Source organism: Parasteatoda tepidariorum, chromosome 12 (genome assembly GCF_982258835.1).
Source record: "Parasteatoda tepidariorum strain Cologne lab strain chromosome 12, Ptep-v5.0, whole genome shotgun sequence".
NCBI classification, from domain to species: domain Eukaryota; kingdom Metazoa; phylum Arthropoda; class Arachnida; order Araneae; family Theridiidae; genus Parasteatoda; species Parasteatoda tepidariorum.
In genome coordinates this window covers 36,460,228-36,521,040 of record NC_141766.1, presented here as the reverse complement: position 1 = coordinate 36,521,040, position 60,813 = coordinate 36,460,228, and the positions used below count along the sequence as shown (strand labels likewise).

Here is a 60,813-nt window from a genome sequence, read left to right as displayed (position 1 = left end):
ATTCCGCAAAACAATCGAATAAACCAATATTCTGAAGAAAAATCAGTGAAATGTGAAAATTAAATTTTTCAAAATGATACAAAAAGCAGTAGGGTGTACAACTTTTTTTTTCAATTCTGGATATTTCTTTGCCGACTAGATTTGCGAATAGATACAAAACAACGTATGGTGTTTATGCATTATGCATTTGCAAGAACAGTGTTTTTCATTACACTCTTTTTCATGAACACTTATAATAGAAACCAAAAACTGAACTTATATGCAATAATCGCCGAAATTACAACGAGAAGTAATTACCATCTCAATCCTCCGCGGCCCACTCACCTTGGAAAAGGCTTGTTAAGTTTATGCACCAATTTAAATTTCTTGCTGAACCCCTAAATTCAGTGATCTAACATATCTCAAATGCCGGTCACTGATCTAGTGGTTACTGTACTGGACTATGGTGCCAGTGGTTGAAGGTTCGAATCCCACCGTAGACATGGATGTAACTTTCTCACTCTCTGTGTTCATTCTTCTGTGTGATTGTGTGAATGCAACCCACCCTATAAACGGGCTTGTGGTTGTATGACGTTTTAAACGCTACTCCACCGCCGTGGCTCCGCCATATGGGCCCACTAGGTAGCGATAAGAGAGTAGCAATCTTGCATTTTTGAGACTAATGGTAAATGGACCCAAATGCCCACCAATAAAAAAAGACTTGTCTCAAATGTTCTTGAAAACTTTCTGGACTAGACTCTGAACGGAGTAGTCCATTTTAGCCATGGCCGGCCAGATGGTCGAGTGGTTAGCGTGCCTGACTGCGAAGCCAATGGCTACAGGTTCGAATCCAGCTCAGGGCATGGATGTTTCTCTCTGTGTGCTGTTCTCTATTGTGTGATGTGTGAATGTGGCCCACCGGTATCTGTGGTACGGTATCTGTGGCAGTGTGGCGTGGGTAATGTTGCTCGCCTCCGCGACTTTGGCTTACAGGTGCCCACTGAGTAACGTTAAATCAGTAACACTTCCGGCGTCTTCTTGGCGAAGAACGTGAATGTTCAGTGCCGGCCGTTGAAAACAAAATTCTTAAAAATTTCACCATACCAATCCATAATAAACTTCGCAAAAAACAAAAAACTGCTCTATTATAGTTTAAATGACATGGGTCCAGTCCTTAAAAATCGTGCAACGCAAAAAGCACTCAATCATCCAATATATAGCAGTCTAACTCATCTCAGATATTCTGAATAGGATTTTGGTCTAGACTCCGAACAGGCCAGTCCATTCGCAACCCCATATATGCCATACCAATTCCTGGTGATTCCTGTAATGTAACAGCTTTGTTATCTTGGAAATAATATATGTGGAGCCCGTAAAATTTCTACAACATTAGAAGCACGCTGTCATTCAGAGTAGAGCAATAAGTGTTGGTCCCCATGAGTTTTGGTCATGCGTCCCAATCCATAGCTGGAAAAAGTCCCTAAGACCATAATTACGATATCGCGTCAATTCGTCGCGTACAATTCGTCTTGGAACAATTCATCGCTTCATTGCATACAATTCATTGGGGTTACAATTCGTAGAGGGCATATTTTTGTCTCGCCGGCAATTCGTCACGAGAACAATTCTTCGTCGTGGACACAATGCGTCACGAGAACAATTTTTCGTCGTGGGCACAATACATCGCGAGAACAATTCTTCGTCGTAGGCACAATTCGTCACGAGCACAATTGGTAGCTGAGCCAACTCGTTTGCGCAACAAATCGTCGTGAGCAAGATTTCTAGTATTTTCGATGAAATACATCGATATTTACAGAAACAAAACTCTATTGTCTGCGAAAGCTAACTAAAAATTCAACTTGAAGAATAATATTGATATGATGATTAAATATTATGAAAGAGCCTACAAGGGGGGGGGAGGTTATAATTTGCTTATTGTTAATTACAAGAGTGCTGAGGGGTATGAGCAGTGCTTGCATAAGGCTCTAAAAAATTCCTCATTCTCATTTTTTAAATGCAAAAAGATTGTTTTGGCCCTTAACGAACAGTATAATAATTTCGAAAAAAGACGTACATTGGTCGTAAAATATCTTTTTTTAATTAGCTTTTAACTTTGCTAAGCAAAATATTTGCATTCGCCATAAATAAGTCATAAAATCTGTCGTAACGTTGAGAAATATAATAATCTAACCACCGCCCTTGTTGTTGAATTCGATTGCTTCCACACCTGTGCTTTTTAAAACTACTATTCCAAATACTAATAGCTTGCTAAGTATTCAATATTTCACCACAAAGCATTACTATAATTTATAATCAATTTCGCAATATTCATTAAATTTTCTAAAAAGAGGTTGCAGTGCCTTAAAAAAACAAAATATCGGTAGAAAAAGTAGGTTTAATTTCATGAATTTTGGGATAAAATGAGATATTTTAACTACCACGGCATGGTAGCAATTTAAGTAAAAAATATCTAGTTCTAAAACTAAAAACAGTTTTATGTCAAACTAAAGCGAAACTTTAAAAAGTAGGTCATTCAAATATTACGAAAACGTGTTTTCAACAATTTAAAACCTCTTACCCTTTCTCAGTAAAGTAGAAAAACTGTAAGTCCTTTCCGTGCTGACGTAAGTTCTAATTTATTATATAGAATTTTGAGTTGAATGTTCTTAACACGGTGTTAAATTGAACCACGTTTTATGTATAGCTATTGTTTCATGTATTCAAGCTATTGCATCATTTATTCAAGTTCTAAGAATACGAGATTGTTCAACTTAGCGCCATATTAAGATCACTAATTTGAATGACATTATGGTTCTGCGTGTTTCAAAATATTTAATTACGGGGAAATTGAGCTGGAACCTTACCTTAATATGGTGTAAAATTGAGAAAAGTTTCTATGCAAGTTGAGCCATAGTAACATGTAATCAAACTCTAAAAATACGATATGGTTAAACCTAGCATCATATTAAAATTGCTAATTTAAACGATATAATGATTCAACGTATTCCGAAATTTCTTAATACGGTTTATAATATGGGGAAATTGTGTTGGAATCTTAATAAGATAAAAAAAGAAGCTGAACAACGCTTCTATTCAAATTGAGCCATAGTATTATACCATCATATTATTCCTCTTATTAAGATAACTAATTTGAGCAATTAGTTCCCTTAGTACCATATTAAGATAACTAATTTGAACAATGATATGGTTCTGCATGTTACGAAATTTCGAACTTTCTGCTATGTAATGGCATTTCTCAGTTTAGAAAACTGTAAACTGATTATTAAATTGTATTGAATTCCTTGAATTATGAACTTTTTTATACAAATAACAAACAGTTTAAAAAATCATAGCAACTAGATAACTGGAATACATTTTAAACATACGGATTTGAATTTTTAAAAAAATAATTTATTGTATTTTGTAGCTAGAAGAGAAATAAGAAGGCAATTTTTCAGAAAGGAAAAAAGACAAAAAAATCATATAACATTTTAAAATGTAATATATATACGTATATTAAAAAATATACATTAATGAAAAATTTGATTAAATATTGACTTTAATATTATGTTAAAGTTTTGTTGCATGGATTCACTTATGAAAAACAAAGATAAATATAAAGAAAGGCTCGTTAACTAATAGATAATAAAGCTTGTCGAGCTGCAACTTCAATATTACTAAGTTTAAATTATTAAAATATCAATGACTTCGATAATTAAAGTATAACATATGGTTTATTTATAAAAAATAATACTTATTTTATAACAAAGAAGAGCAAATATTTTGAGAAAATTCTTACTTTCTAATAAAAAAGCGTAAATGGATACTAATATTTGAGTAGTTGCGAAAGTCAGCAAATTAATAACTTCTGAGAATTAGAAAAACCAGTAAATTAATAACTTCTGAGAATTAGAAGCAATTTTAAGTGATAATTAATAAAAAGAGGATTATTTATGGAAGCAAATATATACCTAAAATGAATCTTTCATGAGCAATGACGCGAATAATTTACGTAGGTGGCAATTCAATATTTCTTCGCAATCATGCTAATCTCTTAATTTTCTTTTCAAAAATTTAATGAGTTTTAGAACTATTTTTTCATTAATTTTGTTTTATGAAAATAAACTACTACCGTATAATTATGCTTGAAAGCATGAGAATGCTTTTTTCTTATAAAAAAGGTTTTTCTCAGAAAGACTTTTCTTATGAAAAAGGTAAAATATATTAATAAATATATATAAATTCCTTTAATGAACCATTTTAATCCCGAATGCAATTACTTAATTTCTTAGAGAAATTCAAGAAAAGATGGATTTTCCGATCAGAGACTTTTCCTACCTGATTATTGAAAATTTATTCCATATAACCTGGTTATGCACTTATAGTTTTATTATGGTTATTTCACTCCAATAATTAACGGTGGATAGCTACTAGTTTCTTTTCCTTTGGTGTACTACACCATTTGGTGTACTACAGCGCACTGTTCTTCAATGGTGCGTCAATGCCAGACATTTTTACTGAATGATGCAGTGTAAGTATTTCTTTTCTCTTATCACGGCTGTGGACCTGAAAATAGAACACTCACCTACCAACGAGGAGACTCGGGTTCGAATCCCAGCGATGGCTGGTTAATTGGAATCTTGCTCCCGGCTCACACCGAGCACAGTGCTGACGTAAAATATGATCAGTGTTAGACGAATCATGGTTAGAAACCCCTTGCTGTCGCGCTAACTGTGGGAGGTTCTCGCTGTTTTCCCCTCCACGTAAAGCAAATGTCTGATAGTTCCCTCAAAAAGGCCGTCTACAAAAGCAAGTTTGTTTCAATCCATGATTTATGAAAATCCCTGGTGTTCTGGGTTGGGTTCAAAATTACAATACTACGAAATTGAATATTGATAGTTGCAATCTCAAAATTGATTCAGCTGCTTATGAAATAAAACTATAAACTGCCTTTACTATCTAATTTACCTTAATTCAAATTAGTATTGTGACAGAGATTTTACCTGACTAATTCATAACTGGCGATCCAATATCAAACTACTGAGAATTGTTAAAGAAATCTCTGAGTACCGTAAATATTTTTAAAATTTTATGTTGAAGTTTTTAAATTAATTCACACTTATAATAAAACAATATTTATGTACTTATTTATTAATTTGTTTGCTTATTTATTTTTTTATATCCTATTTCACTATGAATTAAGCGCAAAACATAGCAGTTAACCTTTTCTCTTCCCAAAAAAAAAATTTTTTTTTCAGCCGAAAAATAATTGTCCCTTCTCATTTCTTTTACGCAATCAATGAAACTCAATTACATAAAATATTTATTTCGGTTAATGAAACCTGAAATTGGAAACAAAAGAAAGTGATGGATCAAAAAGCATGAAACGTGTATTTACCTTGTCTACCTATAATAAATCTATAAATTTTCCATCGGTTTTGTGAACATGTCCATGATAAATAAATAGATCGGTTTCTAGAAATTCTTCACGGCAAAAAAGAAAAAAAAAGAACTTCCCTTGAGACAATGCCACCACAATCTTACACAGAAAGATTTTCTTATCCCTTCTTCCACTTTTGGTTGGACAATCCATTGTTTCTTTTATTTCTGGGGTATAAAATTTAAAAAATAAAAGAATCACCAAATAGGAAGGTAAACTGAATCAAATTCTCTTGGATGCATTCTTTTTCATTGTGTTTACATGAAGTAACATACTTGAAGGAGATTTAGTTTCCTCTCAGTTTGCAATCCCTTTGTAGGATCATTATCGGGTTGGGGATAAGGTATCATCCTCCATACACTTAAGAAAACGTGATGCCAAGGGGTCGTAAACAAATTATCAAAAGATTGAATTAAACTGTAATACAAAATTGTTTGTAAGATGCAATATTAAATAAATTTTCATTGTAAAATATATTAATATATTTGATTTTGAGGTCTTATGTGTCGCATTAATTAGCATGAAAGTAAGATTTAATGTCTAAGTATCTATCTAGAAGGTCAAGTAGTTAGTATGCTTAGGTGACAACAGGAAAGGACTCGACTGCCAACTTGAGCGGCAAGGTTTTTTTTCCTGATCTTTGGAGTAATTGAAACAACTAAACACTAGGTCATACTAAAAAAACTATCTACATAAGCATGTCAAAAATTAATCCTTCTTTATTTTTCTTTAACGCAATGATGTACGATAAATCTAGGCCGGGAGAGTCTGATTGGTAGGGCGCTAGGCCCATGTCCGAGAGTTTGTGGGTTCGAACCCCGTCGGCCGAAGACTCCCCGTGTATTAAAGTGACTGATCCACGTTAAATCTGTCAAGTCGCACGTTAAATCTGTCAAGTCGCACGTTAAATCTGTCAAGTCCTCCGTGTTCCCATAACAAAAATTGCGATCTGTGGATGAATGAATGGGTCCGCCCTATAAACGGGTGCGACGTATGGTGTGGCAAAAGTCGAATTTTGGCCATAGATGGCACCACTGAAAAGAAAGAAACGCACACTTTGCCTTAAATTTTCTCGGTTTCACCCAGCAGGCTTGCCCGTGTGACAAGTGGCATTAGAAACAACAACAACGATAAATCTCGGGCCGGGATAGTCTGGCTGGTAGGACGTTGGGCTAGTGTTCGTGGGAAGGGAAATTCGAATCCCGCCGACAGAAGAATTCCCGTGTATTAAATGGTGACTCGTACATGCTAAATCTGTTCGGGAACACAAAGACCTCCAAGTTCCCATAACAGATAATTGCCTCTGGGGTACTTAATTGGAGATTGATCGTATTCTGGTTCAGAACCAAATCAAGATCTGTGGCTGAATGAATAGAGTATGAATGGGTCCACCTTGTAAAATGGGCTGTGGCGTGCGTGTGGTTGAAGTCGTATTCTTGGCCTTAGATGGATCCACTGAAAATCAAGGAACGCACTCTCTGCCTTAAAAATTCACTTCATCTTAAGCAGGATTTCTAATATAGGCCAGTGTCATTAGTAACAATAATAGCAACAACTATAAATCTTCGTCAAGCTTCCAATAGGACAATGTCGAAATAAATGAAAAGAACTGATGTTGAATTCATCTTTTCCCGTAAAATTATTAAAATGTGTAAAAATATTCATAGGACTTCATTTAAGAATTATTACTCTTTAAAAATTGTTATCAAATGTAATGTGGAGAAGTGTGATAGAATCAGAAGAAAAGTAGCAATAACAGTGCCATCATAATTCAGAAATTATTGTAATTAATTTATAAATTAAGGTAAACGATATGTATTGCAGATTGCCTATAACTGATTATTCAGGTTTCATGAGAGCATTTAAATTGAATGTTAATTAGTGCTAAAAAGAATACGTCCAATACAAAACAACTCTCAGTAGTATAGTTTGTTTAAAATAAGTACTCCTCCAGATGTTCGTCTGGATTTGTGGCGGTTACTATGGTAATGAGGTATGACTATTTCAAGTAGGGGTGCGGGGTCACTGTTCAGGAGTGGTTTCGGGTCGGGTCGGCGAGAGAAAGAAAATCTCTTCGGTTTATTGTGTTAGTCCCAGAGTAAAGCTACCCTCCATAAAATGCGTCATTCTAGTTTCCATAGCACCAGGCGGTCTCAGACTTTGTGGCGGGAGGAGTTCTTATCTTAGACAAACAGTACGTGTGTAGTGACAAAAGGTGAGTGGGATGCTGACATCAATTTCTAATGTTCGTAATCTATTACGAATTCTGTCTTGATTAAACTGCTATTGACAAATAGTTAAAAAAAATTTGTGAAGAACATATTCCAATATTACGTCTGATAAGACCCAGGACAAGCAAACATAATGATTTCCTACGAATAGTTTGCTGTTGTTGATGAAATAGTTAGAAGTTATTAAATAGTTACGAATTGCAACTTCTGTGCCAATCGTAACTTCTGACATGATTAAAGATTGACATGATAACTTCTGACTTGAAATCTAATCTCGATTCTTGTCTGGACCAAGTCTGTGAAGGCATTGGCGAGCATGAAATCAATAGCCAGTAGGGGGGATCGATGTCTTTAAATAAAAGTCAAGAGCAGTCTAAGATTAGTTCGGGTGAAGCTCTGTATTGGTGCCATTAGGGCTAGGTGGGTAGATCTTTCTGTCCGCAGAAAATAATAGGCACTTAATGTAGCCACTGGCGAGACTTGGGTTTTTATATTTGTAGATTTGATTATATATTGTAGGTATGTCACATGCGGTTAAAATCACTCGCCTAAAATCAAGAAAGTCCATCTAGTTGTGGAAAAACAGGTTTTGAAGTTCTACCAGTAGTTCTAACATGTCCCATAGATTTTTTATACAGTTCAAATCAGGTGATCTTCCAGGCCAATCGAGATTTACAAGACGTATGAGTGTTAATAATACCAATCACATATTCCTTCAGCCTAATTAGCTCTACTGGTATTGCTTTGAAAAATTAGGGTAACTTATCATGAATATGCCGACTAAAAGATAATATCTAAACCTCTTGAATGAATAAAATAAACATTCTGCCTTGCGTTAGTGGTCACCTCAGTGAGTGATTTTCCTGGTTAATCGAGATTTAAAAGACGTACGAGTGTTAGAAATACCAATCACATATTTCTTCAGTCTAATGAACTCTCATGATGCTGCTTTGAAAAATTAGGGTAACTTATCGTGAACATGTTAACTAAAAGATAATATCTAAACCTCTTGAATGAATAAAATGAACATTCTGGCTTGTGTTAGTGGTCTCCTCTGTGAGTGATTTTCCTGGTTAATTGAGATTTAAAAGACTTACGAGTGTTAGTAATACCAATCACATATTTCTTCAGCCTAATGAACTCTCATGATATTGCTTTGAAAAATTAGGGTAACTTATCATGAATATGTTAACTAAAAGATAATATCTAAACCTCTTGAATGAATAAAATAAACATTCTGGCTTGCGTTAGTGGTCACCTCAGTGAGTGATTTTCCTGGTTAATTGAGATTTAACAGACGTATGATTGTTAGTAATACCGATCACATATTTCTTCAACCTAATGAACTCTCATGAACTCTCGCTTTAAAAAATTAGGGTAACTTATGAATACGTTAACTAAAAGATAATATCCAAACCACTTGAATGAATAAAATAAACATTCTGGCTTGTGTTAGTGGTCACCTCAGCTAGTGATTTCAATTCATAACTAAAAAACATCACAGAATCACCTCCGATTTTCACAATTTCTCTGGAAGGGACTAAATTTTGTCCAAAGAGAGGAACGTGTTGAAAATATTGCATTTTTAAGATGTTAATATTACTTATAAAATATAAATGAGATTATTTATGCCCTAGGGAAGGATACTATTTTTATGAAAAGCTTAAACAATGCACATATCTATGATTCATTACGACAAAATTATACACTTATCAAAGAATAAAATACTTAATTTTGTTTGATAATATCGTAATTTATATCAATAATTCTAATTAATTCCAAAGATGGTTTTGGTCACATCAAATTGACTTAATGAAGTACTATGTTGTGTCTTTCTCATAAATATGCAGTATTCAGATACATTTCCCCATTGCGGTAAAGCTGAACAAATCTTCCTTATTTGAGCAAGATTCTTAGTTAACTATATAGTAAGCGAATATCAATATCTTTAACAGGGGAAGCATTATAGGAGCTTGAAATATCGATCGATAAATTTAGAAAAATCCGAAAAATGACGTTCTAATTTTAATAAAACTTCTTTTTTTCTGAAGTTGTACGCTGTTGTTTTTTCAGAGCTCTCTTCTCCTTCCATCCTGAATTTTAGGTTCAATTTTTTATTTTTGTTTTCTCAATACTTAGTATTTTTAAAACTTTTTGATGGTATATCATTATTACACAGCGCTATATCGTTTTAAAAGGATGGGAAATAATGAATTAGCTGCATTAGACTGGAAAAAAGAGTGTTTGATAACTTTTAATACTTCTATAAATTTTTCTCAAAAAAATGTGGAAAAAGAATTATGCTCGTACTTGTGTGAAATATATTAAATAAACGGACCATCCGGAATTACTTTTGATCTAATGATCGGATCTTCACATTCTAGTACTCAATCGTAATGGTTAAAGGGGGTAACCTCAAATTGCTAATTAGTTAGTATATACGATATTTTAAGTTGCAATATCAGACACTAAAATGTACTTTCGCTAATCAACATACTTTTTTCGAATGATTCGGATTTCTGACTCAAAATAGGGAGGCAGTCGCAATCTAGGAAATATGGTTCCAATAGTTTGGATTGCAAACGTAAAGATTGTATAAAACCTACACAATATACTTCACATATTAATCTTTTGCTTTCCTGACAAAGATGCCATGCAAAAAACACTTTTCAGATCTCAAGCCTTATATTTTTCTATTTAATTCCGAATCTATTTACGTAACTCTCTAAGATGTTAGTGAAATTCATCACTTTATATTTGATTTAAAATAAATCTTTTTTTTTCACAAAAGCTTGAAAAAATTGAAGCTTTAGAATTTATTTTATTCATAGACTCAATATCCTTGTCCAGCAAGTAGAATCAATATATGAAATTTTTCCTTGTGATAGTAATTGGATACATATTGCATCAGACTATAGCAGTAGACGTGCCCATAGCAGCAGGAGAATAAAAAATACTTCTTCTATTGTAAAAAGAAGAATCAAGGCAAAATCATTGTACGAGTCCATTATTTAAAATAATGGTTACGTGGGAACTTTTTTAAGGAATTTCATTGTACTTACCTGGAAGCGAAGCATTAATTTTACGTCAAATACCCGCAAATTTAACCTTTAATGGCCAATTTCGCTTAGACAAAATTACTATAACAAAATACTACATATAACAAATACAAACTAACATAACAAACAAATATACAAACATACAAACAAATATAACAAAATACTTTACTATAACAAAATTTACAAAAAGCTGAAACGTCGAATTATAGCAAATTGTGGTTATCTAAAGTAGTAGTAGTAGTTGTAGTAGTTAATTTACATCGCACTAGAGCTGCACAATGGGCTATTAGCGACGGTCTGGGAAACATCCCTGAGGATGATCCGAAGACAAGCCATCACAATTTTGATCCTCTGCAGAGGGGATGGCACCCCTGCTTCGGTAGCCCGACGACCTGCACGCGAAGTCGAGCACTTTACGGTAGAACAGTTTAACGAGGACCAATACCGCACACCCTCGGTCCCTACGCAGACTGATCCAAGTGGCCACCCACCCGCTCACTGACCGCAGCCAGTGATGCTTGACTTCGGTGATCTGCTGGGAACCGTGTCTTAACGATCAGTCCACTGCGGGACGTGGTTATCTAAAAGACGAAAAATTTGAGTAAAAACATACGCAAACAAATTCGTTTCTCGTACGCATATTTTACCAAACACTTCTTACGGAGTACGTTATTTTTCCGGTATTATTTACGTCAACTGTACGTCAAAATTTGTGTAAAATTAAAATGTTAAATTATGAGCAAAAATGAACTATTTACGCATTTATTTACGTAAAAAAAAAGTTTATTTTACATAAATATTTTATTAAGTTAGAATTATGTGTTATTTTTGGAGATTATTTACATTGAAAATATGATAAAAATTTAAATAGAACTAAAACATCAAATTATAGAAAAAAATGGAAAATATTTGTAAAAAAGTAATAATTACTAATTTGTAATATTTGTTGTTGTTGTTACTTTACGTCGCACTAGAGCTGCACAATGGGCTATTGGCGACGGTCTGGGAAACATCCCGGAGGATGATCCGAAGACATGCCATCACAATTTTGATCCTCTGCGGAAGGGATGGCACCCCCGCTTCGGTAGCCCGACGACCTGCGCGCGAAGTCGAGCACTTTACGGTAGCACAGTTTAACGAGGACCAATACCGCACACCCTTCGTCCCTACGCAGACTGATCCAAGTGGTCACCCACCCGCACACTGACCGTAGCCAGTGATGCTTGACTTCGGTGATCTGCTGGGAACCGTGTCTTAACGATCAGTCCACTGCGGGACGTGGTTATCTAAAAGACGAAAAATTTGAGTAAAAACATACGCAAACAAATTCGTTTCTCGTACGCATATTTTACCAAACACTTCTTACGGAGTACGTTATTTTTCCGGTATTATTTACGTCAACTGTACGTCAAAATTTGTGTAAAATTAAAATGTTAAATTATGAGCAAAAATGAACTATTTACGCATTTATTTACGTTAAAAAAAAGTTTATTTTACGTAAATATTTTATTAAGTTAGAATTATGTGTTATTTTTGGAGATTATTTACATTGAAAATATGATAAAAATTTAAATAGAACTAAAACATCAAATTATAGAAAAAAATGGAAAATATTTGTAAAAAAGTAATAATTACTAATTTGTAATATTTGAAAAGGTTTGTAAAACTTTTCAAAAACCTTTTTACAAGGTGAGAAAATGCACGTTATTTTGACGAATTATTTACGTTAAAATTTTGTATGTTTAATCCATAGTTATAGCTTCGAGATAATAACGGTTCTTCTGCAAAATGAAACCTCTACGTCAAAATAAACTCTCCAAAAATCATTCGTCTTCTTACGCTGAATTAACTATATTTTCTCAGACGTTTTCTTGTTCGAAAGAAGTTACCAAATAAATAAATATTTTACGTGCGTGATAAATTTAATATTGATTTTTATAAATATATAGTGAAAAAATACAACTCAAATCAAATTTAAATAGTTTCAAATTTTCGTTCCTAAATTTAATAACGCATTGTACATTGTAACTTTCTCAATATTCCCAATGCGTTACAATTTTGTAATTCTATAAAAAAAAAAAGTAAAAGGATTTAGTTAACAAAAAAAGAGAAAGAAAAAATTTGTAGCTTCCGGGGTTTCTTTCCCACTCGAACTTTGAAAGAAAGAAAAAACAAAAAAATTTCCTTTAGTCTTATAAGCTTTGAAGATGAAAAGATTTCGACTTATAAAATGTTAGAATTTAATGGCTCAAACAATTGAAACAATTGTTTAAAAATTGAAGGAATAAGCATTTGGAAAGCATTTTTAGGAACCTAATCTTTATTTTTCTTCTCATTGCAATGCGATTTTAAACTAAGAATCAATGCAAAGCATACTAGAAAATGTCGCAAATATCTTGTAGGTTAAAAGTATGACAAGTTATGTAAACTTGCATAGTACAACAATACCACTACACTTAAGACGACGTTATACCACAGGAGAAACCCTTCACGGCGAATTATCTTTTACATATGTAATTTAAAACTTAAAGTATAGCAAGTTATGTAAACTTGCATAGTACAATAATACCACTACACTTAAGACGACGTTATACCACAGGAGAAACCCTTCACGGCGAATTCTCTTTTACATATGTAATTTAAAATTTAAAGTGTAGCAAGTTATGTAAGCTTGCATAGTACAATAATACCACTACACTTAAGTAAACGCTATGCCACAGAGAAACCCTTTATGGCCAATTCTGTTTTACCTGCGTAATTCTAAATTTAAAGTATAGATAAAGTGAGTTACGGATTGCTTAAAGTAAAGCATGGAGTTTCAGTGACTTAGAAATAATTTCAAATTTTTAAAAAAATGGTTCAAACCACAAAAATACAAACAAATTATGGCAGAATTACTCAAGATTACGCAGTGGGAAAGTAATCCTGCCATAATTTGTATGCATTTTGGAGCTTCGAAAACATTGCTTCAGTGTTTGAAACTTCATGGCTTGCGGTAGGTTTAACTGAACTCACTTTTCTATAAACTTTAAATTTTGAAATACCAATAGAACAGAAATTGTCATGAGAAGTTTCTTCCGTGGTATAGTGACCTCTAAAGATAGTCATGTAAAAGAAGCCTAGATTTAGAAACGACTTAATACTAACATACATATTTTTAGCCAATATGATACGAGTGAGCCGTGGTGGCTCAGGGAAATGAACACTCACCTCCCAATGAGATAACCCAGGTTCGAATCCCAGCGTTGGCTGTTTGATACGAACACTGCTCCCGACTAGCACCGAACACAGTGCTGACGTAATATATCCTCAGTGACAGATGAATCATGGGTTAGAATCCTCTTGCTATCGAGATAACTGTGAGAGATTTTAGTGGTTTTCGTCTCCATGTTACGCGGATTCGGGTAAGTTCCGTCAAAAAACTCTCCACGGTGGCTAGTTTGTCCCAATGTCTGAACCAGGAGTTCCCTTTTTTTCTTGGTTGAGTTCAAAATTAGAAAGCTGCGGAGTTGAATATTGATAGTTGTAAACTCAGAATTGCGTTGACTGTCCAAAGCCAGTTATAAAATAAAATAAAATATGATACGAGTAAAAACATCTCAGTGAGTTTGGTGTCCAGATAAAGAACCTGATCCGTTTAACCTTCTAAGCAGATTAATAACCGATCATCTTTTTTATTGCATTATTAGTAGTTGCATTTTCAGCAGCTACTACGAAGCCATACTACTTGAAGATCGAGGCAGTCTTTGAGCTGGCATCCCTCTTTGCATTTTTACACTAACTATAAGACTTTCGGCCTCGTTATACGTAAAGTACACATTGTTACATTTAAGTGCCGAATCTTTAGTCGCTTTCTAGGGTCAAACGCGAGATCTGCAATTAATCAAATTAATTTGTAGTCAAATACAATATTGGGGCAACTTTAACATCCATGCAAAGTCATAAATATGCAGGTGTGTCCTTTTTCAATGTATTAAGTGTTCGGAAAGTAATGTCATGCAACTTTCACGTGCGTTTTCTAGATTGATTTTGCACCGGGAAAAAATTTCAGTAAAATTGCCATACTGTATGGTAATGACATTTCCGGTAAAAAAAAATTATATAAATCTGGTTAATAAAATCAAATTATACAGTATTTAAACGATTCGTTTGGTAATTTTTCCGTTTAAATGGTAACGGTTTACAGTAAATTCTGGTTTTAAAATTTATAGTTCTTATTACGACACATTTAGTAAAAAATACAAAACTGAAAAGTGAATTTAACCAAGTAAACTAGTAATAAAAATGAATGATTTTTATGCCATGCTCTAAAGTATCACGTTTAAATTATCAAATTTTATCACATTTACCAAATTTTATCACAGATATTGAAACCATAATTTATTGCAAATTTTAACAAAATCATTACCAAATTATTCTCATGGAGCTAGAAACACGGTAAATTTTATCATATTCTGGTAGTTTTTACCATATTTTTTTCTCAGTGTGGTTGATTCTATAAAATCTCTTGGCTAAAATAGGGCTGTTGCAACAAAAGTAGTAATAGACCTCAGATATTTTTTATGAGGGGCCTTACATATTTTAATTGTGTTATACGCAAAATAACGACATGAAACGTATTTTATGTAACTATTAATATGATTATAGTAATAGCTTCTTCTGAGTTCAGTAATTAGTTTCGTATGTTCTGCATTGTGGTGAAATATGGCAAAATTATGAATAGTCAAATCATGACATTTTTATGCAATGTAAAATAATAAAATAGTAATAATGCTTTTGTTTTCTTGTTTTCCGTTTCATCGTAACGGAGATAAAGTAAAAACATTTATATCGTTCAAAAATACCTGGAAAAGTTAAAAATTATAATTATTCAAGGAATTTTTGAATGGGTGTTTTCAAAAATGATTTCCAATGGAGTTGCCATTCACCTTGAAAATATGCTTAATACAATAGTGCAAAATGGCTTTATGCAACTGAGTTAATTCTTCTAGAGTAAATCGTAATTAAGAATATATTTTTGAATTTATAACATATTTCTTAAATTTAAAATATATTTTGAATTAAAATGGAAGATTTGGGCTGAAATGGGTGATAATTAAATAATTGAGATGATTAAACACAGGATTTCTTTTGATAACAGAAAAATTGTAAGAATGAATTTAAATTAAAAAATATAATTTATAGAACAAGTAGAATATTTTTAAAACTAAAATGAACTAAATTTGTTTGAAATACTATTTTAAAGTGACAATAAATTTAGGATATTAACATAATTCTATATTGCATAAAAAGATGTGTAACTAAATGCATCTTGCAATTTTCTCTAGAAAACCTTAAAATTCCAATTTCTTTTCTTAATCGATTTCAGTTGAAATAGAAAAATCAATTTTCGCAGCTAAAGGGCTTATCTGAAAAGTATACTTGGTAAAATAAAAAATATAGATTCTACGATTTAATCATCCGTAAAAAACTATTTCTTTTGAGGATGAAGGCTTGGCTGTACCATGCGAATGGCGTTTATTGCAATTCTAAGACTTATAAAAAAACTCAAGTAAAGATCAAAACGAAATACTTTTTTGAGGAAATTATTATGCTTTTTTTTCTGTAATATTAATTTTACGACAATGTAAAGGGGCATAACGATTAGACTTTCTTAAAAACACGCCTGCTTATTTAAACAAATTTATGGTGATATACAATCAAATGAAAAAATAGTTATGTCAGCTTCTTTGAAAATGTTTAAAGGGTAAATAAAAGCATGTTTGTTTTGATTTACGTAATTTAATGTGTTTTAGAACAATCTCAAACTATTTAATAATTATTAAGCATTTTTCTTATTCCAGTATGACAGCTTTCGGATGAAGGACGCGGAAATCTTTCATAAAGTGTCTGCTTTTATAAATAAATTTATGAATTACGTACTAAATGAAAACATATATATTTTGCTTAACATAATTATACATGTTTTGAACTAATCTTAAACTAGTTTATAAAATAATACAGCACTTTTTGCACTATAGTGTTGCATACAATAAAAGAAAATAAATAATTGTACTACAGTTTATAGTAAAATATCACTTAGATTTTCTTTAAAAAAAACACCTGTTTATTTAAATAAATTTGCAAACTATACGGTAATTAAAACATGTATATTTAGTTTTTCTTAATTTTAGATTTACTGAACTAAGCTAAAATAGTTAATAAAATAAAATTAAATTTTCTCGTTGGAAGCATCTGATAAAGACGATTAAAAAACATTTTTAAATCTGACCAAATTCACCTAATTCTGGTAATATTACCGTCCTGTACCGTAAAGACATTTCTGGTAAAGAAGAAATATAATTCTTTTAGTAAAACTAAAATATATTGTATTCAAACCATTAAAATGGTTATGGTTTCCGTTCATATAACAAACACTAAAGTTTATAATTACAGTAACATCTAGTATTTAGGAAGCTTTCTATAGTGGTCGTTGCAGGCTATATGTGTGTCATACTTCATATATTTTTTGCATTCAACCATTTGCAATACGATGTCACCACAAAGGCGCTGTCAACAATCACCTCTCTAAAACTAAAATTTTTCATACCGTAATAATTAATAACCACTATATTTCAAGAATTTTAAAAAATTATGCAAAAATACTGCAATATGTATTTTAAATGATTTAGTACTTATATTTGTCCAAACAGCATTTTAAAGTTCTCGGAATGCAAAGGGTTAATATTTCTTAATATTATATCAATGATTGAAAATACGTGTATAATTATTAAAAAAATATCGTTTCTTAGAATTGATTTTGTGGGCTTCAGTTACTTAAAGAAAAATGTTTTAAAGCATTTCATATTATTTTTGATTTAAACAAACAAAAAGAGGAACAAAAAAAAATGCATCTGAAAAATAACTCAGAGGAGAAAGAATTAAGTAGAAATAAAGTAAGAAGAATTTTTTTTTTTTTTGTTTGTTTGTTTGTTTGCTTTTTCACTTCAACGGATAAAGATGATTTCAAGAAAAGAAATGTAACTGCTCTTTGATTTTTTGCTCAACTATAAATCTTCTCCTTTCATAATATTTTTAAAAATAGCAACAGGTGAAAGCATGTTAAAGTGAGCGCAGGGTTTAAAAGGAAAAGAAAGAAGCCAATCGATCTCAGATAGTCGAGATATCTTTTAAGAAACTGAACCCAGTTTTTTATGGCTGTTGCTACACGCACCTAATCATGATATTGGTTTGTTCACATATTTTATGTTGCAAAGTTTACTAATTATGCTTAGAGTTTTTATATCTTTGTTGTTAATATACTTTATATATTCAAATCTTAAAATTTTTCATATATATTCGATATTAATCTGCTTATTGAGATATATTTTAGAATTCTTTATATACTTTACCTAATCATATTTAGGATTATGCTTATCTTTTTTATTTACACGTTTTACATAATAATATGTTGAAATTATTTATATCTGGTTGCTGGTATATCAGAAGATTATTCACATGTTATTGATATGCTCACATGGTCAAAATTTCGAATAATTTTTCGTGGTCTTGTTGCTAAGAGCTGTTTTTTTTTCGAATGCATTGATTTTTATAATTGTTTTTATTCTTTTTTATTCATTCATTCTTATTAAGTTCCACGAAGTTTTATTAACAAATAAATGATTAAAATTATAAATTTCTTAATTTTTGCTTTTTAAACTCTTACTGAAGAAAGGAAATTAGTGCAATTAAGGTCTTATTTCAATGTTTTCCTTTCCTCTTAAGCACGAGTACTTTAAAATCTGTTACATGAGTTTTAAATTTTTTATTAATATTTTTTAAGAAAAGTGCAATGGTTTTACATACAAGTTCTGAAGAATATATATATACATTTTATTACCAGTAGAGGAGAGAGAGATAATGTTTTTAACAATTATAGTATTTATAAAAAATTTTATAATTTTCCCCATAAAGTTTGCTAATTCATTTTTTTAACATATCTAGTATTTTTAACTATTAACTTAAAACTCCTCATTTTTAATAATGCATAATCTAACTTAGGTGTATACGTCGTAATAATCTTTTTTGAGGATAAAAAAGCAAAAACAGTATGAAGAGTGGACAAAAAAAATACATTTCTGTCCTCATGACATATGATTCGGATGCACAAATCATAAAATTAGTTAATCTTCTTTTTAAGTACTATAATAGTACTTGGAGCCATGATGGCTCAAGAGATAGAGCGTTCTCCTTCCAATGAGGTTAACCGGGTTTGAATCTGTGCGGTGGCTGGTCGATGCGAATTCCGCATCCGGCTGGAACCGACCGCAGTGATGACGTAAAATAACCTCAGTGGTAGACGAATCATGTGTTGGAGTCCCCTTACCGTCAGACAAACCGTAGATGGTTTAAGTGGTTTTCCTCTCCAAGAAACGCAAATGCGAGTTAGTTACATAAAAAAGTCCTCCACGAACTGTAGTTGTTCTTAATGCTTGATCCAAGAATTCCCTTGTCTTCTGGGTCTGGCTCAAAATTACAAGGCCATAAAGTTGAAGATTGATAGTCGTTAATTCAGAATTTGGTTGACTGTTCAACAACGATTACAAATAAATATAAATATCTGTGCTTAAAAAAGAAAATGAAATATAAACGATCCTATTTTAATTTAAAATTAAAGTATTGAGTTAATTATTTAATGTTAAAACCTAACATATATTAAAATTAAGAATTGAGCGATAATTATGTAAAAAGATTGTTCAAAGATGAATTACTAAATTGGAAATCCACTAATTAGGTTAAATTTGGTTTTTGTTTCTTAAAACAGTTAGACAAATCGACGTGCATGAAGAGATAGAAGAATCAACAATTTCAGCTGAGATGTTGGGCATAGAAGTTCAGAAATTAATATTTTACAGGTCATTTTGAATTTTAAAAAAAGACTTAAAATGTATAGATAGATTAGTTTTTCGTCAATTTTTCCATGTACACGATTTAATCAAATTAAAAGAGTAGAATGTTGAAGATGAATTTAATGTTGCAAATGAAATGCTTTAAATGAATTTAGTACTTCACGAAATTAATGCACTTATAATACCTTAGATTAATAAGGACATTTATTTAGTAAGTATAGACCCTCATGTTAGAAATATTGTATGTCAGAAATTAAGACGCACTATTATCACAGAATTAATTTTGACGAGTCCACAGTGGCCCCACAACTATATTTCCCTTAACAATCATTTGTCAACTAGACATTTTGGTCGTTAGTGCTCGAAGCTAAGTTTTCAATGAAGTTCCTTTTTATCTCTTAACTTTTTTTGTCAAGTCTTGTTTATTTTTCCCATGTTCTTACAACGAGGAATGCCTTGGTATTATTTGTGTTGATTTAAAACATTTTTATAGGACGTGACAAAAAAAATCGTCTCATTCTTAATTTCTCCACACCAGATTATATTATATGTTTAAGGAATAAAGATATATTTTAGTACAGGAAGAAAAATTGGTATTGATTTAACAGTTAAGCATTAATAATGATACTAATAATAGTGTGGGGACAGTAGTTATCGACTATGTCAACCTTTATCTATGAAAAGGTACCCCTTTATAGAATCGAGTTAACATGTCTTATATGGACAATTCCATGAAAGTGTCAACTTTTAAGCGAATTTTTTTTTTTTATGAATTGCATATTTTGATTTTAAAAATATGTTCAGAAATAGCCAAAGTCTACTTATTCATGTTTCATTTTTGATAATTTTAAGTTTTTTGAATCTAGCAGTATTCTAAAGTAATCACATGGCTGACAAGTGAATTGTTCACATTTGTGCTGAAATTTTTTTCCTGAAAATCACTTATAAAATAAAATAAATGTATCTTTTTTTTGCAATATTTTGATAAAATTATGCATATAGTACAAAATTTAAACATTTAAGACATAGTCCTTAAGTCATTTTAAGTTTAATATATAAAATAAAAGTAACTTTTTTTATGTCATTCCGTCGCATGTTTTAGTATTTTTTTTAAACAGCAACTAAATTTCAAAATGAAAATGTGTATATTTGAGAATATAAAGCAGATATGGCATAAGAATCAATGAGAGATTATAAAATTTTATGCATTTGTTTATTAACTTCCAATAATTAATGTGACGGAATCCTCGGCGATAGAATGACAAAACGAGTCCTTGAAAATCCTATTAAAAAATTAGAGAATTATTTATTTTTCAATTAACCTAATGGCTAAAACAACTGTTGAAAGACAGATAGAATATTAAAAAGGAACAAGATCCCCATAATACTATGGAGAAAAAAAAGCCAGAGACAGAAAAGCAGATAAGAAGGCTTCCGCCACAAAAGCTGAACTTAAAAGCTTAGATGTTGTGCAGAGATTGTGTAAACAAAGAAAAAGTCTAATTCTACCAACCTCTTCACATACAAATAATTTAAATTCCCCCTACAAATCTTGGTAAAGCCGTAAAAAAAGTTGTACACTCACTTCCAAAATCAACAATAAAGTTAAAAAAATTAATTCAGTCTTAATGTGAGAAGTATTTAACATTCAACTCATGTGAGAAGTATTTAACATTCAACATTCAACTGTATTAAGTTCACGGTCGTGGTCGCTCCTATGCTGCCTTTAGTAGTCGAGTTAAAACGTTGTACGTTATGCGTGATCGAGACTGAGTAGCAACAGCGTGAGGAGGGGAATGATGTTCTAGTTACAAGTAGCAAGTCAGCTGTTCAATGTGCACCATCCATTGAAGTAAGCTTGTTCAGATCGAAGTGTGAGTTATTCTCATGTCAGTCGCGTTCATCGAAGTGGGAGTTTCGGCCAAGGAAGGCGTGTTCACATCACCTCTGGGTCACCAATGTGGGGATAGTAGTTATCGACCACGTCAACCGTCATCTATGAAAAGGTACCTCTTCATAGAATCGAGTTAACATGTCTTATATACTAGTGAATTGTAGCTGTAATTTTGTAGTGGCAGATACACTGCAAATAGTAATAAGTAAACTTATGAGCAAACTGCCGAAAGTAAGTCAAAAATTGGAAAAAAATGAGTTGATTTACATTAGACGTTTGATTGTCGTTCAAGTTTTTTTTTCATAAAGGATGTTTAGACAATTTAACGACTTAGTACATTTACTAATTTTTTCCAATTATTGATTTGGTCACTTTTAGAAGTATACCCACGGGATAGGAATTACCTAACACCTGAAAAAGTATTTTTCTTTATATTGCAAAATATCTATTTTAGAAAATTTAGGCTAGTTAATTTTCAATCTTCAAACTGTCCACTTCAAAATACTAAATCAATTTTTACGTTTAAAAAAAGTTTGTCATTTTAAAAAATAATATTTTAAATTATGGAATTTAAATTCGACAGATAACGGTCCATCAATTAACGGTATTTTAATTCGACAAACAAAGGTCAATTTTGAAATTTTAAAGTTACAAGCATAAATTTGTACATTAAAAAACAGTTTTGGATTTAAAGTACACTGCTAAAATTGCCATTCTAAAATTACGGTAAAATAACCAACTGCATTCTATCCATCTAAGTAATCGTAAAGTTTATGGTTAGAAGCCTTTTCTACCTTCACGGTTTTAAAAACGTTCACAACTGATATGTTTACAAAACCATGAATACAAAACTCATGTTTGGAGAAATGGAGGAAATATTGAGGTGTCAACGATGGGATTCGAACTCCCGATGATCCGGTCAAAATGTTGTCAGATTTACCCTCTCGGCTAAAGTATGCAATTAACTGCTCAGAATTAAGTGGCTTCTTAAGATGATTAGAATTTGAGGATAAAATTCTGGTTGTTTAACCCCATAAAGTGAAAGAAAAAAAATATTAAATGATTTTACCCACAGTTAACAGTTTGAATATCATATTTTTTATTGTTATTTGACTGTTTTCGTTGAATATGGTAAAATAACAATTAAATAAATTGTTATCTAACCATTTTTTCCGATAAATTTTTAACAGTGCAATAAAGATACTTTTTCTTTTAAAAACGTAATAAGCTTAATTATTATTTTTGAAAAAAAACAAAATTTCAAATATTCCTATATTATTTTAAACCCAAAACTAACTATAAGCAATATTGCAAAACTGCTTAATAATTAAAAGTCGTAATATATTATTCAAATGACTCTATATTAAATTTTTCAACATTAATATCACTTTCTCAATAGCTTATAAGTTGTTCTCGTCCTTTAATCCTGTCTCTACCATGTCAAAACATCATTAAATATAGAATAAGAGTTCACCTTAATTGGTATTTATTGTGATATCATCGACCATTTTACATAATTAATCATAGACTTAAGGGAATTCCATCACTAAAGTAATGACATTTGAACTAGCATGTTTTCTCAATGTTGCTCGTAAATAGTTTCCAAGATTACGATTTTATCCGCAATTATTCAAATCGAAAATATTTAAACAAAATTTCATAATAACTATCTAATTTTATGTTGTTTTATTTTAGTTTCATATTCATTGGTTACTAAATAGAAAATATGAACTATTTCATTTACAGATAATCCTTTAAGTGTATTAAGAGATCGGAGTAAATTAAGGAATAAGCAGCTATTTAGTAGAAAGATTATTAGCACTACCTATGTTGCATTATTTGTATGGTTTAAAGCACCATCTATTATAATTTTAAACTTAAGTTTATTTACTCTTGAATGACAACATTATTAGAAAAAGAATAAGTTTTTTTCCAAAAAGATTTTCGTTGTTGTTGACAAAATAAAATGAGTTTGAGTAGAAACTACACTGTAAAAGATTCCGATCAAATTACGATAAAAAGTACCGGCACCCTGAATGGTACTACTTTTAAAATGAATTTTACGGAAAAATAGATCTTATGGAAGATGTACCCAAAGTACTTTATACTGTAATTTGACTGTACTTTATGCTGCTATTTTATCCAGAATTTTTTAAAGCGTATAGGAATATCTTTTTGTTGTATCCAACATAGGCCGCCCTTTCAGATAAGGTAACTCAGGTTCAAAGCCTAGCGTTAGCTGGCTGATTCGTGTACTGATACAGGAATACCACACTGTGCTGCGTAAAAATCTTACGATATGTTGAGTACTGAATTTAATCTTAGATTGATGAAGGCTTCAGCACTAAAATTAATAGTACTGAGTACTAAATAAGTATTGTGGCTTTTACAATCTACAAATAATACCAGTACTAAAAACATCTTAAGAGTTTTGAATTTATTTAACTATTTTCTGATCATTACTCGTTCCCAGCACATTTTAAAATTTTCGGATCTTAATTGCAACTGTCTCAACGTTTAAAGATAAAAACAATCATTTAATCTTTTCACCAAATTTAATATGATATGTAATAACAGAGACTTAACCTCAAGCACATTGAAATCTGCATTAAGACTTAAAGCAAGAAAATTTGCAAATTTTGATATGTTATTGATATAAATATATTAATATATAAAAATATATATTGATAATATAAGTGCAATATATTTATACAAATCAAGTGTTTTCACGAGATGAGGTAGTTATTACATATTCGCTTGATTATATGTCATATTCGAGTTGGTTAAAATAGCCCATTGTGCAGCTCCAGTACGACGTAAATAGAATGTCTACCTCAAACAAACAACGATTGCACTATATGTTTATGTTATATTCTGATATCTGCTGATATATAACTATGCTAATATGCTGATATCTGATATGTTCTTTGGGAATGTTGATAGATAATAAATTGTTACATTTGATTTTTTAATGTTCGATTTTTATGTTGGAAACATCATTTTAAAATTGAGGTGAAATAGCCAGCAGCAGTCTGCCCATCCAATTAACCGTAAAATTTACGGTAAAGAGCAATTTTTATCTTTACTGTTTTGAAGCAGTTTACAACTAGTATAGGTAGAAAAGCATGAATACAAAACTATACTGTTTTTTAACCATTTACAACTAACATGGTTTCACAACCGAAAAAAAAATAAATTTAACTGAACATTGGAGCTAAGCTTTTTGTTAGGTAATGGGCATTGATTGTGTTGTCAATTAATTGAGTTGTGTTTTATCAAATGAACTATTGAATTCAGTGTAAATAGTTATCTGGTAGCTTCACATATCGTAAGTGAGGGGAAACACTAGATTTTTTGTGTTATCAGCTTTATGGTGCTACCATCCATGCAAGAGTGGGAGAATCGTATTCCAATATTCCAGGGTCACAAATTGGGGAATGGAGAATATATTGTGGTGTCATCGCTGGGACACGAATTTCCGTTCTGTCGATCATCAAGGAACTATGAGACTTCATTAGGTGAGCCAAATTGTTGCGAAAAATACTGGTTGTTTAACAGTATTGAAAGCAGTTAATAAACGGATTTTAAGAGTTAACAGTTTGAATACCATCTTATTTATGGTTACTTGACTGTTTTGTTTGAATATGGTAAAATTAATATTTAAATTATTATTTAACCATTTTTTCCAAGGAATTTCTAACAGCTTATTATTGTGTTTGTGTTTTTAGGCTTGGTATGTTTTTTTTTCTTTTCACAGCACAACCCATACGAAATACACTGTAGTTTAATTATTTTAAATTTCTATCAATATACATCTTTAATCTCTGATTAAATTAATTAAATTATATATATTCATGTCTCATTGTATTTGTTTTAATATGATTATAAGCGAGACGTTATTAAAAACTTAATTAGCATAATATTATTAGAAAATTTCAGAAAAGCAAAGCTGTCGAACTTTCTGCTGTAGAATTTATTAATAAGAAGAAAACTCAGAAAGAAGATTCGATCGATGGTAGCCTTTTCAGCAGAAAAGCTTCAAATATTACTTTCGCTGAAAAATGGCTTACAAAGATGCCCTTAGTATGATTTTAGTTTTTACCATAAGTGCTATTTTTCAAATAATAAGGATTTTTCCAAATGCGTTTTTCTGAAAATATATTGATTTCTTGAACTCGCTGACTTTAAGATTTAGGATATTTTTTAGATAAAGATTTAAGATCTTGGTATTAGAAGATAAAATGCTTTGCGTTAAAAAGTAATGCATTTTTACAAAGAATATATTTTCTAAACTTTTTCAGCGATTACTAATCACGCAATAATTTTTTAGTTTACTTAATAAATTAAAAATAGTTTTGTCCCTTATTGCTCAATATAAAATACTAAAGTTTTGCTATTTAACCAATTTTCTGAAATTAATCTTTAGATTCCGCAACCATATTTATATTAGCTTTAGAAAAAAAAATAATTTTGTGCCTTGCGATCTAAGGTTATAAAGATTCCAAATCATCACTTAACCTATAATTGCTTTGATTTGGAGTAGTTAATTACTTTCCTCAATTAATTATGAGTAATCTGCAGTTGCTTTGTTGTGGAATTAAGAATTGCTTTTAAGAAATAATGATAATTAATCTACGATTACTTTGATTAGGAATAGTGAGTAATTTTTCTGATTTATTATAACTAATTTGTAATTGGCTTGGGTTAAAGAGATTAATTTCATCGGATTATGATAATTAATCTACCATTGCTCTTATTTCAAAGTTCACTAGTCAACCAATCCTTTTTTGGTTTAATTAATAAATTAAAAATGATTTTGACCCTTATTGCTCAATATAAAATGCTAAAAATTTGTTATTTAGCCAATTTTAAAATTTAATCTCTATATTCCTCAACCATATTTATATTAGTCTTTGAAAAAAAAAATTTTGTGCTTTGCGATCTGAGATTATAAAGATTCCAAATCATCGCTTAACCTACAATCGCTTTGATTTGGGATAGTTGATTGCTTTGCTCAATTAATTATAATTAATCTACAGTTGCTTTGTTATATAATAGAGAATTGTTTTTATCAAATAATGTTAGTTAATCGACAATTGCTTTGATTTTAAATTGTGAGTTATTTTCCTGATTTTCATAATTACTTTGCAATCGGTTTTGGTTGAAAATGTACATTTTATCAAATTATGATAATTAATCTAATATTGCGTTGATTTTAAATAGTGAATTGCTTTCATCAAATAAATAATAACACTTGGAAACATTTTTTTCCAGTTGTATATGGTTTTTTAATAGATCTTCTATAATTTCGTATCACTGATTTCAAATCCGAAAACAAAAAAAAATGACATTTTTGTTATTTTTTTGTCGAAATGTACGAATTTAAAAACGTTACACATAACAAGGAGTCGCATAAGTATTGCGGCAAATTTCTAGAGGTGTTACAGCTCGTCATCAAAATTAAAATTACACCGGACACCATCCCCGGAAGCGGTTTTTCAATCCAGCGGTGCTTAACAACCCCCTCTCCTGTTTGATCCTTTCTTAAATAAAAAAGAACTTGATTCTGGACTTCTTTGTAGTTCAGGTAACGATTTTTAAAAGGAAATAAAAACTTGGATTTTAACCAAAAGAAAAATTTCCACAAAAAGAGGAGGTAGTCGTTAAAAGCCGCTGGATGGTAAATTAGCTGCCGGGAAAGGTTTTCAAATGCCGCTCGGAGCACTTCCCCATTATGAGCTGTTTCTTCGCTTGCTTCTAAGCTAGTCATTATAGAGAAGTGCCCCTTGCCGCACAGAACGACATTTCTTTGCATGGATCATGCATTTCTATGTAATGCTAATCCCGATGATGAACCCTAATTCCCTTAAAAGTTTGTCACAACATTTACGCTACATTCTGTTATATATAACGTTTGACACTTTTAAAAAAATAGACTAAAAATGTCATTAAAAAAACTGTAGCTTAAGAAATCCCCTCAACCGCATTAGGCATGATCAAGTATTTGTATAGGATAAACTAACCAGTGAAGGAACACTTAAGCCTCTCTTGCCTTTTAAAAAATCATATTGATTTCAAAATTCGTAATTTTGGTTAAATGACAGTGTCAACATATTTGTTACTAATTCCAAATTATGAATTAAAAAAAATTCAGAGAACTTACATAATATTGTTTTAAAGTTTTGGAGGCTCAAATAACAAGTAGTAAGAAGACCAAGATGAACACCCAGTAAAGAAACACTTAATTTTGGTTATTTTTAATGCTTTTTATGATTTTATTAGCCATACAAATATTTAAAAACAACCCTATTCTTGAAATTATAACATATAAATACATGGAAAATGTTAAATTTTTTTGTAATCATGAATTGAAAATTAAAGTGTCAACATATTAACACATACTGTTTATTCACTGGGAAATCTATGCCCAGTAAAGGTACATGCCTGTTCCCTCACTGGTTAGAAGTTGTTTTTCGTATTTTTAGCTACTTTTGATGCGGAACATCACTAAAGGTACAAGAAAATTGAAGTTCATCTTTTATTTTCATTAACTTAGAAAAAAAACCAGTAAAGGAACATTTGTTCCTTCACTGGTTTTTCATCGTTTGGTGATCCAGTGAATAAACAACCCCTTATCTCAGTACTTTATTATGCTATGATGCTTAAAAAACTAAAACGTAACTTCAATAACTATATTTTGAATTCTTATTTTCACAGTGAGAAAAATAAAACTATTGCATGCAATTAATTCCACTTCAAACATATAAATACAAGCACTCACCTTAAAGTTTTTTCAAGGAAACAAGGTGTTGCAGAGATAATAACAAATTCAAAATTTTTTCCAGAGAAGTCTATTTGACCAGGTAATCTAAAACATTGCTAGATGACTTCCTATTGTTTGGCAGTAAGCTATTGTTACCAATCAATCTAAAGAAAAACTTTTAAATTCTTATTTTTAATCAATATATAGGAAATGTTCCATCACTGGGTAGTGTTCCTTCACTGATTGGTTTACCCTAAATGCAACGAAAACTTTTTTTCAATGTAATTAATTTACAATTGAATTAATTATATGGAATAGTGAATTACTCTTAGAATAATAACTGCCAATAAAATTTGATATCCTGCTTTCTCCTTTGATTAAAATTGCTCTATGAAAACTGAAACTAATTTATGGAACTCTACTTTTGCCATAAACTGTTTCAAATTAGGAACGCAATCCTATTTGTATCGTTTGGTCTAGATTTTCAAGATCTTTTTCTTTCTTCCTATTTATGTAATTTTACTTAGCTAATAAAAGAGCACTTTAGCTCTGGAATTATTATTTTACTTTTCTGAATCTATGTAGTTTACGAAATCCAGTTTCTTTTTCGTCCAATGGTTTCATGACGAATATATATTTACAACCTAAAAATAAAAAATAAACTGGAATTATCTGTCCAACATGAAAATGTAATAACTTTTAAAGCAATAATTTATTTTGCTTGTTGAGAACAAACAAATTGCTGACGTTATGGTTGCGTAGGGAAAATCAACAACCGCACGTGAAAAACATAAAATTCATTTGTTAGTTTTAGAAAAAATTAAGTAATCAAGAATTTTGCTTACAGAACCCATGAAAATAATATTCGCGAAGGAAATATTTTCTTAAATATAATTTTATGTTTTGTTTAATTGTAAGGAACATAACTAACTTCATTAACTTTAAGCTTTACTGGGTATCAAGGTAGGTAAGAACTTTTTCAACTCCCTGTACTTTTTCATTACTCAAGTATAAAGCTTCTTGTTTTGCTGTTGTGCAAGCAGTATAACTTATTTAACCTTAAGAGCGCTATCACGTATTAAAGTTGGTATTATAATCTTCCACATCCTGCATAATTTATTTGCTCGTAACTTAGTTAACTTTGATTGCTAATGCATATTAGAGTTACACTGCACAAAAATCCGGATCAAATTAAGGTAAAAAGTACTGGTGATCAAATTAGGGTAAACCTGTTTGAATATCCAAATTCCGTCAGGGTAAAATGTACTGGCCATCAAATTAGGGTAAAAGTGCTTGTACATCCAAATTCAATCAATTAACAAATTTAAAAGAAAAAAAAACTCAAAATGAGTGTTATGCTATGTTTCAAGGAACATTGTAAAAAATTATGGATCGAATTACGATAAAAAGTACCGAAACTCAACTACTTTTTACCGTAAAATTCATTTTTACCAGAACATGTTACAAAACAAAAAATCTGATATACTGTAATTTTCCCAGTAACAATTACCGTATAATCACTGAATAACTCTAATTATATAAATATTACCGTAAAAATTACGGTACAGTATTTCGCTGTAATAATGGATTTCACGGTAAAAAGGATTTTACGGATGATGCACCCAAAGTGTCAGTACTTTATATCGTAATTTAATCCGGAATTTTTCACAGTGTAAAAATATAATATGAATTTTTCAGTTGCCTTTAAATTTATTTTAAAGGATTTTAAAAGTCAATACTTCTAAAGTATTCTTAACATATATGAACTGTACTTAGGTTAACATTTGCTTTGTTTTTTTATTTTAAACCGAAAACCACCTAAATTTAATGAAAAGAATAAGTCATTTAATTTCAGATTTTAATTTTTAAAAGAAGACTAGACCTTAGGAGTTAAAAAAAATAAAAATTCAGATTAATGTGAACATTTATTTCCCAATCTAAATCAACAAATTCTCCGAAGAATTAACAAATCTGTCAAAAGCTCTTCAACGAAAAGAACGCTTATTTAAACAAAGTGTCCACATTATCTTCTTGAGCTGTTATTTTACTCTTTATATAGAATTGATGAAGGGAACATTATCGATTAGGTTCATTTACTCAATGTTTATTCAGCAGTATATGGAAAAAAAATGTAACACCAAGTATTATTTGATTAAGAGTTTCTTATCTTCGCAATCGTTTCTATAGATATAACATATATTGATTCATTATTATTAAAATATTCCTTATAATAAGGGTCTTAATAATTGAATGGCGATACTTATTGGTTTAAAAAATACACACTGAATAATTTAATAGTACTGCACTGGATTAAAAGAAAATATAAACAACAATTTGGTTCCAGGTTTTTAATAGATTATTTTTAAATGTCTTAATAAGTAAAAATGACTGCAAGGCTAACACACTAAAGAAAAGCTATTGGTTATTTTAGGCGGAATTAATCAGTGCGAAATATGGAGATTGTTTTTGAATTTTTATGAAATGATCAAAATTAATCAATCAAATTAATTTTGCTTTAACTTTTTGCAATGATTGATTCATATATTTCTAATGAGTAATTTAGTAGTACTTTACTCGATTAAAAGAAAATATAAACAGCAATTTGCTTCCAAATTTTTTAGATCATTTTTAAATGTCTTGATAAGTAAAAATGGCTGCAAGGTTAACACAATAAAGAAAAGAGATTGTTTTCGAATTTTTATGACATGATCAAAATTCATTAATCAAATTAATTTTGCTTTAGCTTTTTGCAATGATTGATTCATATATTTCTAATGAATAATTTAATAGTACTTTACTCGATTAAAAGAAAATATAAGCAACAATTTACTTCCAAATTTTTTAGATCATTTTCAAATGTCTTGATAAGTGAAAATGGCTGCAAGTTTAACACAATAAAGAAAAGAGATTGCTTTCGAATTTTTATGAAATGATTAAAATTCATTAATCAAATTAATTTTGCTTTAGCATTTTGCAATGATTGATTCATATATTTCTAATCAATAATTTAATAGTACTTTACTCGATTAAAAGAACATATAAACAACAATTTGCTTCCAAATTTTTAGATCATTTTTAAATATCTTGATAAGTAAAAATGACTGCAAGGCTAACACAATAAAGAAAAGAGACTGTTTTCGAATTTTTTTGCAATGATTAAAATTCATTAATCAAATTAATTTCGCTTTACCTTTTTGCCATGATTGATTCATATATTTCTAAATATGTATAAGTTTAATAAATCTCCATAAGTATAGAAGGTACACTATTCTCCCACACATATATACATATTCCTCTTCACTCCGAATTGGAGCATAGGGTCTTTTACCATAACTTTCCATCTCACTCTATTTGTGGCCAGATATCTTGCCTCTCTACCTGTCTTTCATATTATTTCCAATTCGCCTACAATCGTTCTGAGCTACGTATTTTTAGGTCTTCCCCTTTTTCTATTGCCTTGAGGGTCCCCATTTTTCTATTGCTCAAATCAAAAACTTATTTACTTTAAATTTTTCAGGTTTGCGTAAAACACCATTCTACAAGTAATTATTTGGACCCCATAGAAATCGGTGGGGTGAATTATTGTCCAGGACAAATTTTCCTGTTATGGACTGCAACCTTTGGTCTGAATTCTTGGTAAGCTTTAATATTACACTATTATGGAGGATACTCCATGAGAGATCCCCTCGAGATACTCCATGGATTGGTATGGGGGAAAAGGACATAATTGAATGACCTGCTCTGTCCAAAGCCCAGACCTGAACTCCCCTGAAAACTTCTAGAACGATTTGGTTTTCTGATTGAAAGGAAGCAACAACGTTTCAAAATCGGTGAAGGAATTTTCTATTTTTTTCTATCATATATATATCTAGTAATATAAACCACATACCGAATATAAAACATCATCCAACCATGGCCAAGAACCTTGCCCTATTTTTAGGGATCTATAGTTTAATGGCCATGCTACTTAATTTTGAGCGACTGAGCTGGTACCTTTCTCTCCAAATACTTTCCGAATATGTACCTATAGTAATAATCACCACACATCACATGTATCAGCACAATCTTGTAGTGATGTGTGCTTAGTTGCCTGGATATTATCTTCATGTCATCTCCATGCGTAACTCTTAAACAAATAGTAGTACTGTCCAGCTATCACAAGTACACCTTCCGACTGAAATTCTAAGTTTGTCTACTACTATAGGAAAAGCAAAACCGTTTCTAATGGAAGAGAATTGTGGCTAATGAGAAAGAATAGGAGAAGTTGATTCTCCCTTAGGGTTGACAGTAAGACCTACGAAAGGAAGGTTGGTAGTAATACCAATAAATTCATAACTAGTTTTCGTGAAAACTACAATAAGCTGTTACTCATCTTAACTATATACTTTTATAACTATTGACTTTTCTCAGATAAAATAACAATCTTATATATAGGTCATAACTGTTCAAAAAAATCTTAGGAGTCATTTATATTTTATTCTTCCCAAAAAAGTTATAAGGAACTATTTCTCTTGCCAGTTTTCTTTTTTTCCCCTTTCTGTTTTAATATATATATATATATATATATATATATGTGTGTGTGTGTGTTACGGTAAAACACCGAAATCTGGAGAATGCCGACATTCACCGGTGAATGTCAACATTCACGTAGTCGTTTGGTGTATGTCCGAAATATTTGCTAAATACCCTTATTTCTGACTCTCACCGGTGAATGTCAACAATCACATAGTCGCTTTGGTGAATGTCCGAAATATTTGTTATATCCAATTTTATATTAATTTATTCATTAATATTATTATATTTATTTGATATATTTATATTTATTCTATATTTTAATACTTACTGACGATAGATTAGAAGAAACATCAGTGTTTGGAGTATCGGGCAAATATATACCGGGCAATGGCACTTGATCTTAAAAAAACATCAGTGTAGGGTATACCGGACAAATGTATACTGGGCAGTGGCACTTAACCTTAAAAAAACATCAGTGTAGGGTATACCGGGCAAATGTATACCAGTCAGTGGCACTTAACCTTAAAAAAACATCAGTGTAGGGTATACCGGGCAAATGTATACCGGGCAGTGGCACTTAACCTTAAAAAAATTAGTGAACATCAGTGTAGGGTTAAAATATCGAATAAATGTAATTATATCCACGAATAAATTCCTATCAAATCGAATGTAATAAATATTTCGGACATTCTCCAAAGCATATCTGTGATTGTCGACATACACCGGTGAGGGTCCGAATGTACAAGAATGTAATGAAATATTAGATTGTTCACCGACGTATTTGGTGTTTGTTGACATCCACCGGTGAAAGTCAACAACCACCGATTTCGGTCTTTCGCCGTGACATATATATATAATATTGGAACTTTTCGTTTACTTTTCTACCTTTTACTATTTCGTTTTACTTTTCAACCTTTAACCTACATCAAAGCGAAAAAGTAAGCCCCATTCCACTATTTGAAGTGACTTATCTTCATACCGACAATAACCACCAGTAGATAAATCTGGTGTCTGCAGGAATTCTCGCGATGGTCGAATAGTACAAGTCTTCTGCAAACTAAGAAGAAAATACCCCTATCGGTATAGACAAGGACTTGTGGAAGTCATGCTATGGAAGGTTAAAGCTCTAACTACCTCTCGTGGAGGCAATTATACCTCGCCAACTAATTGGTATGAATACTTTTCTATCACAGGGGTTACAAATTCTTATGAATAGATATAGTGTATTCCAATGATGGGACGGGAATAAATGCTCCAGTATTATAGATTACAATGTTATTTCCTTTATAGTGCGAGAAATAAAGATCATTGCTGATAAACATAGCTATTCTTAATATACCGGATGTCGCGTAACAGCTTTTCCAATACATATTTTTATAATCTTTTTCAAAATTATACACATAGAATCTCTAAATAATATTAAAACGAGAAAAATGCAAAATATTTATTAAAAAATGATAAATCACTACTGAGGGAGGTGGGACTGAATACATCAATTTGTGGAAGAAAATTGAGAAGAGCTGAAAAGTGATTACCTGACACTCTTTCAAATTTATTCTTTCATTCAGATTGTTTCCTTAAAATCACCCTTAATTAATTTTTAGGTTTTTGATCAACCAAGCATATCACATGTGGGCATTTTCACGCAAAACCTTTTCCTAATAGGGAATAAAAAGGATAAAAACTGGTTTTTAGTCAGAAAAGCAACAAGCAAGAGCCTCCGAGATCATTTTTCTTAAGATTTGATACCATTTTTCTTTTCTCTCCGCATCATCAACTAGAGACACTTATCGAACAAATTTTCCTGACTTCGTCTTCGACAAGGAATCTAAAAACATATATGAAGTGCAGTGATTATGGAACATCCCGTTAATTGAATCTTTATTAAATACTTTTTTTTAAGCATCGTTGTTTGCATATTCATCAGTGCGTAAGTGACTAGCGTTAGGTCATTTTGCCGAATATAGATAGAAAAAATGGCTACTTAGTAACTTATTTTTAAAAAAATGTTAAGTAATTTTTGAAGCTAAATTAAAAATCAAGAATCAGAATAAAATCAGCTGTACTTGCTAAATATAAAATTAATCAAACGTTAGAGTTTTAACTTGCTTTTCCTTTCCACACATAAAATATTTTCTCAATTTCAATAGTGCCTAAAAATTTAGTTAAACTTAGTTTCATTTATATAACCTTATCTCTAAATGAAAGCTGAAATTTGATCGTAAACAATTCTCCATTTATTGGCTTGGTGTTGAGCTTTAGTCATACCAAATAATCAACTCATCAAATATTCATAGAATTCAAATTAAGCTTATTTGATTTACAATGGGCGTGATATTTTCGCAAATGCTCTAGAGGTGACAAAATAATAAAGTGGACTAAATTATTAGTTTAATACCACAAAATTCGATTTTTAACTGTAAAGCGCTGTTGAAAGGACTTTCACCATACGTAATTCAGTAAAAAAAAATACAAAACAATTGTGTTTCTTTAAAAAAGAAAAGGAATATTTAAGGAATATGCTTATCACCAATGAATTGCTGATTTATATAATGAATAAAATGGCAATTTTTAGTTCGAGTCTGCCGCCTTTTTTTTATTTTATAACCGTAGTTGCGTCCTAATGAGGAGAACCGGGTTCGAATCCCAGCCATGGCTGGTTGATACGAATTCCGCAGCCGGCTCGCACCGATTCGCACTGTGCTGACGTAAAATATCCTCAGTGGTAGACGGATCGTGGGTTAGAGTCCCCTTGCCATCCGACCAACCGCGGGAGGCTTTCATGGTTTTCCTTTCCATGTAACGCAAATGCTGGATAGTTTCATCAAAAAGTCCTCCGCGAAGACTAATTTGTCAGAAAGCTTGATCCAGTAGTTATCTTGTCTTCTGGGTCTGGTTCGAAATAACAAGTTACGGAGTTGAACTGTTTGATAGTCGTATTCTCAGAATTGTGTTTTCTGTTCAAAGCCGGTTATGAAATAAAATAAAATTTTTCGCAAAACACACTCTCAATAACATTTAAAAAAACGCAACCATTTAACGATTTATTATCATATTACGTAAGCGAGGTATTCTAAAAATAAATTATTCCGTAGGATTAAAATACAGGGTAAATCAGCTTTTAATCCCTCAAATGCAAGTTTTTAAGGCTTTGTTCGGCTTCTCTCTATTTCTTTTTTTCCCTTTTTTTACGGGAATTAATTGCATCAAGAAGCACTACTACTTTACAACCATAAAGCATAAACTCATAGTATAAAAGTTATTTTTGAGTCTAGTCATTTTATCAGCACCTCCTTTTATCTCCAAATCCAAGTAATCTACTCGTAATAGAGTAGTCTTAGAGAAACTCATTAGTAGGATTAGTCAAGAGCTCAGAAATTGTGTTTTCTGATAACAAAAATTCCAAGGCAGAAAAGAAAAAGTTTAAGTTCTGTATACTACCTCGTAAACTAGAAAAGCAATAAAGTGCTTTGTTGAAAGTTGTTTAATCAAATATAATTGTTGCAACTAATAGAGAAGCTTTACAATTATATGGAGAAAAAGTTAAAAAAATCCACGTGTTGACTCTATGTTGTATGCAGGTTGAGAAAAAATGTTTCGTATAATTTTTATCAGAGTTGTTTGTATTAAATGTATGTATTATTTTCTTTAGAACTTAACTAAACTATTATATTCAATCTAGATAATAAAAGTAAAACGTTGGTTAAAAATTTATTTTGAAACTAACTCAAAATGCATGTTTTAATTCATAGCTTGAAGTGCGCTCAAAAAATGGACATTAGTTCTAAACACGTGCTTAACCGAATTAAAAAAAAACATAACATATGCTTTCGAAAAAAAGAAATAGCTCAAATTGGGTATTTATTTTATATTTTATGTTATTTTTTAACCGTCATTGAACAGCCGACCACATTTTTGGGTTTACGACTACCAATGTTCAACTCTGTAGGCTTGTAATTTTGAACCCAATCCAGAAGACAAGGGAACCTCCTGGATCAAGTATTGGGAGAAATTCGCCTTCGTGGAGGACTTTCTGATAGAACTAACCTGCGTTTGCGTTACATGGAGAGGAAAACCACGAAAACCTCCCATGGTTAGCCTAATGGCAAGGGGACTCTTACCCATGTTGCGACTACCACCAAGGATGTTGTTTGCCTGAATAATCACGGTGTCAACCAAAACCGCCAAACACTGATTAGTCTTAACGAAGTGGAAAAAAATGGGTATTTAAGAAAAGGAGCATAGTTTGAAATGCGAGTTTGAAAATGAAACATATTTTTTAAAAATATAAAAACAACACTCATAATGAGCGTTAGCCTTACAAGCATTGAGCTTTTTTGCAGAATTTTAATAAAAATAGAAAATACAGATTTTTTATGCAGAAAAAGCTGTTACTGGAAATTCAGAAAAAAGACAGGGCTAACTCTCAGAGGGTTAAATTAATTAAAATTAGCGCAAAATGCACAAGTTAAAAGTTGAACAATAAGTCCAAATTTTTAACATCCACGTTACTTTTGAAAAATCGTGTTCTAAGTCAACATGAAAATTCACAGTGATTTAGCACAACTGTTACTAATTTGAAGAATTAGGTGAAGCTCATCATAAGGATTGAGAATTGCTTGCAAACCATGGCTTCAAAATGTCCTCGTCCGCCGCTGGGTGCACTTCCCAATGACTGGCTGTTGGTGAGCATTTGAATTGGTACTTTAATTTAACAAGTATATCATAATTTTATGTGTTTTAATAGTTATTTTCGAAAATTGTATTCAGATGAATGGTCTCTGATTTTAATCACAACCACACTGTAAACAATTTTGTTGTATAGTTGTCCCCCTTTATGGTGTGGAGGAAAACTAAATATATTTTTGAATACAGAACTGCTGTTATCGAGTAAAAAATTATATAAGATTGACAAAATATTAATGTTTTGCAAGAATTAGGGTAAATATATTGTTAAAAATGTGCTTGTTTTTTAAAGGAAATGCTTTCGCTATGAAGTCATGAATTGATTCTAATGACATGAATGTAAGTGTTGTCAGTAAATAAACAATAAGAAATAAGTAAATAAACTTATAACAGTGAAACAATTATCTCAACACCAAAAATGAGGACAACTATATGGGTGATTCTCACGAAACATGACAATTCACTGTCTCTTGCTCCAAGATCTAATACTATAATACTAAAAGAACTTTTTTTTAAAAAAAATTAATAAATAGCATTGCTGTTAGCATTTTAAAATGACTTTGTACTAGCATTAACTGTTTTGTATACTTAAAAAATTTTATTGAATATCAACATGTCATTTTCCTGGTATGTCCCAAACAATATTTCCAATAATAACTAGCTTCAAAACTTCCCATACATTTTTCAAAATCTAATTTTTTTTATCTTATCCTATGTAAGCATTTCTAGAATATAAGCAGAGGGTATTGTTTACTAAAACTTCGTTTAAAATAATTTTTTCTGTCAATGATTTGTTTGTCCCATGAAAATCTGTCATTTTCCTGGCTACTTTTATTTAGGGATTTATAACCAAAATAGATGGCACCAGGAATCAATATCTTATGTTAATAGATTGATTAGATACCCTCCTATCTGAACATGTCTTGTTGCATGAATAAAGAATCAATTTTCTGGCTCAAAATTTATTTCAAAAAATTTTTCAAGGTGAGTAGGTTTTTATGCTGTCATTTTCCTGGTTTCTTAAAATCATTAATAACAAAAACTACATAGATTTATCTTAATTATTTTAAGAAATACTGCTGTTTTCTGCAGAATATAAACGTCTTCAGCTAAAATATTAAATTAAAGTTATAGGCTATAAAATGGCGAATTTGTCATTATCCTGGCTGTCATTTTCCTGGCTTATGAATGCCAGGACATTAAACTGTTACCAGAAATTCTTTTTAACTGCTAATACTGTAAAGAGGGAAAGCAAATATTAACCTAATACCAAATTTATGCATGATTCTAATATGCTTGGATGTAATCAAAGTTATTTATTTATTTAATGATTGATTATTATACACAATTTTATTCTGTACATATCAGCAACAAAAATTTTTTTGTTTCCTTCTACAGTGGATAAAAAGAATTAATTTAAGCAATTTATGGTCCATCTAACATAAAGGCTTAAGTTGAGTTACTTACTATTAACTTAAAATGACTGTTTTTTAAACTTCTAAGGTAATATGTCATTTTCCTGGCATTCAAGATTTGGTGAATTTCTATTTTATTTTTTTTCTCGATCAAATGTCAATAAACTACACTGCTGTCTATAAGATATTAATAAGTGTAGCTAAAGAAGTATACAAAAAAAATTTTTAGATTATTTTGAAAACTTTAAATTTGAAGAAATTTTTTGGTCCGAATTGTCATGTTTCGTGAGAATCACCTATATACGGAAATCTGTTAGAGTACAGCTGTTTTAACGTGATTTCTTGATTTAGGGATAAAATTAGCAAGCTCTGCAAGTTTGCAATGCAATCAATAAACTATGATAAAACAGCTAAATCTGGCCCTGTTTAGGTGCAATTTTATACAATAATTAATAAGAAACTTAAAATTAAAATTAAATTATATTTTGGATAAATAATACAATGTTAGAATTTTCATTCTAAAATTCCTTTAAAATAACCGGTAACAGTTTGTCCATCCAATAACCAAAAGGTTTAAGTACCTTTAAGGTTTTTAAACTGTTTACAACTAAGTATTGTTAAAAATCGATAAATACAAAACTCTAAGTTTTTTTAACCATTTACCACTATCATGGTTTCAAAATCGTAAAAAGAAAATTTAATTTAACATGGGATTTAGGATTTTCGTTAGTTAATGGGCATTTGAGTGAGGTTGTGTTTTATCAAATGAATCGTGGAATTAATTACACGTTGAAACCTTTATGAACCTTTGTTTGTTGAAAACCTTAATGAAGGAAATAGAGGAAATATTGAGTCAAAGCTGGGACTAGTCAACGTTCTCAGCTATAATATGTAACCAGCTGCTAGAAACTAAGTGGCTTCATTATGTGGGCCTAGTTAGTGCGATGGAATTCTGGTTTATTTATTCGCATTAGGTAAAAGCAGTTAATAAATGGTTTTTCTCACAGTTAACAGTTTGATTACCATCTTATTTATGGCTATTTGACTGTTTTGTTTGAATACGGTAAATAAACAATTAAATAAAAGTAGCAATAAATAGAAGTAACACTTATATAAATTGTTATTTGACCCTTTTCTTAGAAATTTCTAACAGTGTAGTACCAGTTCAAATGCTCATGAACAGCCAGTCCATAATAAAGAAATGCTCCTTGTGGCGTACGATAAAATTTCAGGTAATGGGTGGCAATTTATGAGCCCTACCTCTCAGTTCGTAACAGTTGTGCTGATACACTCTCTGTTATGTATGAAACGGGGAACTATCATCACACCAGAGGTTGATTGAAGTGAGAACATGACTTGTCATTATTTCTTAATAAGCTCATCATTTTATGCTAAACGTAAACTAATTTATTTGTATTATGCAAATAACTCTCAATATTTCAACACATGTATTGCAATAATGCACTTTTTTAAAGAACCAATTTTTATTTTATTTTTCAATAACACATAAGGCAACAGCCTATTACAGTATTATCTTGTTAAATTTTTCCAACACCCCCATATTTTTTTATCATTCTTTCAAACTATCAAGCTTGTTTTTTAACATCAAACTCAGTACTAATGGTACTAACGATCAGGTACTAAGTCATCATCAAGCCAATCTTTCTCTGATAAATCAGTTGCAAATGCTTCGTCGAAGTATGGGTCAGAATTAATTTCTTGATTATCGGAAAGCTGTTGTTGATTCAATAAACAATCATCGGGTGACGAATCATTCTTTTCTTCCTGGTGTTTTGATGACTGTGCTTTAGTACATCCTTTACTGATCAAACTGCTTCCAGCATCAGAAGACAATGTTTTCCCAGCGTCTTCATCCGTTTTCAAGACATTAGCTGCTGCTTCTCCAGAAGCATTTGCAACATTTACTTCATCAATAATTGGTGGTTCAGTATCGGTATTATGATACGAAACTCCCCTAAAACGATCGTTGTTATCTCGATTGTTTTTCGAGGCTGAATTCGATGAATAGTACTTACTCTGCAATACGAATGTGACGCATACAATAACCGTCATCAACAAGGTATAGTGTATGTAAGAAGCAAAAACAAACTTTGCAAGTATAAGGAAAGTAACTGACAAAACTACGATCATGCAGATGCGTATTATAACTTCTGCTATTATTCCTCCAACAGTTTTCACTTGCGTGCACTCCATGATCACTACCTATAAAATAACAATTATTACTTTAAAGTCTAAGTAGTATTAAAAAGCATGCACTCCCGATCAGAACCTATTAAACAATACTTATTATTTTAAAGTCTAAGAAGTATTATAAAGCATGCACTCTATAATCACAACCTATAAAATAATACTTATTATTTTAAAGTTTAAGTAGTATTATAAAGAATGCACTCTATAATCACAACCTATAAAATAATATTATTTTATTTAAAATTTAAGTAGTACTATAAACACAAAACAAATTAATTTCAGAAAGCATTAATTTATGTATTTCTTGGGAATCTCTATGTAATGAAATAAGTATACTCGTAAAAGTTTTCTGCTGAATATAAATTAATATTTAATTGCAGGTTTGTCTTTTGTCATGTAACCAAATAGCAGAAAACTTATTTCAAATTTGATGCATAGTATTCGGAAATTTAGCTGAAACCTTAATGCTTCAGCAAACAATGTTAAATTATGCTTCCATTTAGTTGACCAAACCAATCAGTTGAATTATGTTTCTGTTCCAGTTGAACTTCGGTATCAAAACTACTACAGGTTTTGTCTTTTCTCATGTAACCCAATAGCAGAAAACTTATTTCAATTTTGATACATAGTATTCGGAAATTTAGCTGAAACCTTAATGTTTCAGCAAACAATGTTAAATTATGCTTCAGTTTAGTTGACCAAACCAATCAGTTTAATTATGTTTCTGTTTTAGTTGAACTTCGGTATAAAAACTACTACAGGTTTTGTCTTTTCTCATGTAACCCAATAGCAGAAAACTTATTTCAATTTTGATACATAGTATTCGGAAATTTAGCTGAAACCTTAATGTTTCAGCAAACAATGTTAAATTATGCTTCAGTTTAGTTGACCAAACCAATCAGTTTAATTATGTTTCTGTTTTAGTTGAACTTCGGTATAAAAACTACTACAGGTTTTGTCTTTTCTCATGTAATCCAATAGCAGAAAACTTATTTCAATTTTGATACAAATTATTCGGAAATTTAGCTGAAACCTTAATGTTTCAGCAAACAATGTTAAATTATGCCTCCATTTAGTTGACCAAACCAACCAGTTGAATTATGTTTCTGTTCTAATTGAACTTCGGTATCAAAACTACTACAGGTTTTGTCTTTTCTCATGTAACCCAATAGCAGAAAACTTATTTCAATTTTGATACATATTATTCGGAAATTTAGCTGAAACCTTAATGTTTCAGCAAACAATGTTAAATTATGCTTCAGTTTAGTTGACCAAACCAATCAGTTTAATTATGTTTCTGTTCTAGTTGAACTTCGGTATAAAAACTACTACAGGTTTTGTCTTTTCTCATGTAATCCAATAGCAGAAAACTTATTTCAATTTTGATACAAATTATTCGGAAATTTAGCTGAAACCTTAATGTTTCAGCAAACAATGTTAAATTATGCCTCCATTTAGTTGACCAAACCAACCAGTTGAATTATGTTTCTGTTCTAATTGAACTTCGGTATCAAAACTACAACAGGTTTTGTCTTTTCTCATGTAACCCAATAGCAGAAAACTTATTTCAATTTTGATACATATTATTCGGAAACTTAGCTAAAACCTTAATGTTTCAGAAAACAATGCTAAATTATGCTTCCATTTAGTTGACCAAACCAATCAGTTGAATTATGTTTCTATTCTAGTTGAATTTCGGTATCAAAACTACTAAGCAATGCGTGTTAAGTACATGCTAAACCTTTCATGACAGAAAGTCCTCTTAGGTGGCAGTTGAAGAGAAGAATACGAACACAGTTGCTATCCACGTTATCTGAACCGGGTCAAAATGATATAGCGTTCCTACTATGGTGGCTAAAATAAAGACCAAAGATATGGACTTGCTGTATAGCCACTGTGGACATGAGTATTATACAATCGTGTTTTAACCCGAACTTTTACTGTATATGGTATTTTATGCTAGAAATTTACCAAAACAAAAAAAAAATTCTTATTAGTTTTTGAAAGAAAATTATGATGGTTAATTTGTGAACGAGGATCATTGCTTCAGATCAAGTCACGAAAAAGACATTTGGGGGGAGAAATTGAGTATGTAATAGCCCTAGCTACAATCTTGTTTTAGTGGAATTTAATTTTCGGCAGCTAGGCAATAATGAAATATACAATTGCACTTGTATTGCTATGGAATTTTATTATGTTTTTATAGCAGTTGTGCAATGTTAAATTCCGAAGTTCTTAGATTGGCTCGTGCTCATGATTTATATGAAGTGTCTCTCTACTGACATTTAATCTTGATCAGTGTACTTAATAAAATAGAAAGGAAATAGAAAGGGAACTTGCACCTAATCAATAAAATAATATTTTTTACTTATGAAACATTAAACATACACTTCAAATATTATAATTTTTTTTTCTTTTTTGGCTACTGCGCTTTTCCTAATTTTGCTTCTCCTCCTTATTTATCTATTTTTCGTTGGCAACTTTACGTTATATATTTCAAATCACTTCTATTTTTTCTCATTCACGTCTGCTCAGTCTTAAAAATAAGCGCTTGAAACATATCGACTGTCATTTCTAATTTGCAAAGGAGCCGGCAGAATAATATAAAAGGGGATCCAACCCTCAAACAAACTACCCTTCCCCCCCCCCAAAAAAAAAAATTTTTTTAAATATCCTATTATTACATTTTGCTTTGTTATTACATATACTTTATCTGTTAATTTTATTTATTCATTTTTAACAAGATATTTAAAAAAAGTACGAATTACTTGTACTTGCAAATTATGCCACGAGAAACTGTATTGATGGCGCTGGCATAGCTACTGACTTTGAAACACAAATACTTGTAACTACAAACAGTAGTTTCGTATACTAACGTGTTTGTGCACGCTTAACATAGGTATTTATTGTGTGGATGAAGTTTTACATTTCTGAGATGTCAGTTTGTGATATACACCTTTGTTAAGCTAAATAACTAATAGAAAATATATAATATTAATATAATATTATTATTTATAATATAATATTATTTATATTTTATTAAATGAAATTTAAAAATATATCTGCCAAGTTTGTGTGTGCATAAGAAAAGAATCAAAGATGACTCAGAACTCATTGAAAAAGTTATAAACAGATTTGGACAGCAAACAAGACGATTACAATTCTTGTTTGATTAAGCAATTTTGCAATTGTTATGTATCAACAATTACTTAATTATTTGTTTTTGAATAGAAATATTTTTAATTAAAAAAAAATTATAACAAAATTGTTTTTCTGTATCTCTTTAATTGCTTAAAAAAGAAGCCGGGGGTGCAAGTGCACCCTCTTGCACCCCGCTGCCAGTACCCCTGCTAATTTGTATATTTTTTAAGCGAATGAAGTTCTTAATCAAGTAATGTCTTACAGTTTCAGTTTCCATAAAAAATTAATTTAAGATTTTAAAATTTTAAAGGGATGTATCAATATTTCTTTAAATATTAAACTATAATAGAGAAATCTAAATAAAAATATTGGAAATTTTTCAATTTATTTGTTACAAAAATATTAAAGTTTTCTTTGAAATTGTTCAAATAAAATTTGTTTTGTATGAGACCTGGACTTGAAGCCCTTACAGTATTAATTCACTATCACGATAGCTCTTACAGGGACGAAATAGGCGACCCACAGACCGAGAGAGCTTTCATCTATCTTTAGAAGTCTATCTATCTATTCACAGGTCTATTTACAGTCACAGGTCTATTTTTTGAAGATGTGTATTCGTTTTAAAAACATGCCTAAAAGTAAAAACAATTTTACATGACATCTTACATGCGCAGTGGGGCAAATTTGACTTCTAATTTTCCGTAATTTATATGAGCAACTCTACAAATAAACACTAATTAGGCGGCCAAAAAAAATTTGGAGGGGGGGGGGTACGCTATTTCTACATGAATTTTCTTCTTTTTTACACCCTAAAAAAGCACGAAAAATTCGTGAACATGAAATTTTTTCTTCGTGACATACTTTAAATGACAAAATACCAATTTCAAATTTTTCCCGAATTTTTCAATTTACAAACTTTGATTAAATTTTTTTATTTTTGTTTTTATACTAAAATATAATCTTATAATATGAAATCTCTATAAATACATTTTAGAGAGACATTATAATAATATTATATTTATGTAAAAATCGTTTAATCTGAATAAATGGCTCAGATTTAACTGAGTCATTTATTACTGCAAGATTATATTTTATATTTTATATTAAGATTATATTTTAGATATATATACAATAAGATTATATTTTAGTATAAAAAACAGAAATAAAAAAATTTAATCAAAGTTCGTAAATTGAAAATATCGGGAAAAATTTAAAATTGGTATTTTGTCATTTAAAGTATGTCACAAAGAAAACATTTCTTGTTCACGATTTTTTCTTACTTTTTTAGGGTGTAAAAAAGAAGAAAATTTATGTAGAAATAGCGTGCCCCCCCCCCCCCAAAAAAAAATTGGAGGGGCGCCTAATTGGCGTTTATTTGTGGAATTGCTCATATAGGAATTTGCTAATAATGAAGGTCCCGCAGTGGACTGATCGTTAAGACACGGTTCCCAGCAGATCACCGAAGTCAAGCATCACTGGCTATGGTCAGTGTGCGGGTGGGTGACCACTTGGATCAGTCTGCGTAGGGACCGAGGGTGTGCGGTATTGGTCCTCGTTAAACTGTGCTACCGTAAAGTGCTCGACTTCGCGCGCAGGTCGTCGGGCTACCGAAACGGGGGTGCCATTCCCTCCGCAGAGGATCAAAATTGTGATGGCATGTCTTCGGATCATCCACCGGGATGTTTCCCAGACCGTCGCCAATAGCCCATTGTGCAGCTCTAGTGCGACGTAAATTAACAACAAACAAACAAACAAATGCTAATAATGAAGCTAAAATAAAAATGCCTGACGTTATTTTATATTTAAAATACTGTAAAATTAGCAAATAACACTGGAGAATAAACTGTATTTATACAAGTACTTGATCTTGCCTAATACGGGTGTGTGGATTTAAAATTTGAAATTAGTTTTGCTCTTAAAGGTATAGATTTTTTTAAATGACATTTTTAGTTTATTTTTTGTTGAAATACACAAATTTGAAAAAGGCTTATTAAACTGGGGGTTGGGTAATACTGCGACAAACTTCTAGGGGAGCTAGGGCACATAATCAGGATTAAAATTGAATAGAAACCCATGTCCGGAAATGACGTCATACACGAGTATGGGTACTTCCATAATATGACCTGTTCAGAAGTACACGAAGAAGCAGTTTATAATAAAGAAGTACCCTTACGTGCCATGGGTTTCTATGTAATTTGAGAGTGATGAGCCATAACTTCCCTAGAAGTTTGTCACAATATTTAAGTACCATTCTGTTATATATAACTATTTTAAACTTATACATTTCGACAAAAAATAGATCAAAAATGCAATTTAGAAAAAACAGTAGTTTGGAAAGAGAAACCGTTTGCCCAGGCTTAAAAATCAATGACGTAGAAATATTCAAGATCCGTTAAAAAATCTCATGCAACAGAAAATTTGAAAAAAATTATTACCGAGTACAAACATTCAAAATTTTCGTAATCACTAATAATTATACATTTTAATCACAAAATAAAAGTATATAAGTAAAAATTACTTACCGATTACAAGGCGGGGGGAAGATCAACAAATCGGTGAACTTAAAAAAATCTAAAAGAAAACAGATTCAAGTTCGCAGCACTTGGTTTAGGTGAAAAGTGATTATTTACTGAAAAAAAATGGAATAAATAATTTAATTTTTTACGTACTTATGTATGATTGGTAGTTTAGTGTAAACTAACTGTTACTGTAAACAAAGACCTAAAATTCACACAAAAGGATTTCGAGGAAGAAATAAACACTATTGTTTTGATTCCGAAACGCTTTTTGACATTATTTTGTACAGGTTTAAGTTCATCTCTGCTTTATTTGTAAATATAAATAAAATAATATTTCAAAAGGAATATACATTTTAAAGAATCAAAAAATAATTAAAAAGAGTTTGATTGTTGATTAAGCATTGTTTTTTCAGTTATATTTTTCGATATTGAAACTTATAGGAAGCCAAGGAAACCAAAGGAATCAGGCTTACAGAAAAACTTTAAAAACAAAAAATAAAATAATTTTAACAATAAAGTTAGCAAGTTTCATATGAAATGGAAATATATAAAATTAATTTCAAGTTGCAAACAAATGCCTAAGCCAGTTTTTTATGATCAATAGTGTAGAGTTGGGATTAAAAACCTATGGGGTTTTCAGGTCTAAAGGTCCGATTTAACACTTTTTTTCAAGGAATTGAAAAGGTAAGCTATATAATGATTTCATGGTTTTATTTCATTACCTTTCTGTTACAATTTGAATTTTTTATGGCCCGAAATAATTATAAATTAACATATAAAAATGATGCTAAAGATGACAGTGAACACCTGGACGCAGTGGACGGACGTGGTTCAATCTACATGCTGCATAATCTGAAGCAGACGAGACCAAAAATTTACGATTATGTATGAGTGTAGCTAGGGTTAGAACCAAAAAAATCTGGACCATGACATTTTTTCACAAAATGGCGGCAAAAAAATTTAACACAAATCTACTTATTTTTTCATTTAAATGAAAACCGAAGAGCCATTGCATTACGACCACCCTGCTAATAACATGTAGGACCACCTTTAGCGCTCAAAACTTCTAGCACCCGCCGTGGCATTAATTCCACAAAGTGCTGATAGGTAGTCTGAGGTATCTGGTACCAAGCGCTCACCAACTGGTCCTGCAATTCCCTCACATTGCGAGAGGGGTAGCGTGGCAGCACGAATTTCGCTTTCCAAGTAGGACCACGAATGCTCTATTAGATTAAGGTCAGGTGAATTTGGGGGCCAAGACATGACTTGAAAGTCACTGGAATGTTCCTCGAACCAATTCATGACGATTCGACCCTTATGACATGGTGCATTATCCTGTTGGTAAACACCATCCCCGCAGGAAAAACTGTAGCCATGAATGGGTTAACCTGGTCTGCAACTATGTTCAAGTAGCTTACAGACGTCAAGAACTGTACTATGAGGATTATGGGTCCTAATGTGCCTCATGAAAAGATTGTTCCTGGGCGAGAAATCATGAAAACCTGGGCGAGCCTATTGTTATAGATGGAGGGTGGTCATAATGTAATGGCTCTTCGGTGTACATAAAAAAGTTATAATTTTTGAAAAGGTTCAGTCTTTGTTGGTGATTCGAATGAGTGATAACAATAAAATAAAAAAGATACTGCTTTTTAGACCCACTGGAACAAGAAAGCGGGGAAGGCAGCTGTTGAGATGGGCTGACTCAGTGGAGTCTGATTGTCTTGCAATTAATGAAAAGAGTTGGAGATCGAAGATAAATCGGAAGTCGTCAGGGAGAAGAGGAAGGCATTGGCTCACATTGGACTGTCTGGCCAACTATGATGATGATGATCAATCTTTGTTAGTTTCTTCTACGGTCACATTAATTCTCTACTAATTTCCAAAGCTGCGTTCAAATCGATTGTGTAATTTTCCTGCAATCCAATTCCTTATATATTCTGCCCCCAACCCAAAAAAATTTTTGGAAAAATATGTTTATAGTTTTTATAAAATTTTTTTCGGTTTTGGAGACCTCAAACTCAAACATTTCGCTGGCGTTCACTGCTCTCTCCCCGGCCGCAGATCCGGTTTTCTAGCTGCAAAACACGCAGTGCTCCGAATGTTCAAAGTTGCTTCGTGCCTTTTGTAAAACTCAAACGTCATGTAGCCAATTCGAATACCTATGACATCCTTCATATTAACAATCCCCATGAAACAGTCGTTGAAGATCACCGTAGCCAAATAATTAACAGTTTCGACCATATCTTTACCGTAATAGATGTGTTTTGGAGGAAATGTTCAAAAAAGCGAAATTAGTGATTAGTTATTGTTACTGTTTGCGCTAACACATATTTTCAATAAATTGTCATTTGATAGGTCTTTGTATAAAGGCCTGATTGCCTCCTGCACTGATTGCATTCTGCTCCGTCAGTGAGCCCTCGACGTCGTGGAACGGCAAGTCCAATGATTGCGTTTTTCAACTATGTCAAATAGTTTCAGGGCGAAACAGTTTCGCTCATATTTATACCATAGTATACGGTATCGAAATATAGAATGGAAAAAAATAATTTTTTTTTTAATATCAAATTTTTTTTTTTTTTTTTTTTTTAATTTCTAATTTTTTTCTCAAATTTATAGTTAAAAAAAATTAAAACAGAAGTAAATTGTTTTCTTTCCTGATTTAGATTTATGTGCTTAAAAAGCAGGTGTCTACAATTTGATTATCATTAACGTTACAGTCACATAAGTCATTAGAGTTAAATCCAAGCTGCTTCAAGAAACTTGTAACAACGATATCCATTAAGAAAATGAAATGTGTTAAAAGAAATGCTTTTTGCTCATTCTGTTTGATGAAAATAAAAGTTATTCAAGAAAAATATTAGGAAAAGCCTTATACGGTTTACCCTTTCATTCAGAGTCTTTACTATAAGCTAATTGATTGCGGAAGGATTTCCGTCGGTTAACATCGCCGATCATTTCCAATCCCGAATCATTGCTTTTTTTTAGCCAACAAGTTTTTTTCTTTCGTTTCCCATCAAAATACAGAAATAATCACTATTATGTGCGAAACCTAACCTCGGTTTTAAAATCAATAAAAATAATTTTAAACTTAACTGCAATTGCATTATATAACAAAAAGTTAAAATAAAATATGAGCAGGTAAATAACACAAATGAAGTACGGAATCATCGGAAAAAAATACTAAAATTATAAAATTAAATAATGCGAATTAATAAACATTCATAGCATATAAATTTGATATTTATATATAATGAAAACAACAAAGTATTTGTTGTTGTTGTCGTCTGCCACTAAGGCAGAGAGGAAACGATTGTTCTTGTTTTCCAGTGGCGCCATCTATGACCAAGAATTCAACATTTGCTTCACCTATAAGTCACATCCGTTTATAAGGTGATCCCATTCACACATCCATTCATTCATCCACAGATCGTAATTGTGACCTGAACCAGAGAACGATCAATCTTCAATTCAGTTACCTACAGAGGTATTGATTTGTTATGAGAACATGGAGGGCTTTGTGACCCGACAGATTTAACGTACACCAGTCACTACACGGGAGTCTTTGGCCGGCTAGATTCGAATTCCCGTTCCCACAAACGTGAGTCCAGCGCCCTGCCTACCAGGCTATCCCTGCCTACAAAGTATTTAACCCATTTAATACGTTTAGGTAGCTTCACCATTGGCCACTAGGCAGACATCAAAGGATGAACAATCTTCTTTCTTCGCGTATTTTGAAGCATCTTTGGAGTTACAGTTACAGTTGCGGTTGTCACTCAAATATTTTTGCGTCTGATATTATTTTTTCACTTGGATTCTAATCCACGATGGAAAAATTTACTTTCTGTCAACACAAGAGTTGTTTCCGCATGTTTGGGGGGGGGGGGAATTTAATGAAGTTAAAAAATATCGGCTTTCATTTCCGATAGTCATTGCCATTTTAAATATATATGAATGAACAGAGCGCAAAAATATAAAAAGTCCTCCCTGAATACTTTTTGATTTAATGATCGGATTTTCAACCCCTGAAGTAAGGGGAGTAGCCGCAATCAGGGAAATATGGTCCCAATAGTTTCGTCAAGAGAGGGATTGAAAGTTTGGACCTCTTAATGTAAACTTTACTTAATGCGTATTTCGCTATATCTCAAGAAATGTTTAAAGCAATTGAAAAATGTATGCACACAATTATAAGCTTTGTTTGGCCACGCAAAATATAAATTACAGTGAGTATTTATTATTTTTCATTCTTTTATTCAATAATAATCAAAAAAACTTTGAATTGTATGACTTACAATTTTTTACATCATTTTAAAGACTGCTTTTTTACATGGCAAAATACGAAATTTCATAAAAATCAGTCCAACAGCTACTGAGAAATGAAATTTTAAACATGCGATTTTTTTAAAATATGATTTCTCAGAAACTATTCGACCGAATTCTCTCAATTTTTCTATTTTGTCATTTAAAATTAGATTCTTTAGGATGATTTGAAAAACTGTATGCCTCGCAAATCAAAAGTTTTCAATATGTTATTAACTGAAATAATGAAAAATATTTAATGATCACTAAATTTTATTTCTTGTATGGAATTATCTGTGGCTAAACGAATTTTATAATTGTGTGCAAAATTTTTTATATTCGCTTAAAAAGTTCTCGATATATGGCGAAATACGCAAAAATTAAAATAAACTTTAAGGGGTCCAAACATCGAACTGCTCTCCTGATCAAACTATTGGACCATATTTCCCAAATTGTGGCTACCCCTTTATTGTCTACCGCCCCCTTTATGGCCACCCCTTAATCCATCGAAAAAAGGTATGTTTATTCAGAAAAAGTACGTTTTTGTGTCAGATTTTGTATCTTAAAATATCGTCTGCACTAATTAATTAGCATATTTGAGATCATCCCTCGAACTATTAAGATTGGGTCCTAGAACGCGAAGATTATTAGATCAAAAGTTATTCAGGGTGGTCCGTATTTTATTTTTCGCTCTGAACAGTAGTTCAAAACCAAATTATGAATTGAAATAAGGTTCTTAATAAATAAACTGCGAATTTACGAATACGAAGACTCACGTACTTTTATTCCCCAGACTGTGATTCTTTGCAGAACATTTAGATTTACAAGAGGATTCTTGATAAAAATTTCTCTTTGGACCAGTTTTCAGGAAGGTAGAATCAGTCCAGGTGAAATTATTATAAAAACAACGTAAAATTATAACCTTTTTATTTCTTTTTTTTTATAAAATCTTTTTTCTTTTTATGCAAACCTGCGCTGAAGTTTTTGCTGTATGGGGAGAATTCCAGGAGAAAAGGCCACTTTTGGACGATTTTGAGGAAACAAGTGGGTTCAAACGAAATTATGATAGAACAACATGAAATTATGGTCTATTTTTTATGCATACAAATGATAGTCTCTGAAAAATCAATGCAAGTTCGTTAAACTGTTTAACAATATAGTAGAACTTCACTATAGTAAAATTTCGTTTCTTCAGTTTCACAATACATTTAACCACTTAAAATTGAATTAAAATAGTATTGGCTAGTAAAATAGTATTGAATTAAAATAGTATTATAAAATAGTATTGGTAAAATAGTATTAAAATAGTATATCGTTACTCAGTCTCAGTCTGGGTCCGATTTCATGAATAAGAAACTTATTACCAAACAATTATAACATTTAACAAATTCTTTAAATGTAACTCATTTGATATTTTAACTGAAAAAAAAAACGTTTTCAAAATCTTTTGATTAAGAAGCTTCTTATCAAACAATTTTAACATTGAGAAAATCCTTTAAATGTTACTCATTCGATATTTTAACCGAAAAAAAACGTTTTAAAATTTTTTTGAATAAGAAGCTTCTTATCAAACAATTTTAACATTTAACAAATTCTTTAAATGTAACTCATTCGATATTTTAACTGAAAAAAAAAAAACGTTTTAAAAATTTTTTGAATAAGAAGCTTCTTTTCAAACAATTATAACATTTAACAAATTCTTTACACGTAACTCATTTGATATTTTAACAGAAAAAAAATGTTTTAAAAATCTTTTGACATTTTTATGCCGTTAACGACTTTTAATTTTCAAACTAACGTTATAATTTCTTCGAAACCTATTTTATACCACATATATCACAAATATAAATGAGTTACAAGTAGTTATTACTATATTTTTAGAACATTTATCTAAATTTTTTAATATAAAAATTTTTTTAACAAATTGCAGGCTTGCTTTCCCACCGATTCTATTCACGAAATGTCAGTCACCCCCTCGTCAACCCCTGTGTTACATCCCTTGCTCCCCACTACAGTGTTACAATATTATTCAACTTTTTTTAAAAGAAAATAAAACTTCAAAAATAAATCATATTTATTTTCCTGTCATTAAAATATGCGAAACTAATCAATAACTATGAGTAAAATAGCAAAACAACCATATAATGTATTGTAATAATATGTAACAAAAACAACAGAAATTTTTAACTGCCAGATTCTAAACTTATTATGTTAAACTACGTCCCCCAAAAGTATTAATACAACAATTTATCACCTCTTAAATCAAAATTAATACTAAATAAAAAAAATGAGAAATGCAAAATGTATTAAGTGTTGAATATGAGTTAAAAAAAATAAAAATAAGCGAAAAGGATTTTTCCTGAATCTTGAAAAATGGCTGAGATTATTTTGACCTTTTTTATTAGCTTACCGCAACTATTATAATATTCTCTAGAGTAAGTTTCGTTTTTTAAGTAGTTGTAAAGTAAGTAATTTTACGATGTTCGATATTTATAACTAATAGCTACTATCCATTACTTAAAAATATTTTTAACTACCAATCATTTGGGAATAAATTTTATCATTTTGAATAGTTAAAATGTTATTATAACTGTAATATTTTTTTCTTTGTTTTACATTCTTCTTTTTATTCTATTTATTGGTAGACGTTCATAAGATATACCATTTTAATTTTTCAAAGGAATTACGAAAGTCTTATATCAGTGTCTTAAATCAATGTCTAATAAAAAAAAAGTCTTAGATAAAAAAAGTCTTATACAATGAACCTTATTAAAGTCTGACATCAATGAAACTTATTAAAGTATTATATCAATGAATTTTATTAAAGTCTTATATCAATGAATCTTATTAAAGTCTTGTATCAATGAATCTTACTAAAGTCTTATATCAATGAATCTTATTAAAGTCTTATATAAATGAATCTTATTAAGGTTTGCAGACTCTTTTCCACATCAAGCAAATCATATGATGGACCGCTTTCAAACTTCCCGACATTATTCTATTATTAAATTACTATATAACCCTCTTTAGGGCGGACACTCTTTAGACTGGACACCCACAGTGTTTTGGATCCAAAAAATATCTTTAAATTCCCATCAAGGTTGAAACTTCATATTTTAATTATTTATTTTGAGCCGTGGTGGGCTCAGGGGATAGAGCGTTCACCTTCCAATGAAGTGACCCGGGTTCGAATCCCAGCGATGGATGATTGATACAAATTCCGCATCCCGCTTGCACCGACCACAATCCTGACGTGAAATATCCTCATTGGTGGACGGATTAGGGGTTAGAGTACCCTTGCCATCAGGCTAACTGTGGGAGGTTTTCGTGGTTTTCCTCTCCGTGTAACGCAAATGCGGGTTAGTTTCATCAAAAAGTCCTCCACCAAGGCGAATTTCTCCCAATGCTTGATCCAGGAGTTCCTTGTTTTCTGGATTAGGTTTAAAATTACAAGGCTATGGAGTTGAACACTGATAGTTAGTTAAAAACTTAAAATTGGGTCAACTGCTCAACGCTGATTTTAAAATAAAATAAAGTCAAAATGGTGTTTAATTTACTTAAATGGTGGTCAAAAATGGTGTTTAATTTACTTAATTAAAAAAAGAACATATTCCCCAACTTAAATAATAATGCAGCTAGTAAACTTCCCATTCAATGGATGAGTTAAGGGATTTTCTATTGAACTTTTTTCTGCTGCCAACAATTTTTTAATCTGACTTCATTAATTACAATCATTAATTTAGCTGAACATTAGTAGTCGTAAATCCAACATTGGGTCGGCAGTTCAACGATTGTTATAAAATAAAATAAAATTATTTATTTTTTTTCGTTCTCCTGTTCAATAATCAAGAATTGTGAGGTTTTTGTAAACAAAATAATGGAGTTCGGCAGAAAGAAAGAAATCCCTACTAATTATTGATTGTATTATTGTGTGAATATTGTATAATTGCATTGAACATAGCTACAACTAACTTTTACAATGAACTCATTGGTGTCAGTTGCCTAATAAATTGGCATTTCACAGTCTCTTTAGGACAGACACTCTCTTGACTGGACACCTACAGTAATTTGCATCTCAAAAGTCTCTTTAAAATCCCATCAAGACTGAATTTCCATATTTTAATGAGTTACTTTTTGTTTTTCTGTTTCATAATCACGAATTGTGAGATTTTTGTAAACAAAATAATAGAGTTAGGGCGGGAAGAAAGAAATGCCTACAAATGATTGATTGTATTATTGTGTGAATATTGTATAATTGTATTGAGCATAGTTACAACTAACATTTACAACGAACTCATTGTTGTCAGTTGCCTAATAAATAGTTATTTCAGTCTTTGGTATGCGTTCCATACTTCAGCTGTGGCGGATCCAGCGGGAGGGGGTCATAAGGGTCATGACCCCCCCCCCCCCCCCAAATTGAAGAAAAAAATTAAAAAATATTTTTTTTAATAATTTACAAAAGAAATGAAATATTTTAAAAATTATTTAAGAGGACATATACACTTAGGTAGATAGGAAAAAATCAATTTTTTTTCCATCTAATTATGTTCTTCACTGCTTTATGAATCATAATCCAAAAGATTAAAGCAAAATTCGTCATAGTTTCATTGTAAACATTAATAACTCTGCCAGTTAGTGCAGCAACAGCAGAACGTTCCTTTTCAACTCTTCGACATCTCTTCGCTTAGAGCAACACAAAATCAAGAACGATTAAATGGACTCGCATTATTAAACATTCATCGAGAAACTGATTTGGATGTTGAAAAAATCATTGATAGATTTGCCAAAGTTTCTAAAAAACGTATTACATTTATTACTTAAAGGTTTTGAATAAATGAATTATTTATGAATTGTTCTATTGTTCATTAGGGAAAAAATAAATGAGAAGACTAGCATTAAAGACCCCAGTTCTTTTTTTTCAAAAAAAATATTAAAAAATTTTTTTTTTGTAAGAAAATTGTGGGGGGGATCCGAGTCTATAACCCCCCCCCCAGGAAAAATTTCTGGATCCGCCCCTGTACTTCAGAGAGATATTTCATAAAATGAATTTAGATCATTCATAAGAAACTCTATCCTAGAATTTTCAAAACATATTAAAATATAATTGCTTGATGGAAAAGCCGTGATATGAGATAGATACCATGTAACTGAAATAGGACTTAAAATTTAAGTGCAATTGTTATGATTATGCTAAGTTTAAATAAACATCTATGACGTCTATTATTGTCAATTACCTATTTCTCTAGAAATCATATTAATTTAGTTAAAGCAATTTACAGCTTTTGATTTCTCAATCATGTCTTCCTTTTAAGCGGACAAATCTTCAAGAAGATATTTACCTCAGTTCTAAAAGTGTCCGTTTTATCGAGGTTTCACTATATTACAAATACGTGGTACGTAAAATTTGTACACTTTGAACAAACATAGAAAGTTTATTTCTCGCTCTACAACGTTAAATTTCAGGAAATGGAAGATTTAGTGCTAAATTTGAAAAATAAATAAACCGTAAATAACAATAAATGTACTTTCTGAAAAGATTGCTTACAAATTGATGGTTTTTTATCATCTACACATTTCTGAGGATGATCATCCTTTCCCGATCCTGATCGGGAAAGGATGGTCGTACACGGTTTGGCAAACTTCGAATTGATCTCGTAAATGCGTTATTCACCTTGATGATGATTTTGTATCTTATTCCATTATCAACTGTTTTTGAACCCCATTAACATTTTCCAATTTCCATCACCAATTGATTACCTGTTTTGGAGGCTCAAACTTCAATAGAACAGTGAGTAGAAGAAATAAAACAGACCACCCAAAATAACGTTGATTTAATGATCGGATTTTCACGTTCTCGAACTCATTCTTACTCCCGCATATCAAATTTTAAACATGTCGTATTTTTAAAATTCCATTTCTCACGAACAATGCGACAGATTTTGCTATGTAAAATTACATTCTTTAAAATTATGTAAAAAAAAAAAATTCTTTCAGTTCAAAATTTTTTAGTCCATTACTGAATAAAATATTAAGAAATAATAAATATTTACTGAATATTATTTTTTCGCAAAGAATTATCTTTGGATAAATGAATTGTGGGTTATAATTTTTCAATTTGCTTAAAAAGTTCTAAAGGTTTAAAAAGGTTTCTATACGCTTTGTCTAAAAAGTTCTCTATGCTTAAAAGTAAAATACGCACACAAAAAAATTAACGTTAACGTTAAGGCTTCTAAACTTTAGACCGCTCTCCTGACCGAACTATTGGGACCATATTTTCTAGATTGCGGCTACCTCGTATATTTTGGGGATCAGAAACTCAAATCCATCGAAAGAAAAAAATTTTATTCAAAGAAAGTTCATTTTAGTGTCTGATTACGTAACTTAAAATATCGTCTTCACGAATTAATTAGCATTTTTCAGGTCATTCTCTGGAACCATTAAGATTAAAACACAGAAGATGAAAATCCGATCATTAGATCAAAAGTTATTCAGGGTAGTCCATTTATTTTTTACGCATTTCATCCACCAAAATGAAGTTACTTCCTTGTCCTTAACTGGGTTGTGTATAGAGTTATGATTCTGCTGCCACCTGTTGAACAAAATATACTTATAATAGGGAATAAATATTATATGGAAGTTCAAAGCATTCTAAAAATTTTTTGAAGCATCCTGGATATTATGCAATTAATTAACTTTTATGTTAGCCCATCTTACCCTTTTATCGCTAAAAATTAGCAGATAGCAAAATATAAATTAAATATAAATTAGTAGATCGCCAATAAATAATTTAACAAATATTCTAGTTTCTAGACGAAAAAAGCATATTTAGTTTCAATGTATCAAAAATATCTCCATAAGAATTTTTTTAATCGCCAACTGTAAGTGAAAATGGCTTAACAAATATTTTAATTAATTAAAATATTTTCAGTTTCATTTTTTGGTTTGATTAATTTTAACTCAAATAAGCTCAGTTTTAAGCAAAAGCTAGATTTTCTATCATATGTAAAGTCTCATTATAAAGTTCAGGAAGTGAGAAAATAAAAAGTTCATTAGCAATAATGATCTTTACAGGATTAAATAACTCACATTAAATACCGATACTCATTTAATGTACCGTTAAGTGTATAAAATAATAATGTAAAAAAAGATTTATCAGAACTTATAACCTTCATAGAATTTAACAAAATTCACTTTCCCAGTGAACTTAATTCAGTAATTTCATAGAACTTAATTACTTCAGATATAGCGCATTATAACGGTGCTTTTTTTCTTCCTATGAAAATCATCTTATCTTTTTAATAACTAATAAATTTCTAGAATTAATTTTATTACTACAGACATTCTGTTGCTGTAAGTAACACTGAAAAATAGTTCTCTATGCATTAAAATGCATCTAAGATTGATTAATATTCAGAAACTCCCATTTGCATAATTTTAAATTAGGAAAAATCCTTTATCTGGAGAAACTGCGAAATATTTATTTCTTTTATGAATGAAATCAAAAAAGCAACTTAATCATCTCACTAACTCTGTATGTTATAAGAGCTTCGAAGCAAATAAAATCGTCTGACCTTTTTAGAAGGAATGCAAATAACTTTTGGTCGCTTAGCAACTGGGTATGAAATTATTTCCATCAAGCATAATTGATAAATTTATATGTATTTTATTACTATAGGTGATGATGTAAGTATGTATAAACTACTAACGTACATTTTTATAATAATTAAAGTGAATCATAACATTATTACAAAACATGTGTCAAAACGAATTGTAGTGTGGTCCTATCTTGCTTTAGAAATCCCCAAAGGCACATAACAGTTGGAGGCCCCATCTGTCTTAAAATTTACAAGCAAAAAATGCTTTTGAACTTTTTACAACATAAGTAAACTATGATTTAGTAAATTTGAGATTTCCTTATTTCAATTTTTGCTAAGGCATAATTCTAATGAACAATTTTTTAGGAAAAACGCCATGTGGGGCCCTAAGCTCTGGCCTAGCAGGCCTTGTGATAAATCAGGCCTCGAGTGTGGGGTTAAATAATTACTACACGACATAATCATGCATTTACATTTCGTAAATGTTTTTTCGCTTCCAAAGTTGTAGACTATATTAAAATCAACACATATTTACCATTACATACATATTTTCCAACCTTAAAAACAGAACAGAATTTCTACATGCTCATAATTAATTTCAAAGTCTATAGTATTTTTTCAAAATATCTTTTTCATAAATATTTTTTGGTAAATATTTTAATCTAATATTTTTTTTAATAATATTTTGAAGTATAAATATCAAAAATATTTTTTTTTCTTAACTTCCAAAAACATAACATAATTTACATGCCTTACAAAAACAAAAATATTGCTGTAACATAATATTGCAATGTATATAGCGTTTGGTATTAGGTAGTGAATGAAATATTTTCTCTGAACTTATAAAGAAACATATTTTGACCATATTTCCTATGAAATGGTTTATTTTCTTTCTAAATTTTATCTTTTCTTTTAGATGGCATGACAATTATATGAAAATAGAATTGTAGTGCAAATGGAATTTTTGATAATCCCGCTTATAGATACATAGTTTCTGCCTGCATGTAATTGCTATAGGTTGAGCTTTATATGTTTGGTGTTCATTTCCATCCATATGAAATACAGTTGGATCTCTATTTAACGAAGTCACTAAATCCCGATAAGTTCGTTATATGGAAAATTCGTTGAATAGAAAATCATCTTTAAAAATACTTAAACAATACAAAATAGGTTTTAAATTCATAAACACCAGACATAATTAAAATAGAAATTGATACGACTTTACCTTGTAAGCTAGTATCTACTATTTAATTTATAAATCTTCCATAAAAGAAATCTGCATGGAAAACAAGAATAGAGCAAAGCATTATCCAGTGTTATACTATCATGCTACATACATTTTCAACTAAAAAAAGCTAAATATATGTATAAAATTATAGCCGCATTTATTATAAGAGTAATTTTAAATGTACATTACCACATGCGTTCTTAAGTTTAATTGCTACTAATAAAATCCGTTAATTCGTTTTTATCAGTAGTTTCGTTTGAAATGCAAACAAAAAGGGAAAGGGATTTTACTGCTTTCTGTGGTTAAGTGGCTTCGAAAATCAATTCATGTCCATTTCCCCCATAAAATACGTTAACAAGTTATATTTTGGGAAATAGGGAAAACGGATCGCTAAGAAAAGTTCGTTAAATAGAAAATTCACTTCGCTATTTGGAAGTTATTTTATGAAGAAATTTCCAAAATGTTCTTGGTTCCTCGGAAAAAAATCGCAAAATAGAGAAATTCGCAAAATGGAAGTTCGCTATATAGAATCATGCGACTGTACTTCTTGCAGAATCACAGACCGATATTACGTTCTCAAGATTTATTACTTTATTTGTTACTGTAAGTGTATTTTTATTGGATAATTTATTTGTTAAATTCACTTGCTGATATTGATATATGACAGTTTTACTTTAATTTTTAAAAAAAAATTGCATGAAGGAGTAGAACTATATTCAGCGCGATTTGTTACTTAGGCTTCTCTGTTTTGCATGTCTGCTTGTAAGGGGCCAAAAAAGAGAATCTCGATATAATGCAAAACGAGAAGCATACTTTCACTGAACACACTGATTAGAACCTATTATTATTTACACAGTGTCCTAAATTTGACTTCTAAATAAAAGAAAACAGCTAAAAATCATATCATAGTTTTTTGAAATTTTTCAGTGAATAAAAATGGCATTACGAAACTT

General features: G+C 30.9%; 1 long non-coding RNA gene across 1 annotated transcript; it reads left to right on the top strand.

Annotated features, from left to right (window-relative positions):
* The first annotated feature begins 29,083 nt into the window (after positions 1-29,083).
* LOC139427231 (uncharacterized) lies at positions 29,084-49,596 on the top strand. The gene is made up of 2 exons (XR_011638369.2): positions 29,084-29,217; positions 48,395-49,596. It is a non-coding gene; the product is annotated as an uncharacterized LOC139427231 (long non-coding RNA).
* The last annotated feature ends 11,217 nt before the right edge of the window (positions 49,597-60,813 follow it).